Source organism: Mytilus trossulus, chromosome 3 (genome assembly GCF_036588685.1).
Source record: "Mytilus trossulus isolate FHL-02 chromosome 3, PNRI_Mtr1.1.1.hap1, whole genome shotgun sequence".
Lineage (NCBI taxonomy): Eukaryota > Metazoa > Mollusca > Bivalvia > Mytilida > Mytilidae > Mytilus > Mytilus trossulus.
Window position 1 is genome coordinate 10,975,926 of NC_086375.1, and position 60,948 is coordinate 11,036,873.

General features: G+C 33.2%; 1 protein-coding gene across 1 annotated transcript; it reads right to left on the reverse strand.

Moving 5' to 3' along the window:
* Window positions 1-38,795: 38,795 nt before the first annotated feature.
* LOC134710145 (serine palmitoyltransferase 2-like) lies at window positions 38,796-56,890 on the reverse strand. Its single transcript, XM_063570357.1, has 13 exons — window positions 56,339-56,890; window positions 53,820-53,993; window positions 52,844-52,998; window positions 51,099-51,244; window positions 47,267-47,391; window positions 46,259-46,352; window positions 45,736-45,841; window positions 43,825-44,044; window positions 42,662-42,788; window positions 41,896-42,031; window positions 40,876-41,005; window positions 40,287-40,373; window positions 38,796-39,008 (listed from the first exon to the last, which is right to left on the reverse strand). Exons 1-12 carry the CDS (start codon window positions 56,465-56,467, stop codon window positions 40,308-40,310), a joined length of 1,608 nt encoding a protein of 535 aa, XP_063426427.1. The 5' UTR covers window positions 56,468-56,890; the 3' UTR covers window positions 38,796-39,008; window positions 40,287-40,307.
* Window positions 56,891-60,948: the final 4,058 nt, after the last annotated feature.

Here is a 60,948-nt window from a genome sequence, read left to right on the forward strand (position 1 = left end):
ATGAAAGTACAAGTTTTACGTGTTGATTTGCAAACAACATTTTTTGTGAAATAATACTCATCAAAATACAACTTACAAGTCTCGAAACGGTTTTAACCTAGTCCAGAAAGTTATTGAAAAATGATGTTGATCTCAAAGGTGATAACACACAATAAAATCTACAACTATTATTTGCGGTTAGTCCCGAATTCCATTACTTGCTATCTGCAGTGGCGGATCCAGACATTTTCATAAGTGGGGGCCCACTGGCTGACCTAAGAGGGGGCTCGCTCCAGTCACGCGTCAGTGATTTCCTATATAAGCAACCAAATTGTTGCCCCCCCCCCCCCCCCCTAAATCCGCCTCTGATCTGTATGTCAGATACCATAGGATCTTTTTACCTAAGCTCTTTAACTGGTTATCAATATTGCAGATACTATAGCATTTGTGTACCAAACCCTGCTATCGGCTATCGGTATGGTTGATACAATGTGAGTATTTTTATACCTAAGCCATATAGCATGCTTTCGGTACGGCAGATTACATTAGTTATTTGAACAAAACCCTAGTACCTGATATCGGTACAATAGACCGTAAATAATATTTGTACCCACGCACTATTACCCGCTATAATTTTGTCAGAAATCATAGGACTAGTGTAACATAACCCTATTATCACGTGATTTAACATATATCCATAGGTTTTTGGTATACCCATTTTTGACCTTTGTTTGAAAATTTGATCAAGACTCTCAAAATGGATCATATAAGAATGTTCATTAAGAAGTTAATGCCTTATCTGTATGATTCTTTACATTTTTTTCTACAGTGTCTTGCGTTTTTAGTTTTTGGACAGTGATTGATGTCATCAATCTTTCACGATATAACTGATCAAAACTACATTCTTTTCCAAAATATTTTGTTTTATTTTTCTAAAGGTTTTTCAAGATTTTTCTATGTTCATTTACCTCTGATTAATATTTGTTGAGTTTGGAGGTAGTCGACTGTTTTAATTGTAGTAATTTCTATGGGAACAAAATGTTCCCCTCCCCCTTTTCCCGGCCTCTTCATATTTTATTTATAGTGATTAAGATTATAACGCAATATTGATTGCTGTATCCTTATTTTCCATCCTTATATCTATTTGATCTGTTAGTTTTGTTCACACATTGTAGTCACATTTATAAGTTCGCTTCTGACCCCCTACGAATCCAAAAAGGGTTAGTAAATTCCAAAGGGGATGATGCCGGATGCGTACATTAAAAGAGTGTTGGTAAATAAATAGATATGAATCAAGCATATAAATTTTGTCACATAAGACAGCTATAGTCAGTCAGTCCACATTAATACCTATATCTATCAATTTCAGTGGCGGATTCAGAGGGGGGCGTAGAGGGTGTACGCTCCCCCCCTTTGCTCGGACTTTTTTTTTTTAGTAAAATGATTAATCAGACTAGACTTCATGAACCTTGCCATTTCCCGAGTATTAAATTTTTAAACGACAATTCTTTACTTATAAAGCTATTTTTCGCTGGTATTTACTGATTGTCAAAGTCATGTGATTTGCTATGGTGGAGTTGGCCAGTGCGTTGAAAAAACGGCACTCGGTCATTTTGAAATTCAAATTACAGTAATACACATTGCTTAGGCTGAGGATGTCATGACAATCAGGAAACCTTCAAACCGACAGGATTGAGCAAGAACGTATTTACTTCTGTTTCACTATTCCACCAAACAGAAAGTAATAGTAAATACTAATTTGTGGAACTTTCTTTTTCATGCGAGTGTAAAAGTGACTATTACACTCTCATGAAAAAGAAAGTTCCACAATATTATTTACCCACAAAACATGTTTTACTCCAAATGCCCCAGCTTATTTTATAAATAACAAAGTTGAATAATGATCCCCAGTCACCCCGCCGCATTTTGCGCCTGTTCCAAGGCAGGAGCCTCTAGCCTTTGTTAGGCTTGTATTACTTTAAAATCAATATTTTAGTTTCTTTTGTACAATTTGGAAATTAGTATGGCGTTCATTATCACTGAACTAGTATATATTTGTTTAGGGGCCAGCTGGAGGACGCCTCCGGGTGCGGGAATTTCGGGTTGTTGTCTCTTTGACACATTCCCCATTTCCATTCTCAATTTTAGTATACGTTCTTAACTCGTGTCGGTCGAATTTCCATGTCTATTTTTTACTGACAAGTTCTACATCAAATATATCAGTACATAGCTTTGGATCAACACTATTATTTTATGATAGACAATTAATACGGAGAATACAGCATAAAAATGTCCAACCCAACTATAAAATGTACATGCTCCAAGCCAGGAACCGTTTAAATAGTGCATATTACACGTATTTTATGTTTTTTAGCCCAAAAAAGGTCCCCAAAATTTAAAATCTTCGCCCCCCCCCCCCTTTCCACAATCCTGGATCCGCCTCTGAATTTGACTAGCATTATATATGGCCATGCATATATGGTTTGTTAGATAAACTTATATAAACGTTTATATTACAATAAGAGTCACTTGCATATAATTACGCTGAAAACGACCTTTGAGGCGGTATAACAACGTCAGATAAAAATAATACAAAAGTAGTTTCAAAATATGAATAAATAAAAAGAGTGGCGGGTATTTTTCAACGAAAATACAATCCTACCAATAACGTCATCTGCAGGCAGAATACGGACAGCAATATCAAAGTATCTGTACAAATTTCAAGCTATTAAATAGTTTTGGATGAATTTAATTTAAATTTTAAATTATCAAGCGAATGCCAAATTGATTTAGTGCCATATATGAATATAGAAACGTTTTGATCTAAGACGAACAGTTTCATGATTTGACGTTTACAACCGTCTGTTTTTTTTTTATTTTCATCGGTGGATTGAGCATGCGAGTAACAATTAAATGTTGCTTTGAGAAATATAAAAAAAGGTTTACAGTTTTAACTCCGAAAGGTGATTTCTTATGGTCCTACATTTAAAGAACCCCAACACATCAATTGGAATCATAACTTCAAAAGATTCTGTTGAGGACTACACCAGAGCATTGGCTCATCGAGAAGAAATTGGACTGTACACTTTGTCAGAATTGTTGGAATTAATTTGGTCTGATAAACGTCGCATTCATAAGTTGAAAAACTGTATGAATAATAGACCAAATAGATATAGGAAGATGTGGTATGAGTACCAATGAGACAACTCTCCATGCAAATAACAATTTATAAAAGTAAACCATTATAGGTCAATGTACGGCCTTCAACACGGAGCCTAGGCTCAAATCAAACAACAAGCTATAATGGGCCCAAAATTACTAGTGTTAAACCATTCAAACGGGAAAAATCATTCAAAGTCCGTTTTCAGAGACAAAGATTCTGTGAAATGTCTATCATCTCTTAGTAATAAGCACTCAGAAAATCTTCTTAGTATGATGTTGTTCCTGCGAGCAAAGCTTCAAATATATATTGTCATCATACGTTAATTGTACTACTTCGAATGTCTTGTAAAAAAATTAGGAATAAGAGAGCACTCACGTCATTCCACAAACAAAACCATATCATTTAACACGGATGAGATTTTGGTTCATTGCTTCATTGGCATTTACTGTCATACAAGTGAGAGTGTAAGCTAGCTATATAGCTATAAAACAAGATTTTATCAACCATTTTCTAAATAAGAAAATGGCAGTAGAAATTTTCCGTATTGAATTTTTCTCGGAGTTCGGTATTTATGTAAATTGACCTTTTTTATATTTGTTTTAATTTCATCTTTGTCAAGGCGTTGTAATTTTTTTCAACTTATGAGGTAAATATCTCTCTGATATCTTCAAACTGAAATGTACTATATATGTATGTTTTTACACATAGTTTCGACATAATATAGTTCGATATAACGTTTGACTGAAGTACTATTGAGAAGTATACCTTTTGTTTATTCGTTAACAGTTAACTTACCTAACACATTGATTACTCCCGTGGCTGTAATAGAGATAATTTCAATGAACTCTATGGTTCTAGTTTGATGTATTTCCCCATTATTATACAGGGTCTCTATTCTATAAGCGTAAGACATACGTATAGTGATACTATATAAATAACACATAGCTGAGAGGGCGACAGAGCAGATTGATACCCCGAGTAAACATTGTCAACCGCGGCGAAGCCAAGGTTGACAATGCTTTTTCGAGGGGTATCAATCTGCTCTATAACCCTCTCAGCTATGTATTATTTAGTTTATTATACTGAATGTCCTATCAATATTGGGTTTTTTTTCAGATTAATTTTGTGTTTAAAGTAGTTTCTATGACGTCCCGTACATAACAAAATTCTATTTTATTTTTTTCGTCTGTCAAATGTTAACAGTGATTCAACTTTTTATGGATTGATTGAATGTGTGTTGCTGTACTCCCAGTGACAAATATTTAATGCATGTTTAGGACGAGCACAAATTAACAAAAATACCATGGAAAGGTCCTCAATCTTTGACGTCCGGGATGAAGGTCAGGGAAATTAGGAAATCTGAAAAAAGGCTATAATGCTAGAATATAAATTTAACCTTGCAATATGCCACATACGGACCCTCCAAAAAGTTGGTGCAAGATTTCTTACCGAGCAGAGAGTGTGGCACTATCTCTACACAAGTCATCCGTAGTCTGACCCGAACATGACTGCGTGATTGTACATTCCCCACAGCCAAACAGACGCCGAATTCCGTCAAGGGCTCGACTGCAGGTCGATAAAAGACCATACTTCTTCCCATGTCACCCTTTAGGGTCAACTAATGATTAGAAATTGATCAAACGTTCGTCCTCCCTTCGAAAAATTAACAAATGTCATTTTGATTGGGTTGACTGTATGGCCCCTATTGACATTTGTTTCAGACGACTACGTATATAACCCTCTTGTAGTATATCTGGGATTGTGATATTACCTAATGGTAACTAGTTATGAGCAACAAGATTATAATTTATATTGTGTTTTCTATATAGTGTTTTATGGGCTTTTGTTTGTCATTTCGTTAATCTACTTTTGACCATGGTTGATTTTTACTAGGGATGGAAACGAGTACTCGAAGTACTCGCTCGGAAAGCCGAGTACTCGAGTACAAGTTAGTACTCGGATACTCGTTTGCCTTTTATAAATCTTGAGATATTTCTCCTTTCATTTCCTCTCACTTTAGTTCCCTTTGAAATATCCTTTGTAATACTGATAAAAAAATCATCTATTCACAACGTAATTATGTTTATCCCGAGACTCTCATGTGTTATAACTTAGTCTCAGGTTTATCTATATTCGTAAAACGTGTTTAGCAGTATGAGCATAGTCCGTTCCTTCTGAGAGGATTATTTGATGTGCATGACTTGTTGTAACAAAACTTAGATACAGACTTTCATCTGCAGATGTTGGTCAGATCATATTTTTGAACAAGAATAAAACCCCAAAGTGCCCTGCAGTGAACCCTACGCAACTAATAAGAGAAAATTCAACAGTGTTGGTACACGGATTATTACTTTCATGAATTCACAACTCACAAGCCGTAAACATATTTTTGTTTGTTAATCAAAACTTCTTTGTAAACGTGTTTGGTATAAGATCTACATTTAATGTAATAAATGTTTATTTGAACTTCATTACTGTTCAATTTGTAATTAAATATCGTTTTGTATAAGTAAAATGAAGTCCAATAAATTGTTCACAAATTATGAGACAAATCGTAATATGAAAATACTAACTCCACAGGAACAGATAATACAGACTGTCTTTCAAGTCGGACTTTATGAATATAGATGGTTGTATTGGCATGTTTCGGATTTGGTTCACGAACACACAAACAATAATTGCTATAATAATAGGTTAAACGTTGGTCTCAATGAAACAGATTAGAATATAGCAGGTCGAATTTACTGTTTTTCTGCATATTCTCTTCTATCCCTATTGCATCATATCTGGGCTTGCACTCTTCAATCATAGTGTTTTAGTACTGCAACAATATGCTTGTCTTTCGTTAAGATGTCAAGCGATGTCCTCATATTATAATTAGGTTTATAAAAGATAATAACCAAAATACCACATCCCAACACAATTTTTTAACATGACCCAGTACTCAAGTATTAAATTTCAGATCTTTTGACATCCCTAATTTTTACATTTAAAAATAATTGTGTCAATAAATCAACTCCACTCTTACAGTCATACTTGTATATCAATTTGGTCTGCACAAAAAGTCAGACGGAAGGTTTTTTATAGTGCCACTCGCATGGATCGATACCGCCGCTTTAATAGTGTCAGCAACGTTTAACCTAACTAAAAACACGAAATCAATCATATTCCCTGGATATGGAGCGTGCAAACTACTCATATACTTAAGTTACGTTACAACATCTACTTCACTTTTTCTTCTGAATGTAATTGCAGTGCAGCGGTACTTGAAGGTATGCAAGCCTTTTGGTCCACAAATGAACCAGCATGCGAAACGCTTTTTAGTCTTTATATGCGCCATTTTGTCAATCGTGCTGTACATACCTATATTGTTTTACTACGGAAATGTAGAAATCAGTAATCAATCTCTTGGTAATGTCAGTGGAAATCAGTGCAACAAACTTCCTGGTTCCCCAGCGCAGCTGAAAGGATTACTAATTTTCCAAGGAGTTTGGTTTTTTGTCTCCAGTAGCAGTGTTGTAACAATAATTGTGCTATACACATGTATAACAATAGCAACATTAAAACAATTGAAAGCAATGAAAGTTATTACGAGAAACAACTTTAGTGTCACTACATTAGAGACACCAGCACAAACGCATGCTCCCAAAACCCAAGTGAATTTCCAATCGGTGACAAGTGATACGGAAATCTCACAAGGAACGTCTACTCAAATAAATGAACCAAAAGAAAATCTTCCCACAAAAACTGCTAAAAGGAAATCGACTTTTAAAATATCTTTCATGTTCATGATTATTTCCGTCGTTACTTTTGTATCTTGCTTAACATCATGGACTTTGATAGTGATCGAAACGAAAAATCCAGCATTTTGGAAAAATCTTCCTCCTACTACGTTCCATATTTTTCTAGTTTTGAAAAGGCTGTACATGATCAATCATTTTTGTAATCCATTTGTATATGGCGCATTTGATTGTGTTTTCCGTAAAAAGATGAAGAACGTATTTTGCAAGAACTGATCGAGAAACATGCCGACCAAGATCTCATTTGATTTGAACATTAAAATCATCAACAATAGGTCTTACTTCGGCCTTCGACAATCAGCAAATCCCATTTCGTAAATTAAGCTGAAATCTCTACCGTCTTGACAAATTTGAAATTGTTCAAACGAAAAGCCGACTGCCTAATTTTGGACTAGAATAAACGAAAAACAAATGTTGCAGATAGCAAACGACGACAACAACTTAATAAAAGTTTCCTTATTTGGAAAAGACACACATAATGCACTTAACACTGTTTTTAATCTTTTGATACATTTTTCCAGAAATTATTGCAAAAAATGTATATTTGCACTTGATATCAAATAAATCAGCTTTCAACTTACCTTTTTTATCAGTCTATTTATTATTCATTTATGCTAGAAAATGAGTAGTCATTCCAGTTGGCTACTGCAAAGGCAAAACAGTGATCACTTGAGCGAAACAATTTCATGGTATTAATAATCAAATGCTAAATATGCATGAAGAACTTTGCATCTGGACACTAACTAATCAATTAACATTCATTCAAAGCTTGCGGAGTAACATATTTTATAATAAAGTATAAAAATGTTATAATAGTTATTTTGACATATATTCTAAAGAAATGATGAAGAACGTCTTCATAGAACGAAATCTTTATCTAAACTACATGTAGGAATACAATATCGTCGCTAAGTAGCGACGTCGAATATACAGTTACGTAATTACCGCGGTAAACGACGTTAAGACGTTTACCAATTAAACGAAAATGTCTATAATAAAAGAATGTAAAAGTATTTTACAACATTCTGGGGGCCTCAAAATGAGTTTACTGTTCATATTTCAAGAGGGACTAGTTCAACTATTGTCCGTGTAGTAAAAAGTCCATTTGGTTCTGTTGATGCGTTCATATTGTCCTCTTTGTGCATAAAGTTCTCAGGTGATATCCTCCTTCCTTGAAATTGCTCTGGATCTCGGTTCCGGCGAAATGTACGATACTGGGCGATAGTTGAAAGCGCTTTCAATCTTCGTAAAATCTGTTCGTAAAATATCTGAATTAACAGTCGGTGGTATGTAGTGAATACGGCTTGTCGTAAAGTTCTCCGATGTCTTGATTTTCTCACGTTCTTTATGTCTGTGCGGGGTTATGATATTCATGATTGGTGAAAATGACGAAGTGAAATGTTCTGATGAATTTCGATGCATAGGGCCAGATAATAAGTAGCCTACTTTCGATTTCACTGCGGTTGGTCCCGGTCCTCGAATAACTTTGTCCTCTACAATATCCCAAAAGTAATCGGCGCCGATTAATATTGAGACTTCGAAGTCCTCGTCATGTGAAACAGGGTGTGCTAAATTTAATCCATTCAAGTACGGAAAAAATGACTGATTTCTTGAATATGTTTGTATAGGGTGAGCAATCTTTGGATCGATAAGTACATTAATTGTTATTAATTCTTTAGTCTCGGCTCGTAAATAAACAGTAGCCACTTGCAGATGTCTTACCTTCGTATTTGTTTCACCGAATCCCGAGACAGTTATTACTTCATTTCTTACGGGTTTTAAGTTTAGTTTATCTGCCATATCCTTGGTAATAAAACTGCGCTGTGCACCTTCGTCGATTAAGGTGTTTGCTTGACTAAAATGGGTTTTGTCGGACGAAACTAACTATCGCGGTTTTCAAAAGTACTTGAGGTCTTACTGATGTCGTTAATGAGTGCATGCTTGCTACTGAGAGATTGCTGTCTATTTTTTCTGAATTATAATTTTCCGTTTCTGTTTTTGTTTCGTTTTGCGTATATTGCTCCGCCTTATTGCAAATACTTGTGTGATGTCGTTTACCGCAAATTTTACATGTATTCATTGATTTGCAGTTTGCAATTCTGTGTCTTCCTAAACAATTAAAACATAACTGTTTCTCCTTAACTGTGCGCTTTCTGTCATCAATATTTATTACCGTCATGCATGTAGTTGGAGCGTGAATGTCGTTACAATATATACAGGGTTTGCTGGTTAAATTACTGTTATTTGATTCGTAGTTTCGTTTTGTACTTACTATCAATGCTGACGTAGATGTATATTCTGATTCTGATTCATAACAACTTACGGACTGACCTGCTTCTTGGATAGTAATTTCATGCTGAATTGCGTCACGTAGCAACTGTAAATTCCATCTATCATTTCCATTAACGCGTACCATATTTTGTCGGATGTTTCCGGGAATTTTATTTAAGATAATTGGTACTAGAAGGCTCCCGTACGATTCATGTGTTTGTCCCATTCCCTCAAGACCTCGAATGTAATTCTCCATACTGTCGTAAAAGTTCTTTATGTCTCTAATATTCGCGGATGGACTAGGTAGACTAATAAGGCTTTGCATATAGGCATTCACAATTTTGTGGGGTTGACCAAATCTCTGTTTCAATACATGTATGGCTTGAGCGTAATTTGTGTTCGTAATTTGTAATCCTGAGATGCACTGGCTTGCTTCTCCGTACAATTGAGACCTTAAATAGTTAAACTTCTGAACGTCGTTTAAGGACAAATTTCCATGAACTGCTGCACAAAAGGAATCCCAAAATGGCTGCCATTCCAGTATATTTCCTCCGAACGTGGGTAGGGTAAGCTTTGGTAATTTATGGTACATACTGGAGTTTGAAAATGTAGATGAAGAATTATTTGCTGGCGTGAAACTTACTGGAGTCGGGTTTATTTGGTTGTTTGAAAGTGTAAATTCTGTGGCGTGCGGGTTTAATTGTTGTTGTTTCATAGATGTTGTGTTATCTGCTTCCCGGATTACTTTTGATAATTTTGTTAAAGTAATTTGAATATCAAATTCATACCTGTCGGCTTCTTCTATCTCTTCTTGAATATCCTCTTCCGAAATTTCTTCCACAATTTTGTCGTTGAGTTCCGAGATAACTGTTTCCTTCTTCCGTATCATTTCCCTGATTGAAATAATTTCATTGACATCGTATTCCTTCAATAACTCCTCGAAATTTCCGCTCACTCGCTTCAGTAATTTCGTGACTGCACCACGATGTCCAGCTCGAATAGCTTTGAGTTTAGAACTCATCGTTCTTTTTGTCACGGCACCAATTTGACATATATTCTAAAGAAATGATGAAGAACGTCTTCATAGAACGAAATCTGTATCTAAACTACATGTAGGAATACAATATCGTCGCTAAGTAGCGACGTCGAATATACAGTTACGTAATTACCGCGGTAAACGACGTTAAGACGTTTACCAATTAAACGAAAATGTCTATAATAAAAGAATGTAAAAGTATTTTACAACAGTTATCAAAGGTATCAGGATTATAGTTTAATACGCCAGACTTTATTCAACCAAACTTCTCCGTGAAAATAATAGTAAATAGAATTTTTTTCAATCGATGGCTGACACTATTATATTTCATGAAGTTGTTTAATCAACAATTTTAAAGACATTATTTTGAGAACATTGATAGGATGAACAAGTTTGAGTTGTGTGTATTTAATTGCGTTCATATCGACAAGGTCGTGTTTTTCTCTGACTGTTTATGACGTCTTTACACTAAAACCATTGGATGTTGGATGTGTACGGGTTTATAATTTAATCTTAGATGCATGATTTTTTTTATTAGTTGTTAGTGGCTTTGAACTAGCTGTCAGTTAACTACTAGTACTTTCAGAACTGCTGCACCTAGAATCTGTTTGTTGTTGGGGTGTACAAGTACCCGGCTACGTCCACTTGTATTTATTGAGCCTTTTTCAACTGATTTATATAGTTCGTTATTATGTTGTACTGTTATTACACTGTCCCAAGTTAGGGAGAGGGTTGGGATCCTGCTAACATGTTTAACCACTCAACATTCTGTATGTATGTGCCTATCCCAAGTAAGGAGCCTGTAATTCAGTGATTGTCGTTTGTTGATATGTTACATATTTGTTATTCGTTCATTTTTTGTTCATACATAAGGCCGTTAGTTTTCTCGTTTGAATTGTTTTACATTGTCATTTCGGAGCCTTTCATAGCTGACTATGTGTTATGGGCTTTGCTCATTGTTGAAGCCCGTACGGTGACCTATAGTTGTTGATTTCTGTGTGATTTTTGTCTCTTGTGGAGAATTGTTTATTGGCAATCATACCACATCTTCTTTTTTTATATAATAGTTATGTTATTTATTCAGAAAAGAGAACAATATTTTTTTATATCTTTATGATGAAATAATAAAATGTAGTAAAGAAGTCCATGTTAATCCTTTTAGTTTTATAAAACTTTCCTGCTTCCTGCATGTTGTTAATCAACGTACGTCAAACAAGTTCACTGTTGGTGTTTTATAATAACAAAGTCTAAAACAAATCGTACAATAATACAAATGAGACAATTATTCACCAAATTTCAAATGAAGTGCATGTAAGCAATATGTCTTATTTAAGAAGGTAAAAGACATGAAGCTTCATACGATGTATTTTGTATTCAGATGCCTGATTTTACAAAATTTCCTCAATATGTCTGATGTCATTGGCCTCATTTTCATGATCTAGTGACTGCTAAAATCGGATACCTATATTATGTTTATGGATCCCTTTCAAGGTATGCATGTCCAAACACGATTTTGCAGAAGGTCAATGTTAAGTTTTTGTTTGTTTGTCCCTTTTCCTTATCCAGTCACTCGTGGGGTGTATCCGCGTTAGAAAGCGAACGCTGGAATGAGTTAATTGATTTACAGAAAGAAAAAAAAAAATTTTTTTGGGGGAGGTCAAAAAGTTATCGTTAGAGGCAGGCGACCGCTGCAACAAGGTGGGCGTTAGAGGCAGGCGACCGCTGCAACCAGGTGACCGTTAATGCAGGTTTTACTGTACTGATAGCAATACATAAACTATTTAGTGTATGAAATATTGTTAGTAATTAATATATTTTTTCCGTTCACCTTATTTTTATGGTTTGGTCTGTTTCTTGTATACTATGTATATAGTATGCTATAGGTCAACAATATTAAAAGTAATATGGATTTGGTCTGTTTCTTGTATACTATGTATAGTATGCTAAATGGTCAACAATATTTAATGTAATATGGAATGCTAAGTACTATACTACACGTAAAAACTTTCTCTTCAGGAATATCAACATATATAATCAATAAGTTTTAGTAAAGCAGGTGACTCATTTCAACTTGTGCATAAATTGTTCATTTTAGAAATAAATCTGTACTAAGAAGTAATTCTCAGTTCAAATGTGGCGAACTTTGTCTTGAATATGCAGCTTGTTATAAATATCTTGGTGTACTTTTGAATGAATTTTCAGATTATTCTATAATTGTCAAAGAATTGTATAAATCAGCTAATAGAGCTCTTGGTGTTATTAAAGCAAATTTTGTAAAACTGGTGGTATGAATTTTGATGTATTTACTAAATTATATGACACTTTAGTCAAACCCATTTTTACATATCCTTCCGGTGTATGGGGCATTAATATACATAATTGTATAAATAATTTGCAAAACAATGCTTGTAAATTTTTCCTAGGCTTAAGCAAAAGAAGCAGCAACTTAGCTGCTAGAGGTGATATGGGTTTTTTATCAGGCGATGCGCTACTAAAAGTTGAAGTTTTTAAACTTTGGAATCGTCTAAAATGTGACAATACTAGTAATATATGTAAAAAGGTTCATACCTGGGCGATTAGAAGACAATCGTCATGGGATTATAGAGTTTTACAGTTAGCTCGTAAATATAGTTTGATTATAAATGTAGAAGATGAAATTAATATGAGTAATGTATGGGACTCTATACAAACTTTTGAAAAAGAATATTGGCACCATTAAGTATGGAATGATAAAATAATGTCAATGGTAATACATTAAGATTTTATAGATTGTTTAAAACTTGTATTGGTACGGAGCCTTATGTAAAGGTAGTTAATAATAGATGCCACCGACGTATTTTGTCACTATTCAGAGCTGGTTCGTTACAACTTAAAGTTGAAACAGGTCGATATGCTAGACCACCAGAACCTCTACAAGACCGTTTATGTATTTTTTGTGATAGTAGCCAAATTGAAGATGAAAAACACTTTCTTTTTAATTGTTGTTTTTACTCTGATATCAGACATGACTTATATGCCAAAGCCTGTCTTTTAAATGTTGATTTTGAGAATTTATGTGATGTTGAAAAACTTCGTTATCTTATGTGTAATGAGAATATGGTTCCTCTTTTAGCTAGTTCCCTTTATCATATGTTTTATCGACGAAAACATGTCATCTAGAAATTATATATGTTTTGTTATTTTTTATTTTTTTTTAATTTACGAAATACATTTTAAATGTATCAAATCTGTCCTTTTATGTATGTATTAGATGTTTGTTTTAATGATAGTGTCTCATAAGTCGTTTTCGGCTGGCATCCTTTTACATAAATGTTGGGTTCTTATGACTTTATGTGTATATATATATATATATATTGATATTGTAATGGATGGTGACACTTTAATAAAATAAATCTTATCTTATCATAAAAATGTGATGAAAAATGTGACTACTATCCATGTAAATGTATCTTAGTATCTGATAACAACTTTAATATTTGATCGATCCTGTCTCTTCATGTTGGTATTATAAGTCTTAGAGTTCACACATTTTGCTTGGAAGCATTATAATATATATTTAAAAATATTTTGTGTCATCATTAAACTATAATGGTTGAAAGGCAAATCATTATTTTTGCAACAAATCTGTCTACTTACCGTTTTCAACTTGGTACCTTGTGTTAGTCTTAAAGGGATGATAAATGCGATATCGAATGTCTAAGGTGAACCTCTTATACACCTTTCACCACGAAATTAATAGATTATCTTTGGCAAATTTCATCAAAGTAAAATTGTATTAAAAAAAAACAACACCGAAATATGTGAAAGTTCTAACGTATAGGATATTTTAACCTAAACCCTTTAACTGTATATCAATATTGCAGATAGCATAGCATTTGTGTACCCAACACTGCTATCGGCTATCGTCATGGGTGAAACCATGAGAGTATTTGAGTACCCAAACCATATAACATGCTTTCGGTACGGCAGAATACATATGTGTTTTGTACAAAACCCTATTGCCTGCTATCGACACGACTGAAAGTAATGGGTATTTGAACCAATGCAATAATACCCGATACATATTGTCAAATATCATAGGACTAGTGGTACTAGCCCCATTATCGCGTCATTTACAATACATCCGTAGGGTCTGGGTACACCCGTGTTTGACCATGGTTTTCACCATATAGGTAGGTGATCAAAACTACATTATTTTCCAAAAGACTTTGTTTTATTTTATTTTTTCTACAGGTTATTTCAGATGTTTCTATGTTCATTAACCTCTGATTAACATTTGTTGAGCCATTAGGTAGATTTTTTCAACAAATTGTAGTCATTCATATGGGAACAAAATGACCCCCCCCCCCCCCCCCCCCCCCCACTTTCAGTGTTCATATTCGTTTATTTTATAGTGCTTAAAATTATAACGCATCGTTGACTGCTGTATCCCTATTTTTGGCCTTCTTATCTATTATATCTGTTTGGTTTGTTCACACATTGTAGTCAATATTATAAGTTATATTGTTCGCTTCTGACCCCCTACGGATCCATAGAGGATTAGGAAATTCCATAGGGGATGAGGCTGGTCGGTAGGGATTCAGTAGATAAACTCATCATAGATACCAGGATTGAAACTTTATATATGTTTTGCCAAATACAACTAAGGCAATCTATTACTGAGGCAGAAAAGCCCTAGTATTTCAAAAATTCAAACTTTTGTTAACAGATAATTCATAATTATGAACAGATCAATGATAACTCAAGTCAAACCAGAAGTGCTGACTACTAGGCTGGTGATACCCTCGTGGAATTGAAACTCCACCAGCAGTGGCATCGAGCCAGTAGTTGAAAATAAACTCATCATAGATACCAGAATGGAAATTTCATATTTACGCCGGACGCGCGTTTCGACTACAAAAAACTCTTGGTCCGTTTCTGTGTGTGTTACATTTTAGTGGTGTGACGTTGTTCTCCTCTTATATTTAATGCGTTTCCCTCGGTTTTAGTTTGTTATCCCGATTTTGTGTTTTTGTCCATGTATTTATGAGTATTGGACAGCGGTATACTACTGTTGCCTTTATTCATCAGTGACGCTCGAATAAAAATGTTAAAAAGGCCAAATAAAGTACGAAGCTGAAGAGCACTAAGTACGAACAATTCCTTAAAGTTTGGCCAAATGCAGCTAAGGTAATCTATTCCTAAGGTAAAGAAGTTACCCGTATAACGAATTTATCACATTTTTCTGCTGCGTTTTGTGGAAAAATTAACGATGAAACACAACAAAATTAATATATGACGTCATCATTAACAGTAGACGAGACGTCATGAACCCCTGTGAAATTTACTTACAACCCTATGGATCCAAAGGGGGTCAAAACGTGACGGTGTTAAACTAATCACAACCTGCTAGGTGACCTGCTGTGCGATAAAGTGGAATGTTATGCAACTGTAATACAAATGAGAGGTTCAGCTAGATTTAAACCCAGGTGAAATCTACATTTGTTTTACATAAGAATATGCCCGTACCAAATCAGAAGTATGATAGTTGTTTGCCAGTCGTTTGAGTTGTTAGAGCTTTTGACTTGGGTAACAATTTTTGGCTTTTTTTTTTTACTTTTAAGATGACGTAAAACATCGGCGTATATTAAAAGAGTTTTTGGTAATTGAAATGATGTGAATTAAACATATTGAGTTTACTACATAAGACATCTTTGATGTTCCATATTCAATAGTGACAGTCAATATAAATAACGATGTCTATCAATTTGACTAGCCTTGTGTATTTATACACATTTATAGAATATTAGATAGACTTATGCATACGTGTATATTACAATAAATGTCATGTGCATATCAATATGCTGAAAACGACCTTTGTGGCAGTATAACAATGTACAAAATACAAAGGTAGTTTCAAAATATGAACAAAAGAGAGGCGGGGTATTTGTCGATGAAAATTCAATTCTTCCAAAAAAACGTCATATTGAAACAAAAATACGGTCAGAAATAGCAAAGTATCTTTACAAATTTCAAGCTATTAAATAGTTTTGAATGAATTAAATTGAAATTTTAATTTATCAAGCGAATGACAAATTGAGTTAGTGCAATAAATGAATATAGAAACGATTTGATCTAAGACGAACAGCTCGTGATTTGACGTTTACAACCGTCTGTCTTTTATCTTAATTGGTGGATTTAACATGCTAGTAACAATCAAATGTAGCTTTGATTAAATATAAAAAAAAAAAAAGGTTTATAGTTTAACCTGCCAAATCCGACGACTGAGTATTCCAACATCCTACTTTAACCAAAACAGATGTCTGGCCCCGAAATATACCTATCCTTACAAAAACAACATTCTGTCACCCTGCTTAATCTGTCTTTTGTTTCTTGTCCTCCTTCTCCAGTGTGTTGGATAACACAAGTTACACTGTATAAACTTTTCGCGTGAAAATCACCTAAATTAAAAAATCCTTAAAAATGACCCAAAGTTATACAAAATGTTCTTGTATAAGTGTTCAAACGAAGTGACATGGAATGCAATGTAATAAAACCCATGAACATATTTATATCATATTGACTGACGTTTGTCACATATCATTTGATATACCCGGATCCGTCTTCATTGTTAATCATTAAATTTTCAACGTAATCAAGTACAGTATATTTGAACTATTATAAAAGAGTACTAGACATTAATATGAAATTTGGACTAATGCACCATATGCATATTTGAAAATATTTTGTCAGTGTTGCTAAATACCTAAAATAACAGATAAATGAAGTCCAGACAATTTCAAATAGCAAAAGAAGTAAAAATCGAGTAATGGAACACATATGTGACGATAAGATTGCACTGATTTGATGCAATTGAAGGTTGAACTAAAATTAAAAGACAAAATAAAGTACAAAAGTGGAGAGAATTTAAACTCTACATTTCTAAAAGCTCATGCAAAATACAGATAATGCAATCTATTACTGGATTGAAAAATACTTATTATTTTGCAAAATTGTGAGATTGTAAATAGTTTATTTATAAATATAGGCATATCAATGATAATAAATTTCAACTCAGAAGCGCTACCTATTGGACTGGTGAAGTCTCCCAGCTGAGTCATCTACCGAGTCGTTGTAAAATAAACAAATCAACGTTTCCGATCTTACTATTTTGTACACAAGATGCGCGTATATTATATACTCCTTTTTAACGTGAAACATACCGGTAACTTTTCTGGAATCAATTTTATCACGTTCTTTAAAAATCAAACACTTTGATGGCTATATGTATCAAGTAATTATGAATGGAACCAAGATCTGCAGGTACATTTACCTTCCGAGGTCAACAGAAGTATATTTGCAATCAGACCTCATATGCGATTTGAATAAGGGACAAAAAAGAACGCCTGTACAGAAGGCTAACAATCGGGTTCATTAGCAAGAAACAAGTTATGCATTAACCTATGTTGTTACATATTGAATTTGTTAAATATCGTTACAATTTGGTTTTCGAAGGAGCGCTTCCGCAGAAGGGTACTTATCGGATTCAATAGTAGATTCATTGTATGAAACAAGTTATGCACTAACTCATATTTTTTACATATTGAATTTGTCAAATATCTTTACATTTTCTTTTTAATATGGTTACTACTTATACTTTGATGCTCTAGCTGTCTTCGATGCGGTGAGAGGTTAGCAAATTGTATGAAGCCTGACAATCATTACAGACTATGTGTGTCCTGTAGAAGATTATTAGTTATATCTGTTGTCAGGTTTCTGTTTCATATGTTTATATCCCATATTTCTATTGAAAATGCAAGAAGCACACACTGTATAAATATAACTAACATGTGATCTTGCTTTTGTAATGGACATATTTGTATTCATTAAACTTCCTCTTCGTTTGAAAATATCAAATTTCTTGTTTACGGATGTAAATTTTTTAAAGGGCGTTTTATATTTATTTATGCTGTTCACGTTTGATTTTCTGATCTGACGTAGTGGGAATACCGAGAACTACAAGGTATTTATTCCTTTTGTATGTTCTATTAGTTGCTGTATCATTGAAGTAAAACTGACACCATAATCATTGTACCTAACGTATTGAAATAAGAGCCACTATGCACGACCTTAATTAAGTTTAAACAGTATTTATTAATGAAATATTGCAAGATATATGTTACAATGTTACATAAAGTTCAAATATGGGATTCGGAAACAAGTTTGGAAATTACTTTTATAAATCCGTTTCCCTTAATTTAGAATTGATTTAGAATACTACATTAAAAAAACTCTAACTAGTGACCGTTCCCACTCGCCTTATATTTCCAAGTCTTCTAGCTATGTCATTACTTGGGTTCTAATTATAATTTAATATGAAAATCTTCGAAAGGTGATATCTAATGGTCCTACATTCAAAGAACCCCAACACAGCAATTGGAATCATAACTTCGAAATAAATATGGATTCTATTGAGGACTACACCAGAGCATGAGCATAATGAGATGAAGTTGGAGTGTACACTTTCAATGGATTGGAACAATTTGGTTTCTGAGAAATTGTCGCATGTATAAGTTAAAAAACTGTAAAAATAATCGAAAACAAATACAATTGATATTGGCCATACTCTTTACTCGTAACACAAACTTTTTTCATGAAAACAAAAAACAGTCAATCTATAGACAAAAAAATAAGAAATACTTATCAAAAGTACCAGGATTTAATCTAATACGCCAGATGCGCGTTTCGTCTACACAAGACTCATCAGTGACGCCTTGATCAAAAGAGTTATAAAGCCTAACAAGTATAAAATTGAAGAGCATTGAGGACCCAAAATTCCAAAAAAAATTTGTCAAATACGGCTAAGGTAATCTATTTCTGGGATGGGAACATCCTTTGTTTTTCGAAAATGCAAAGTTTTGTACTAGGCAATTTATAAAAATGACCTAATATATTACTGGTATTCATGTCAGCACCGAAGTGCTGACTACTGTGCTGGTGATACCTTCGGGGATGAAAAGTCCACCAGCAGTGGCATCGACCCAGTGGTGTTAATAGTTATCAAAGGTACCAGGATTATAATTTAATACGCCAGACGCGCGTTTATTCTACGAAAGACTCATCAGTGACGCTCAGATCAGAAAAACGGAAGAGAGCATAACAAAGTTTAGATAATTCAACGATTAATTGAGTTACTGCTTTCTTCTCAACTTCAACGGCAACACAAAATTGTTATGTCGCGTTGAAGGTAATGTTACAAAATGAGTAAGGAAACTCAAACAAATGTGCAAATGCATTCAAGAGATTTTAGCACATTGTGAAGTGTAGCCAAAGTCAACAGTCAAGGAACCTTCAATGGCCATCAGTTTATCGATGTCTTGCTGTACTACCTTTGATTGTTGTCTTTTGTCGTATTCTTATATACACTCATATATCACAGGTGATTTAATATGGAATACCTTTAGAACCTTCAATTTTCTCATTATATGTTGTAGGCAATGTCAAAAGTTGAAGAACGTTCAATGGCCATCGCATAATCAATGCCTTGCTGTGATACTTTGGATTTTTTTGTTGTATTTTAGCTACACTCAAATATCACTGGTGATATAATACTGAATATCTTTCAAACCTGTAATTTTCTCAGAACACAATTAATGAAATTCTATTCACAAATCTAGAATCTGAGATATTAAAGATGTCTGTGATCAAGCTATTTGGGAAATTAAAAATCAGGTGTCATGCTTCGTTCAATGGAATTATGACTTACCTGTATTAAGACAGTACACTTTAACGATTTTGGAATACGTAACAGGATATGCATACCTGTTCAGGGCTTTTAAAAAAATCCAAAAACTTTTGAATTCAATTCTTTAATAAGCCTTAAGTATGGTTATAGGCTTTTCTTCTATTTATTGCATGGTTACTTTTTGTTGTATTCATGTATTCACACTGTTATTTAATTTCTATTTATGTATCTTGTCCGAAAATTGTTTATTTTTATTGGGATCTAATGTACGTTGTTGGTCATATTTACTTCGATTCATTGTTATATTTTAGTACTCCTGCAAGGTTGAGTCTGATCTTATCTTATATACCTCCCTCAAATTTGAACTTTTCATCTATATTTTTTTCTGAATGAAAAGGAGAAAACGAAAATGAAATAGTTCTGTTACAAATACCATGTTCCCAAGATAGTTAGTTCATATCGCAATAAAATGTTGAATGGTGAAAAGTTTTCGTTAATGCATTGTATCGACCTTTATAACAGACGATCATCTGATTTTTACTTGTCGACGACATTTTATTGTTGTAGACCGTCTTTTTCCCTTGCCCAAAAATTGTTTCATGCATTTGGTTGGAAAGAATTTTTTATTTTCATTCTGTTTTTATTTCACTTATTACCAGTCTTAACTACTAGTATTAATTTAGTGAAATGTGCAACGAATCACAAATTACGTAAAGGCTTGTGTGCAGACTTCAGCAAAACCTACTGGTACACACGAATTTAAATGAATCCACAGTAACATATATGCACCTGATGAGACGTCATAATAATGGTTCAATTGCTGAATTCCAACGGTCTCAGATGTCTTTTTAGTCTGAGGCGTTTAAAGTAGTGTTTGTTGGGTGTTTTTATTTTATTAAACATATTTCAGACCTGCCCATTATTATAAAGTATAGTGATACAATCCATTCTACCATGCTGATGTATATCAAATTTATAACCTCGTTGTATCCTGCTTGTATTTACGACTGCTTTTTATTACATTGTTTGCAATGAATTACATTGACTTCCCAGTAAAAAAAAACACGATAATTTCATCATACAACAATAGGCGCTGTCAAGACGTTGATAAAGGCGGACCAAAACAAATTGTGAATGCGTAGAAAAAAAGATATAGTACTTTACATGTTTTACAATAATTTCTTTAAAAAAAAGCCGATTGCCAATGTAATAAAAAAAAACTAATTAAAGAATTCAAATATCGAAAAAAAACTCAACTCGTAACCGAACAACACCGATAATTAACTCATGCGCTTTGCTCATTCGTGAATTAATGTGTTGTTCGGTCGCTCGTGGAATATTTTTCTCTATTTGAATTCTTCGATTAGTTATTCTAGAAATAATATGTCGTCAGAATAGTCTTCATGGTTCTAATTACAAAAAATAAAATAATTAGGTGTTATGAAAGGCTAATCAATTTCATATAAATCTATGATTGACCTCTATGTCCATACCATGTGTTTTTAATCCAACCTTCAAAATGCACACGCTTAAGAATAATAATTCAAAAGACCAATTGTGCAAATTTAGCTTAATAAGGATATATAGAACAGAAACCCTTAATATGTATTTTATTTAATCGCCATTCGGTTAATGATTGTTCCTTACGTAATATTTGACTTGAAAAGTATCATTTTATTATTCATGAATAAATATAGAAAAATGACATTTTTTTATTTTGATATTCACTTTATCAGCAAGAACACCAAACGACACCACAAGCTTATATTCGAGCTGATGAAGTCAGTACAAGAAAATAAAATGCAATTGTTCTCTTAATCGGCAATTGTCATAACTATATGGTTATTTTGATGAGAATAATAAGTAAAATGAAATTGTTAAAAAAAACTAATTTAAATCGTACCAAAATGTTGGGATAGTTGTTTGGTTGTATGAATGACGTCGCGAGCAGTTGATAGATTAACACGCGCATAAACTTGAGGATGAGACATCGTTGCACTTATACATGATGCCATTGCCTAATATTTTTCTTTATATCAAGTCCTGTCTATTATCTTTAAAATAATAGACAGTAAGATCAAAGGGGAAATATTCAATTTGCCTATAAATGGAGATGTCAGGTGTTTCCTTTTTAAAGAGATTTCGCCAAGATTATTATCGGAAAATAATATGATATATTTATCACATGCAGTTTATTTAGATTTGACACTCTAACATTACTTGTGCGCATACATAAACTCATTTCATGTGATCCAAAAAAAATCCGCCACATGTTCCTTCCCGTGTGGTGTCATTTGTATTCATTTATGAACATTTTCTATATTTTAACGGACAAAAAAAAATCTTAAAATTTGCTGCATATCTGTTCCCAAAACATACTGATTATGTTATGATACTATAGCTATGTCCTTTTGTGTCATATTACTATTCAACTGTTTCAGTGGTTATATATCCTTCTTCGCTTCAAAATATTCGGCTTTGAGCGTTTTTGAGCAGTGTTTGAACTTTCGGACGTATGAAACTTATAATGTGTAGTTTTACCTTTTTGACTAGAAAATTTAATTTCAGAAGATTTGAATGAATGCAAGATTATTTGCCACAAGAAGAGGTTGGTTCTTATTCACTTCAATGGATAACAATGGCTCGAAGTGTGTATAATCAAACGTAACATAGAACATAATCATATTCCTCGTTATATTAGCTAATTTGTTTAAATAAAAGCAAAAGTAGTATGCCGCTGTTCAAAGTCATAAATCAATAAAGAAAAAAACAAATCCGGATTACAAACTAAAACCAAAAGAAACGCATAAAATGTAAGAGACAAAACAGACAAAACAACTGAGCTGTAACCAAAATAAACACCAACATGCATAGAAACTATTAAAACTTGTGTAAAATTTCTATATATATATATTCTCTAATTTTATTTTCACAAAATCTGGTTAATTTATATCAACTCTAATACAATTTACAACACTACAGAATGGAAAAATCGTTTATTATTTATGTAAAAAAGCGTCATGTTTATACTGTGGGTGAATATTTACACCAGTATTGACGTATATTATAAGTAATTTGATCAAATGCTATTCAATGTGTGTTTTACCTGGAGCTTATAATATACAATATCAGATTGTATAAAATATTAGTATTTATCATCAACCAGGTGTAATGTAATTTATATCATATATGCCTATGGTATATTCTTTTAGAAACCGGAGAAACTAAAGTGAAATAAAGGCAATATATTACTAAGAGTCTTTCTTTGTAGTCTATCTGGCATTTCAAGCCAAAAATAAAATAACAAAAAAGTACTAAACTCCGAGGAAAATTCAAAACGGAAAGTCCGTAATCAAATGGTAAAATCAAAAGCTCAAGTATATCAAACGAATGGTTAACTACAGTCATATATCTGACTGGTCACAGGCATTTTCATATGTAGAAAATGGTGGACTACTAAACCTGGTTTAAATGTAGCTAAACCTCACACCTGTATGACAGTCGCATTATTTCCATTATGTTGACAACAATATGTAAACAAAATAAACAAATAGTAATTAAATGTCAAAAATGGGGATACAGTAGACGTCTGTTGGTCTGTTGTCGGTATTTATTTTTTTCGATCGTATTTAAAATACTAAAACGATTTATACCAATCTTCCCAAGACTAACCCTTGTGTGCGTTATTGGTGTTTTTCGTGAAATTTGGTTCCTGAAATTTTAATGTTTTGGGTACAAATACTTAGGTAGTGGAGTGCCACTTCTTGTAAGTAGTAAATCTATAAATCTAATTTTGATATTTCGACAAATTTTGAGCGATTTCAGTTGTCAACTTTTAGCTTTCAGAATTCTTGATATAAAAAAAAAACTATTAAAATTGATTTGTTTTATTTTAGGACACACAGATGTCAAAAGCTACATCGAAATTTAATTGTCTTCTATAATTGAAATATTCACTTTGCGAAACGTCTACTGACAATTCAAATAAGTAGTTATGTATAGAGTAACAATCTCCAAAAAACAGGGCATTGGATTCTTTAACGTCGAAAGCTAATAGACCACTTTCGAGTTCATCCGTCACCGGCAAAAACTCGTCAATTATACACACCTTTATGGCGTCATTTACCAGATAGAGGGGCTCGCCTGTATCCCTGCACTATTTACGTTCATCAAGCTTCTTAGTGATCGTCTTTGTGCAGGATAAACTAGAAATAATGGTTGCTCTGTAGGTACTTACTGACATTTCCCTAATGACAGCAGTGTTGATTGTCAATTTTGAGAATTCAATTTGCCGAATAATTCGTACAATATAGAATTATAGTTTTCCAACTACTCGCTCAACATTGGAAGGAAGTGACGACGCCCCTAAACGCACAAATGACGATGATAAAGGCGCGTATAATTGTCGAGTTTTTTCCGGTGACGGATGAACTCGAAAGTGGTCTATTCAAATTTGACGGAAACTTGTTACTAAAGAATAATATTTCATATCATCAGTAGGGTTCAATCAGAATCAATATATAATTGTATGTCATACTGATATAATTTGAGGTGTAAAATGGCCTAATTTTATTATAATATTCGTACCTTTGAGTAAGGCACGACATCAAAAGTTCAATGAAGGTTAAAAAACTTAATTTACATAGTTTTTTCACTGACCCCCACACCCTCCCTCTTAACTTAATTTGGGAAAAATCGACTGACCAATAGGGATATATGTAAAATCAATTTTGGATTAACAAAACTTGCTGCTATGTTGACCCCCCACCCCAAACTATTTGATTTAAGTTTTTTATCCTACATCGATCTTTTGATGTCGTCCCTAAAGCAGCAAAGATATCGTGACAAAATCGAAAAAGACTTATAACTCAAAACGGAACGAGACAATATCTTAGTTTGAATTTAGACTAACGTTTTCCTCGAAACCCAGTTTGAATAAAACCATCCTCAATATCCAATTTCGACTGACAAATCCAAGTGGACAGTGGGGGCTGGTTTTTATCGGACTGCAATAATTTTTATAGTTCATTAAAAAAAGGTTATTGTAGAATTTCTGTTTAACATCATCTAAATGAATAAACTAATAACAACTCGTTTTGCCAGAAAGCAAACTGACAATAGAGGTATATAAACTTTGTCATATTCTGTGTTCTACGGGCAGTAACTCTAACATATTTAAAAACATACAAAGAAATTAAACACACATAAAACGGATAAACGTTAATATAAAACAGTCATTTTTACTTATGGTTAGGAATGGCGATTGAATAATGAACTATTGATGATAAGCTTTCCTTAAGTATCTTAACAGCATATGGCAAATATTTCGGAATATTCAGTTCTTTATGCTCTTCATATCGTACCTTCTTTGAGTTTCTAACCTTTCGATTTGAACGTCGCTGATTATTCTTTAAGAGACGCAAAGTGCGTTTAGTAAACAAATTTTAAGCCTGGGCTGTGTTTGGACATACGCCTGAGGCGGCCTATGGTTACCTGATAGGGACCTTTGGGTACCCATGTTTTGATATTTTATGTTTCAAAATATCAAACTATGTGTACCCAAAGGTACCTATGGGTAACCATAGGCCGCTTTATGCGTATATCCAAACACAGCCAATGTATCTTTGATAAAAGACATCCAATACGAGTTTAAATTACCCAATCAAATATAACCAAGGGCCTCAGTGGCCGATTTATCGATGTATTCAATCTACTGTTTCACTAGTCTGTCAAGACTGATGTTTTGGGATTGAATCCCGTATATGGCAGGTGCGTTCGATTTCAATCGTAATTTACTCGGATTTTAAGTTTTCCACACAAAAGGTCGGTGGTTTACTCCGGGCACATAAACTGATAGACTAGTAGTATAATAAGTGCTTAAAATGACATGTGTGGTGTATTTCTGTCACGTCTTGTTGCCATTTGAGCATTGTGATGAAGCAGGGATTCAGCTAAACATTTATTTCAGGAGGTAGACATTGGTTCAGGGAGATAACTCTTTAAATCAGTAATGCGTTTGTAAAAGTCAAGTTTTATTAATGTACTTTAAGCATTTACCTGAAACAGATTGAAAATAATCTATGTATCTTAGAAGCTTAGAATGTATTTATGAAAATGGCTGACACAAAAATACTGATGATCTTAAAAGTTATTTCCCTCAACCTATGTTACCACCTTAAACCAGGTTTGTTAAAATGTCCTGTACAAAGTCAGTTTTATCAAATAGTTCGATTCCTTGTATATTGGCGTCTGTTTTTGACTCACTTCCGTGTTCAATTGTTCTTTTGTTTTCCTCTTATAGTTGATGGGTAAACTTCAATTTTAGTTTGTAAACCGGATTTGTTTTCTTTCATTCGATTCATAACTTTTAAAGCCCGGTATACTATTGTTGCCTTTATTTGAATCAATATTTAGTCTTAGAATAAAGGGTTTAAACCGACCACCAAACGATCCTTGATTTTGTAATGAGGAGTAATTGCATCTATGCTTAAATTAACAAATCCTTAAAAATCGAAAAACAGACTTTTTGATTTATTTCTTGAGATATTTAAAATAATTTCACTTTCTCATACTTACTTCATTTTTTTAATGGATGATTGTAACATGCTTAATTTGCCCATTTTAGCAGATATCTGATTTTAACTCGTCGCATTGCGAACTTTTTTTAGATATACTTATTGCAGTGCATGCTTCATCTGTTGGTATGTTTGTGTAGAGTGCGAACGGTATGTGTATATTTAAATATATTTACCCATGTAAAATGACGTGAAAAATGTCAAATCATAAAAATACAAATTATGAAGTCTCAAAGAAAACTTGCAAGATTTCTGCAGCTTTTTTTGTTGAATGGCTTCGATTTGGGTACTGTGACGTTATAGTTTTTTTAGTTTACGTGTTTAGCTAACGTGCACCCATATTGTTTGTATGTTCTCTAATACGTCATGGTTCTTAACAGATATTGTACGTACTTGATGGTTCATTCATATTTCCCAATCTTTTGATAAAATTAAATTCAAGTTCAATTGTATGTCATACAGAAGTCCAGTAAAAAAGGGAAAGATGTGATACGCTTGCAAAACTCTTCACAAGAGACCAATTGACACATAAGTTAATTATAATAGGTCACTGGACGGCCTCCAACAATAAGCCACTCTCATATCGTATTGTCTGCTATAAAATGCCAAGAAATGACAAATGTAAAACGATCCAAATAAAAAACTAACAGACTAATTTAGGCATGTTTTTTGAGAGGGTATACTTATAAAAATGTTTAGTACGTGTGTGAAACCGTACATGGTCATACATTCCAGCTACAAAAGGCCATTAAATTACAAATGTAAAACAACTCAAACGCAAAACGAGATAAACCAAAAATAACTAATAGAATGCATAGCAACAGACGACAACTCCTAAATTATAGGCTCCTGACTTGGGACATGCATTTTCTGCTTTCATTTGTATTGAGCATGCTTTCATAAGATAGTATTGTTTATATTATTTTTTAGAGTTAAATGCTGCTCCTGTATATTTACTATTAATTGCATGTTCTTTTGTGTATTTATTTGTTCAATTTTTCGAGATAAGTATAGAAGATTTAAAAAAAAAATATATTTCATAGAGTCACGACTACCTTCATGCTGACAATGTATAGCTGTTTAGTTGAATATTTAAGATGTTATATGATTGCTAAATATACAACTCTCAACACGACCTCAAATGACATAGAAGTTAATCATAGGTCATGGTAAAGCTTTTTGGAAATTAGCAAAACCAATAATGTATAGTTAGCAATTAAAGGCTCTTCAAAAACGTCTGTCAATATTTAGGTGTCTTGTTCTTTTGTCGTTGGGTTGCTTTATTGACACATTCCTTTTTTTCACTTTTGTCATAAGTAATTCTGTTTTGTTGGCTCGGGTCGAATAAGAGCTTGAAATTCACAGAGTAGTTTGTGCTTTTCTATCAATTATATTCCATAAAATTAAGAAAATGGAAATGGAGAATGTGGAACCCGAACAAAGAGCAGATAACAACACAATGCCATCAATGGGTCTTCAATGCAGCAAAAAAAAAGTCCGTACCCGAAGGCGTGATTCTGGCCCCTAAACAAAGGTGAATAATAGTTCAGTGATAATGGACGTCATACTAAATATTTAAAATAAACTAAAATTGAAAATCATACAAGACTAACAATTGTAAGAGGCTCCTGACTTTGGACAGGCGCAAAGATTTCAGCAGGGTTAAAAATGTTTTTGAGATCTCAACCCTCCTCTATACCTCTAGCCAAAGTAGAAAAACAAACACATACACAACAATACGCACAGTAAAAGTTAGTTTAAAATAAGTCCAAGTCCGCTATCAAAAAAGGGAACAAAAGAAACTAAGGGACAATGATGCAAAAATTAACAAAGGACTACTAGCAGTTACTTACATGCCATTAAACTGATTTAAAGAATATCAAGCACAATCCCTCCCGTTATGGGTTTAGTATTATACCGTAATAAGATATATTAGAAGAACATAACCCGTATCATGCAACTGGTTTTTGAATAAATGTGTTTAATTCCGCTGACAGCTTTGTGCTTTATAAAGAATATTTCCATAAAAATTGAATGTGAAATACCTGAACGTATAAGAAGTCTGCATGTTGAGCTATATTTACGAATGATGTCCTTATACCGATGATTAAATTTAGTAAATGTTTTGACTAGTTTGTGATATCGAAAAGCATATAAGCATATTAGCAAAAATGACAGACAAGTAAACAAAATTTATAATAGCACAATAACACTATGATGGGATGTATAAGTACAGAGACACGTCATATGCATCAAAGAAACACAAAAAGATACATAGACAAAGCACGTTATCAAGAATAAAGAACAAAAATAAAAACAATATTATAGCACAATCACATAATGACGGGATGCATAAGTACAGAGCCACGCCATACGTGTCAAAGAAACCCATATAGACAACGCACTTTACCAAAAAAGAAAGTATACAGTGTTCTCCTTTTTTCACTAAGGTAAGGTGGGTGTTTTGCAAAAAACACTTGCAACCGGGTGGTTTTTTTTTAATATAGCCTATCGAACCAAGTTTTTGTCCTGTTCCTCGCTTTAGTGCTGTTTTTTTGGCACACAGAACCGTAATATTCTTCTGTGAGGATAAGCCATTTAAAGTCCTCTTCATATTTATTACCACCTCTCAAATGAGGGGTAACCTCTCAATGTAATAACCATCCCTTTTATGAGGGGTACATGTTTGTTTCTGGCCTTTTCATCATTATGGACACTCTTTTAGAAAAGTTGTACCAAATAAAACGATTTTCCCCCTTTTAAGGTAAAAATTCTAAGTTTTACTTTTTCTTTTCTTCAAAAGTAATATGACCCCTTGCCCGAGGAGTAGTCCCTCTGTTAAGGGATATCCCTCATTTTGGGATTGTTCCCAACCTGTTTATCTTCGTGAAGCCTGTGTGCATTTTCTGTTGTTTTGATACTTTTTTTTAATTTCAACAATTTCAATTCAACTATCCGTTTTAGTTGACTCATATGACTTAGAATTATCCTAAACACCGTCGTCATTTGCCTTTCCATTTCCCCGATTAATAAAAGAAAACATTGAAATTTGAGGATCCGCCATTTTTGTCAATGAAAACAAATATATTATACTAGTATTCATGTCATATGGATATCATCCAAAGAGACTTACAAGTTGAAGCAATATTCATATAGAGAAATAAAAAAATACTTTAACACGTTATTAAGATGATAAACAACGATAGTACCCAGAATCCATATTTTAAGACCATCATGTATTATTTGTGTAGTTGATTTGAAATATTAATCAATAAGGTCTTTTTTTTAGAAAGGGGACTCTAAAAATGAGGCGGAGTCAGCCGTGTCTGTTGTTTCTTTAATTTTTAGTTCATGGGGGGATACATTAATGGAAACCAAATAAGTTTGGTCAATGGAACGAACATCATCAATATATCTGAAAGTGAAATTAAAGAACCTGGATTCTTCGATCTTCTTGTTTTGGAAAAGTGTCTGAAGGAACTCCAATTCATATAAAAATAAGAAGAGGTCGGCAATTAGTTAAAAAAAGTCTACTTCCAAATTCAATAAAATATGTTGTCAATAAGAAACTCCAGCATATTATCACATGTTCCTCTGTGTAAAATCTTTAGATGTCTTATTTTTGTCATTAAATGTAGGTTGTCTCAATGACAAAAACCTTTTATTCGTATTTGTTCATTTCTGTTATAATAAATAAATGGTTTCTTTCAAGCTTTCTGTTGAAAAAGAGCTCAAAATACACATGGGATTTGCACTTTGCTATCAGTAAATTTATGTCCCTTTTTATATGAACAAAATGATTGAGATATCTTTTAATTTCCTTAAAACAGGACGGGGGTTTTCTCTACTGAAAGATGAGAGATAACGAATTATAACACTCCCCAGGAAAGTGTGTTATTTTTATCTGACAAAAATATATCCGTTCATGTACATTTTACATGAGATACCAGTAGTGACCTTGGTTAACTGGAAACAGCCAAGTGTCTTCTATATTTCAGGCTAAATACATTGTGAGATAGAAACTAACTATTTAGTTTCACTTAAATGTATTCAATAATCTCAATAAAATATACATACTTATATCATATATAATATTTGAACATTTATCAGCACTTAAAAGAGCGATACATTTTTTGCTTCGACGTTTATTGTCCTTGTTATGTTCTGATATCTATTTAAATCAACTAAGAGGCCAATATCTTTCAACAAGGTCAAATCTGAAAGTTGTGGAAGCTTGATGGAAAATAATCTGTGAACCAATGCATATTAAAGGTTTTATAATAGTTATCAAAGGTACCAGGATTATAATTTAGTACTCCAAAAGAGTAACACATATCTTTAAAATTAAAATGTCATTACGCGATATGGCATACTTTGCTGTTTTGTAGAATGCAATTTCTAAACTAATGCGAATTGTTTTCATTTAAAAAAACAAGATAACCTCCAAAATAATTTTGGGTTTCGGTTATTAAGACGTCCTTTTTTTATTATACAGTGTCAATTACTTATTACAATTTCCTCAAATTTACGATGAACCATCTTATAGATTGTACATTGTAAATATAGCGGTTTAACAATCCACGCCTGTCTAGGGGAGATACATAATATTCAGAGATATTTTGTTTTTCTTACCTACTGGTTCCTATATATAATCTTTATGTCTAATCTCGTAGATACATAACTTGGGGATGGTACCAGTTAAAATACACATAAAAAAATGGAACAAAATGAATTATGAGGAAGATTTAAGGTGAAGGGAGGGGTAGTACAGAAGTTTTTGTCTTTGCGCCTGTGTTTAATTTTAACATTCAAAAATTTTCGTAGTAAAAGTGGTACAGCTATTTCAAGTAGCGACATCCTTTAACCCACGAGGAAGTATTGTACTTTTTGTAACGTCAGTATATCTTGTTAGGTAGTAGATTGATATAGCCTGACACTACTGTTTCTTTTAAAGTCAAAAAGTGAACATGGCACATTCGATGCAATTTCGCGGAGCGCAAATTCCACTAGGGTGCCAGTTATGCGAAGGAAGCACTAATGTTAAATGGAATTGCACTGAATGTGAGTTACTAATGTGTCAAAATTGCACTGATAAAATACATCCGAAGTTCAAAATGGCTGACACGCATCACGTTATTGAAATAAAAAGTATTGGTACAAACAATCCAGAGTTATTCCAAAAACCAAACCGCGCTAAATGTAAAACTCACATTTCACAGGATTACTGCATCTTTTGTCAAACCTGTGATGAGCTAGTTTGTCCATCTTGTTTAACAAAGTCACACCAGAAACATGATTTACGGGAAATAGTAGATGTGTTTACCGAAGATGTCAACAGCTTAAAAAGATGTAATACTGAACTGAAAAGCAGATTTTTAGATTTTTATGAAGAGCAATTAGAAAAGATCGAAAAAATGAAGGTTGATAATATGGACCACCTTCAAATGGTTAAAAGCAAACTAGAAAAACAAGAATTAACAATTATGTCTGATTTAAAGTCTCAGAAAAAGACAATGTTAAACGATCTTGACAAAAAGAGCTGTGAAAAGGAAATCATAATGTCAACAGCTAAATCAACTATACAACAAAACATTGAAGATATAACAAAAAAGCTGGAAAAAAATACAATAGTCGCTAAGACAAATAACATTGAAAATGTGCATGAAACTGCAAAGAATACTAGAAAATGGCTGTCATGTGCATCAAAACCTGTGTCAATTGATCCAAGAGTGTTTAAAAGGCTGCCGGACTTTTTTCCTGAACCTATTCATGAGAACACAACAGGAAAACTTATTGGATATCTTTCTGATAAGAATTTTATACCGATCAGATTAGTGCAGGTATTCACATCAGATTTGACTGGTATTAACCGACTTAAAGTGAGCAACAAGAATGAGATATGGACTGCAGGTGATACAGTTCTTAAGCAAATAGCCATTAATCCTTCAAGTGCAGTTAGAACATTGCAAAACATAACGGATCAAAACATTATTGATATGTCTTTACTATCATCACAAGAAGTGATTTTTACTACGAACGTTAGCAGAAATGATCTTTACGTTGTAAGTGGGAATGAAGTAAAAAGCTTCTGTTTATTTGCACCATTAAGTCCTCGAGCCGTTCACGTCACTAAGAGCGGTCTTATTTACATAAGCACAAGGGATTCAGCAAGCGTCTACGAAAAAACAGAAAGTAGCATCAGACAAATTGTAACTCTTGACAAAGATAGAAAACAAGATATTATCTTTGAATGTACAGGAACATCTAACGTTATTTCAAATATTACGAGAATAAGAGATGGACCTGACTGCTTGTATGTTATAGATGCGTATTCGATTCACCTTGATGGACGAATCATTTCCCTAGGAAAAGACAAGACAATAAAATGGATATACGACGGGAACATCGCGGCAAACAAATCTTCTTTTGTGCCATCAGATTTAGAAATCACTGATGCTGGAAACATTGTTGTGTGTGAAATGTTCAATCATGCTTTGTGCATTCTCGGAAAAGACGGGTATATCATACATCATATTTTACTGGATACGTTGGGAATATATTCACCTTGCTGTCTTGAAATCATACAAAATGATAAAATGTACATTGGTTGCAGACAAGAGAAAACTGGCGTTACCGAAAATAGCAAAATTTACTTAGTATCATTGTCTAAGATCTAGCAATTTCGTGGGATTGTTATTTCAGCAGTTCAAGTGTCATGGATATGTTATCGTATTACATATTTTTACGCTCCATGAAATTGTGTTTTTTTTTCTTCAAATTCATATGTTTTAACCGTCATATTGTTTTTATTTGACAAAGCGAAAATAAACAGAGACTATCATACCTCGAAGAGAGACTAACAAAATCAGTTTAAATAAAAGAAAAAAGAACAGTCACAAAATTCTAAACAGAAAATTGTAGACTAAAAAATATATTGGGAATGTATCCATGAGACACAGATGAATCCACCGCCTGTATATGATATAAAATTATAAAATTAAGCTACCCAACTGTGTACTTGATCAGAATTTTGTGGTAATAACAATTGTGTACAAGTTTCATAACATTTGTTCGAGGCAAACGCAAGATAGAGAAACGAAATGAAAAATTAAGCAACTTTTCCAGAGTTATTTTGTAAAGGAGCATAAATCTAGAACGATTAAAGTCATTCCACCAAAATTCAAACTTTATCTCTATGTTGTTGTAAGAAGCATTGTGTATAGTTTCAAAACATTAAGTTGAGGCTTTTTTAAGTTAGAGAACGGACACAACAAATTCTGCATTTTTTCCATTTATAAAGGACCATAACTCTAGAACAAAAATAGGGACACACCTAAAATTCAACTTGATCTGTATTTTGTAATGTGAAGCATTGTGTATAAGTTTTATAATATAGGCATTTTTATAAATTTCCTGTTTCCAAAACTTTGAATTCTTCGAAAAACTAAGGATTTTCTTATCCCAGGCATAGATTACCTTAGCCGTATTTGGCACAACTTTTTTGAATTTTGGAACCTCAATGCTCTTCAACTTTGTACTTGTTTTGGCTTTATAAATATTTTGATATGAGCGTCACTGGTGAGTCTTATGTAGACGAAACGCGCGTCTGGCGTACTAAATTATAATCCTGGTACCTTTGGTAACTATTATAACATTTGGTTGAGGCTAACTAAAGTTAAACTAGAGGCTCTAAAGAGCGTGTGTCGCTCACCTTTGTCTATGTGAATATTAAACAAAGGACACAGATGGATTCATGAATAAGTTGTGTTTTGGTGTTGTGTTTGTAGATCTTACTTTACTAAAGGTTCTTGCTGCTTATAGCTATCTCTATCTATAATGACCTTGGCCCAGTAGTTTCAGTGGAATAATGTAAGTGAAAATTTACAAAATTTATGAAAATTGTTAAAAATTGACTATAAAGGGCAATAACTCCTTAGGGGTCAATTGACCATTTTGGTCATGTTGACTTAACTTTAGGTCTTACTTTGGTGGCAGCAACCCAACAACAGGTTGTTTGATTTGTCTGAAAATTTCAGGGCAGATAGAACTTGATCTAATAGAAAATTTAACCCATTGACATATTTGCTTTAAATGCTTTGGTTTCAAAGTTATAAGACAAAAACTGCATTTAACCCATTATGTTCTGTTTTTAGCCATGGCGCCCATCTTGGTTGGTTGGCCGGGTCATCAGACAAATGTTTTAAACTAAATATCCCAATGATGATTGTGGCCAAGTTTGCTTTGATTTGGCCCAGTAGTTTCAGAGGAGAAGATCTTTCTAAAAGATAACTAAGATTTACGAAAAATGGTTAAAAATTTACTATAAAGGGCAGTAACTCCATAATAATATTCAAGATAATAACCAAAAACGGCAAAATTTCCTAAAAATTACAAATTCAGGGGTAGCAACCTATCAATGGGTTGTCCGATTCATCTGAAAATTTCAGGGTAGATAGAAGTTGACCTGATAAACAATTTTTCCCCTGTCTGATTTGCTCTAAATGCTTTGGTTTTTGAGTTATCAGCCAAAAACTGCATTTTACCCCTATGTTCTATTTTTAGCCATGGCGGTCATCTTGGTTGGTTGGACGGGTCACCGGACACATTTTTCAAACTAGGTACCCCAATGAAGATTGTGGCCAAGTTTGGTCAAATTTGGCCCAGTGGTTTCAGAGAAGAAGACTTTTGTAAAATTTAACGCATGACGCTTGACGATGACGGACGCAGGACGAAGCCGGACGCCAGACGCCAAGTGATGAGAAAAGCTAACTTGGCCTTTTAGGCTAGGTGAGCTCAAAACTGAAACAAAACATTAACAATGTTTTTGCAATTTGATAAACAATAACAAAGTAGCTGGACCATGATATCAAATTGATTTTCAAACTGAGATACACAAATTGATATTTAAACTATTTAATATTTAATAACATAGTATAGGAAATGTAAGAGATTGCCATTAAAAATTGATAATTAAATCAAAGTCTCTGAACCATGACATTATAGGAAAGGGACTCAATATATATTCTTCAAACTGATATAATAATAAGATATCAATGCAACTTTATGAAAAATATCATATATCTTTCACTAGTAGTTCCTATCAAAATTATGTCATTAGAAAACTTAACATTGAAACCTGTTAATGAATTCAGTCACTTAGAGGGCAGGTCCTTCAAAAATAGTCGTATAACTGATATGTTATGATAGTAATGCAACTTAATAGTAAATGGATCTATAACAAGTATTACTTATCAAACTAACTTAATCAATAAACGTTTTGTTTGGGCTACCAACCACAACGACGCCGCCAAAAAGCATACTCTATGTATCGCCTTCCGCGACTTAAGTCGCAAGCGAGACAACAAAACATTGATGAAGGTGCCGTGTAAGGGTAAGCAGATCCAACTCGTCAAGTCGAACCTGTGGTGTTGATCGTGTAACAGTAAAAAGTTATCAAAGGTACCACGATTATAATGTAATACGCCAGACGCGCGTTTCGTCTACATAACACTCACTAGTGACCCTCAGATCAATCTAGTAATAATGCCAAATAAGTACAAATTTGAAGAGCATTGAGGACCCAAAATTCCACAAAGTTGTGCCAACATATTCTACAACATATGGTCTTTTTCCCATACTTCAAAAATCAAACATGTGTCCGTTCTTTTTTCGTTATGTTTGTAGATATTGGTTTTATTTTAGGTAAATTATTGTTCAATAATTTGCGTTTTGTTTATTATTTGGCACATAATGATAGCCCATGAACATTTAATTTCGTTTCTGGGGCTGATTTTTTTGTACATTAGTTTATATATTGAATTTAGTATTGATGTATATAACAAACTTCATTTTGCCGCGAATAAGGTCCTAGAATTCCAAGATCGATATAATGTTCGATGGCCGTAATAATTACTAACTTGGTCAGGTGACGACCTTTGTGGTCATATTCCTCCTCCCATTTTTCAAGTACATGTGAATCATTGGCTCACATAGTATTGGCGTTAAGCATTCATGGTACAGATAAATACAGGATAGGGCGCGATAAACATAAAGTGTTATTTCCTCATTCAGTACTGAATTGATAAAAGAAGTGGCATACGTGCCAATGAGACAACTCTCCATCAAGTCAGAATTTGTTTAAGTAAATCAGTATAGGTCAAAGAAAGGTCTTCAATGACTAGTGTTAAACCATTCAAACGGGAAAAAGAACGGTCTAATCTATATAAAAACGAGAAACGAGAAACCTGTATGAACCATATCAACAAACGGCAACCACTGAACATCTAGCAGCACAGAATTCACACCTTGCTGTCATAATACTTTCGAGTACGATCATTGTACTCAAGATACAGAAATCAACCAATGAAAATGTAAAAAAAAAAGGATTTCGAGCACACATTTTGATATCCGAATACCGAGTCAAGTTTTATTTCCGAGCGACCACATATCGGAATAAATGTCCTTTTAGGTTTCAATGAATACAATAAACTAAGGAATACATTATAGGTATTGTCTGGTATTATACGTTCCTGAAACTTCCAAATTGAAGATCTTTTCAAGTACTGGACAAGACTTGATAGCTGCCGATACTTTTCACTGTCATTTCCGTCAGATATCCGTACAATATTATTTCATGTCATGTCTTTTAAACAATATTGGTTATAACAGAGACATGTACAACCAATTCAATTCATTGCTCAAAGTAAATTGGGATATGGGATGTGAAGTACGTAAAAAGTATTTAAAATAAATAAGTTACTAGTACTCATTATATACAAACTGTGATCGTGTCATACCATCAGAATTAACACGAATCAATCGAAATAACCTATTTTGAATTCTGCTGGATCCAACCCAAAGACATAACATAAAATTAAAATTAAACCCACACACACCCTGTATAAAGCGAAAGATTTTTTTTGCCAGGGTCTTTTTGTGGCATATTTCATGCATATTCAGGACGAGAACAAAATTGAGAATCAACAAAGTTTGATCTGAAAAGCCAAGTTGGACGGCCGATAATTAAACCATAATTGGAAAACTCGAATATTCATATCGAGGTTATCTTATTCCGATCGGACATTTGGATGTATTTAGTAGTGAATTTTTTATTGAGAACATATATGTTGATTTTGTAGGTTGACTTTTTCCAACAAATGTTTATACACCCACCACAGTAACCAATAACTCTTTAATTGGCATAGATTGCTGTCGGATGTTTAAAGTCCATGAAAGACAATATTTCTTTTTGTCCTAAAAGTGGGTTTTCTACTATACGGATACACCCCTACAGATATCGCTATATCTGTATACTTTACAGATATTGCTTTAACGCTTCGACCAATGCCGGGCTGAGTATTGTATGAATCTGTGTTACCTCAGAATGTGTATTGCAGTCGCATATTAATGACGTATTAATTGCGAATTAACGATTACTTTTATACGTTCTGTTTGTATTCGAACATTTCTTTAGAGCAATAAGAATCACGTCAAGTTTTCAGATGACATACACACATGAACAGCAGTCTTTTCTACGATGACAACTATCGATTTCAAAACTTGAATGTGTATGGTTGTGTAACAAAAACAACCATGTCAATTTCAGCATGCATGTTTAGTGTTTAGTGTCGAGTCTGGAGCGTAAGGCAATCTGATTCAAATTGGACAATGTTTTCTTATTTGTTTTACTGTTAAAATTAGTTATGTTAAAATAGATAATTATTCACCTTGAGTAATGTACTATTGTTGACCATTATAAATTCTTTTTTTGCGAACCCGTCTTCAGCTGAATGTGCGATTATTGTATCGTATTACAAGACGGGCCTCAAGGGATTTCAAATCGATAATAAACGCAAAACATGTGTTTTTGTGTCTTTGAAACACAAATAATATACAGAATTAATTGCAGGATAAAGACAATAACTGTTAAGTGTCTTTAAAAAGTAAAATCACAAAAATACTGAACTTAGAGGAAAATCAATTCGGAAAGTCCATCATCACATTGCAAAATCAAATAACAAAACGCATCAAAACGAATGGACAAGAACTGTCATATTCCTGACTTGATAGAGGCATTTTCAAATGTAAAAAATTGTGTATTAAACCTGGTAATTTCAGCTGTATTTATACTCGGCTCGAAACAGGAATAGAAGCTCGCTAAAAGCTCGCATTACCCTTGTTTCCTAGCCTCGTACAGCTGATATTTAAAGACACACAATAGTTATTGTCTTCGTTGAAAAAAAAAGAATTTAAATGTTACATAGTATTTTTAACAATAAGAAAATCGATATTTATATCATAAACAATAAGCTATTTTCCTCCCTTCTTAATTTAGTTTTTGAAGCAGCATATTTTGTTCCATAAACCAGAACATATAATACTTTTAGACCAAAAGGGTCTCAGTTATTTGATCATATATGTTTATCACATCTTTTGCATATTGTGACGCCTCGTCATGAACCTGAAAATAAATTATGCAAACATTAAAAATTAGAAGTGCCGAATTGTCTCCCTTTGAATTTTTAGGAATAATTTTTGCGTGTTATATATTTGTTCTTGCGTTTGTTGTCATTTTTTACAAATATGAAAAGATAACTTCTATATAAACAATACTTCACCTTTGATCTATCAGTCGAAATGTTTACCTTAATTATGAGTAATTAGTTAAGGGACTAAATTGTTAGTCGGCTCAGCAGTCCATGTTTCATTAATGCAAGAGCAACACTATAAGTGCCTGGTAAGTCATTTGTAGACAAAATGCGCGTCTGTCAAAATACAAAGTTTCAATCTTGGTATATATGATGAGGATAGTTAAAACCATTGGGTGAATTTCATGGCTTGTAGATTTTTTATTCCCCGAGAGTATCACCAGCATAGTTGTCAGCAATTTTGTGTTTTCTGTGACATGAATTATCATTGATATGGTCATAATTATAAATAAACTGTTTTCATTGAAACTTTGATTTTTTGAAATACTAAGACTTTTCTATCCCATGATAAGATAACCTTAGCTGTATTTTGCAAATTTTTTTTTGGTTCTCAATGCTCTTCTTTTAATACTTTGTTTGGCCTTTTTATTTTTTTAGGAATTTGAATCCAACCTTTACTGATGAGTCTTTCGTAGAAGAAACGCGTGTCTGGCGAAATACAAAATTTCAATCCTGGTATCTTTGATGAGTTTATTTACAAGAGCGGTATCTGTGACCATATCTTAGAACCTGCATTTATCCCAGGTCAAAGTAAGTTTTGTGTTACTTTACTTTGGTATTAAGAAAAATTGACTCAAAACAAATGAACAGAAAAACATGTCCAAAACAATTTGACACAGAAAAAAAGATTGTACGTGTAACTTGTGGTTAAATCATCAAGTGAGTTTTCTCGGAAAGTCAGAGGTCTATACTCCATCAGTACAACCCGCTGTAAATCCCAGTTGAAATACGTTGATGATGACTAATGGGGAAATGGCAGATTAGTGACTCTCCTCTCATTCTTATTAAATTCATTTAGTTTTTATAGGACTGTGATCCGTAATATCGGATGTGGTTTGTTTTTAGTTGCTTTTTTTTTTGGGGGGGGGGGGGCGGTTGAAAAAAGGAATGTCTGTGTTTGTTCAGGGTAAGCATTTTAATTGTTCCCTTGTAATCTTCTTATATTTTGGCAACAGAAACAAATTTTAATATCGTATACAATATTTATATAAAATAGCACAATGTCATACTAACATTATTATTATCATTACCTTAGGAATTGGCTGCCTTTTTCAGCATTTCTTTTTTGAGTATTTTATACGGAACATGTCACCACATTCATTTATTATATCTAATGCCTGAAACAAGAAAGAACAAGGGAAATGATATAAATGATGCCACTTGACAACCTTATTCATTTATTATATCTAAAATAGTGCCTGAAACAAGAAAGTACAAGAGAAATTCTATACATGTTGCCACACGACACATTATTTTGGTTTGTGTATTATATTTAATGGGGACTGAAAATGTATATGAAATTCAAAATTAACCAAAATGATTATTCTAAAACTACCATTTTACCGTAGTCAATGGAAAGATGTTTAAAAAGAATACTAGTTACATAAAATACTGACAGTTTTATTCACTAAATATTTTATTTTAAATATGTTGGTTATATTGAAGATATAGGAATTAAAAAAAATCTTTAGGTGTAGGGTGAAGATATCCCTGAACTTGAAAATCCATATAATTCAAAGTTTACAAATTTCGTCGTTAATTTTGACAAAAGACTGATATTGAAACTAACATTGCATGTTCTTAAATCAAAACTGTTGAAAAATAAAGCAATATGTATACCTTGTCAAGCATTTCTTTAGTATGAGCAGCTGATAAGCAAAGTCTAGCACGTGATTCTATTATTGGTGTGGCGGGAAAACCAACAACTACAATACCTAATCCTTTCTCTAGACACGTTCTGTTCATAGCCCTGAAAGATAATATAATCACAAATAACAAAACCTAGACCCTTCTCTAGACACGTTTTGGTCATAGCCCTGGGAAAAAATATAATTACAAACTACAAATCCTTTCTTATGATTTGAAGGTTGCATGTAACAAGCGAAGCACGCATATCAACGGTTTCAACTTTCAACATGCATAGACTCATCCTTTTTTCCTGACCCTCAAACAGATATATTCCCATTGTTGTTGCCACAACATAGTCTTCTTTTCATCGATTGTTGAATATGCGAATGAAACATCCCATTGAATTTGCATTTGCCAGAGCGCCCCCAACTGATGTCACATGACGAGTGGGACCTGCTTTACATTCATTAGCACTTCAATTCCCCCTCAGATCACCCCTAGTTTTTGGTGGGGTTCGTGTTGCTTAGTCTTTAGTTTTCTATGTTGTTTCATGTGTACTATTGTTTGTCTGTTTGTCTTTTTTCATTTTTAACCATGGCATTGTCAGTTTATTTTGGAATTATGGGTTTGACTCAGTGTCCCTCAGGTATCTTTTGTCCCCTTTTTAAAATCAATCCTGTTTTCATCAGTCTGTAGTTTTCTTCATATATTGAATGTATACAGTTGATTGTTTTTTTTTACACATGGCGTTTGTAATGAATGTTTATTTTTAGCAAGCCGTAGTATCTCTTTACTAGTATTTACTTCTGCACACAAACTCATCGTTTGCAATATTCCATTATCCGAACTTGTAAATATTAACCATATGTTGATAAACCATGTACATCAGCCTTTGATAAATATCAAAATGAATATGTTGCATTTATTATACAATAATCAAACGCATGAAAATCGGTGTTCAAATTTCTGTACCAGCTTCTTAAAAATACATGTGTTAAAAGTTTTACTTACGCCACTTTAGATGGTAGAAATATCAGTAAAGGCACAACAGGTGAATCATCATTCCCATAAATAATAAAACCACTTTCTTTTAATTTCCTCCGAAAATACTGTGTATTCCATTTTAATTGGTTTATTCTTTTAAGTCCTGAAATCAAAATGATTTTTAATTTTTAGTTTATATAATATTGTACTTTCACTTAACTGAAATGCAGGGTTTACCTTTGATGATTTTTGATTTTTCTGCTGATGGCCGTTTGTTTATGCTTATGAACTGTTTATTTATAAGTTGCTTTTTCCCCAAATTTTGGTCTCTAACATACGCTTACAACTAATATTTTATCGATTTTTTGTTTGTTAATTTTTTCTTTCAACAAGCCTGCATAAAAACAAAGGATAAAACCGAAGTTACCATAAGCAAACACAGACAGACAGACAGACAAACAGACAGACAGACAGACAGACAGACAGACAGACAAGGATATACAAACAGAACGATAAAGATATTAACTATACAGTTACTTAATTGGGAAATTCGTTTTGGACATATTAAGGCGAGTAAACACAAAAGCGTCTTCAATGTTTCGTATGCTTTACTAGAGTCTAAATATACAAGAGAGACGTCGGCAAGTGACGACGTTGTTACGTAAAAATGACAATAACACGTTAACCAAATAAAAGAGTAAAATACTTAACTGAAACTATAATTCACAACAGCATTTCTATTAATTAATAACGTTAACTCATGTTAGTATATGTTGTGGTGTTCTACACATACCTTCTGTGGTTCCGTCCTTGCCCATTATTATTAACATTGATGAGATTATTTGTTGTGTTACTGCAGGCGGCATAGAACTAGAATACACTGATGCATGCGAGTTAAGTCTTAGGTAATGTATGAGTTTCTAAAAAGAAAGAAACAAATATAATCATAAGTCAATTAGGTCCTACAGATTGACAAAAGAAAAGATATAACTTCAGATGGAATTCAAAATCATATCACTAAATTTGAGTTTGATGCATCAAACGTGAGTTTCTGTGTTGTTGTTTTTTTGTCAGGGGTAACAAACTTTCTCCTTTTTGGATTTATCTTGGGGTTCGCTGTTATTATTAAAAAGTAAAATTACACCGCTAACTTTTGTTTGTTTATTGATATGTCTTAGTTTTGTGTTTTTTCAGATCCTATAAGGGAAACAGTAGTATACCACTGTTCAAAATTCATCAATCGATTGAGAGAAAACAAATCCGGGTTCCAACTGAAATCGAGAAGAACATATCAACTATAAAAGAAACAAAACGGAATGACCGAAACTCTGAACAAAAACAAACGTCAACATACACAGAAACGGACTATTTGATTACAACTGCCATATTCGTGACTTGGTTCAGAATATTTTAACAAAATATTAGTGGGTCCAACTTTGTTTTATGGCTGAACAAACTCCCGCTTATATGACAATGTATTAACATGTAAATAAATAATATAAAAGTACATTATTACATGTTAACCACCGATTGACAACGTCCATCTTTCTTTAACGACATCACAAGCAGTGACCTATTTTTCGAGACGTATATCTAATCTTGGTTCCTTTTTTGTTTTTTTGTTTGTTTTTTTTAATTCCTTTTTTTTTAATTCCTTTAACAACAGCAAAGGACACTACAAACATTGAACTCTTTTTGACACGTATATCTGATCACCATGTTTTGGGAACAAAACTTGGCTTCAATTACCGACATCGGATATATTTTCCGGTGTTGAAAAATAACGCGAACATTAATCGTCGCGAATATATAAAACATAGCTCTATCCTATTAAATAACATCAAGTAAATTGGAAAATCGCGTATTCAAATCGTCGCAAAACATGGTAGATAGAGCGTATTTAAAATTAAAAAAAAATAATCGGGGGTGTTGGTTAGCAGTATATATATCCTTTACCTTATTGCCTGCTATATATCCCCCAGCAGCACCAAAACTTTTAGTAAATGTTCCCATCATTACATCCACGTCCTTAGGATCCAGTCCAAAATAATCTACCACCCCTCTACCACTGTTACCTATAGCACCAATACTGTGAGCCTCGTCTAAGTATACATAGGCTTTGTATTTCTTCTTTAATTTGATGACTTCTGGTAAACGTATAATTGATCCTTCCATACTGTATAATTATACACAACAATGAGTATATATTCAATGTTTTGTATTGTCATTTAACATTTATAGTTTTTATGGCAATACAAGTTCATACAAACAATAAACAACAAATAAAAACAGTATCTATGAAAAAAAAAACACCATGAAAATCATTAAATGGTAAATTTTCAATATTACAATATCAATAGTAATGCAGAAATCAGTTCCGATGTCCTACTCCATAACAAACAAAAGGATTAAAAGGAAAAAAGTTGAGCTGTTCTGCAACAAGTAACACAACTATATGAGTCATGAAACATACATGCACTGGCTAGTATTTAGGAGATAACTGTATTGTATTTTAAGCACCGACGGCATCAATTGGGGATTTGATGGTCGCAAATTAAGTTTACTGGCGACGCGTTAGCGGAGACAGTAAACGGGTATTTGCGACCATCAAATCCCCAATTGATGCCGTCGGAGCTTAAAAAACAATATTGTTATCTCCATTCTAATGAAACTGTTAGGAAACAACGTAAAACATGAATTTAAAATCTGTTATATGCCGTCTGCGCTTGCGCGTAAGTCCTATAGCATCAATTGTCAATTGATGCCATGTAAATAAGTGACGTTATCCAATCAAAATGAACGTTACAAACGTTGTTGCATTAGAATCAACATTATATTTAGGAGATAACTGTATTGTATTTTAAGCTCCGACGGCATCAATTGGGGATTTGATGGTCGCAAATTAAGTTTACTGGCGACGCGTTAGCGGAGACAGTAAACGGGTATTTGCGACCATCAAATCCCAAATTGATGCCGTCGGAGCTTAAAATACAATATTGTTATCTCCATTCTAATGAAACTGACAGAAAACAATGTTAAAACGTGTATTTAAAATCTGTCATATGCAGTCTGCGCTTGCGCGTACGTCCCGTCGCATCAATTGTCAATTGATGCCATGTAAGAAAGTGACGTTATCCAATCAAAATGAACGTTACAAACGTTGTTGCATTAGAATAAGTGACAAGTGCCACACGACTAAAGTAATGTCGAGAAACTGGATTCGCCTCCGATAATCATAAAAGATAGTCGAAAGACCTCCACGTTGCTTTAGACTGTTGGCAACCGTCTTTACTAAACTATAAAATTGAGAATGGAAATGGGGAATGTGTCATGGAGACAACAACCCAACCATAGAAAAAAAAACAGCAGAAGGTCACCAACAGGTCTTCAATGTAGCGAGAAATTCCCGCATCTGGAGGCGTCCTTCAGCTGGTCCCTTAACAAATATATACTAGTTCAGTGATAATGAACGCCATACTAATTTCCAAATTGTACACAAGAAACTAAAATTAAAATGATACAAGACTATCATATATAGTTCGTTTCTGTGTGTGTTGTATTGTCGTTTGTTTTTTGTTGCACTTTTAGTGTTTCTGTTGTTTCGTTGTTTTTCTATTATACTTTATTTGTTTCCCTCAGTGTTAGTTGTTTACCCGGATTAGTTTTTTCTCAATCGATTTAGGACTTTCAAACAGCGGTATACTACTCTTATGTTGCCTTTATTTAAGAAGTTTGTCTGATGTGCAAAGTGTTTAACATCATTTTAGCTCGATACATTTAGTCTTTCACATAAAAACATTAATTTGTGCCAAAAAAAAATAACCAATATGTTTGAAGAGTTCAAGGGAAAAAAAAATCAGCCCTTACCTGTAAACACCTTCAATAAGAATGATAATTTTCTTCCAAGGTCGACTTAGCCTCGGTCGTCCTTCAATAACAGCTGACTTTAACTTATTCTCTAGGTCTATCATATCTGAAGTAGAATGACATTAAACAGACAAAAGTTTAAGCAATGTATATACTACACAACCAGGTTACCAAGGCCAAACTATTAAACAGCAAGATATAAAGGGCCCCAAAAATCACTAGTGTTAAAATAATTCAAACGGGAAAACCAACGGTCTCATCTGTATAAAAACAAGACATGAGAAACACTTATGAACCACATAAACAGATGACAGCCACTGAACATCTGACTTGGCAGCGAGATTGAACGTTTTAATGGTACCAAGCCATCTCCCTTTTCTAAAACAACATCACAACATAAAAAGACACATTTTTGTGTGTTTTAAAACAATTAATGATGAGCATACGAAATGAAAGGTATTCAGGAGACTTGAATTTCATAGATATAATTGTTAAGATGTTTATTACGGTATTCATTACTTACTATTATGCTTAAAAGTTCGTATCGAGGACCCTGACAACCTTGCTCCTAAAATTAATGAGCTGTGATTTAGTTCGTCACTTAAAATAAGACAACCCTGAAATATATAAACATAAAGTTGTTTAAATAAACTTCGCGTCACTTTAATTTCTATACTCTAACCTGAACGAACAAAAGGCATTGTAGGATATACGTCTATAAGACGCAATCAAAATTATAAAATACATTTAGAGGTCGACACACAGTCTTCAAAAATGGAAATGTGTCTTAAATAATAAGATGTGATGTCAAATTATTATTCGTCCCAAATCCAAGATAAAAGTTTTCAATAAATCAATTCTAAACTATGAATATCAACTACGTTGCCATGAAATAGTTGAGGCAGTTTAGAACTTCAGATGACTTTGACATCATTATTTAGACCGAATTCCCTGCGATAGTTGAAGATGGCCATAGCAGGTACCACAAGTTAAATCCAAAACTAGCACTTCTGTAAAACAGTTATACCCTTTTTAAACAGTTGTACCCTTTTTTAAATGTTGCACCCTTTTTAAACAGTTATGCACCCTTTGATAGCTAAACAAGAAATTTATCGTTCAAAACACTAAATCAATCAATAAAAATTGCTTTCCAAGTAAGATATTTTACCTTATTTAAAACTTCTGGTATATGTCAAAAATTAAATTAAAATTAATATATTATAAGTTCTATTTGCATTTAATTTGAAAAACAGTATATTCCATAGTTCATATGTTATCTTATAGCTCGTTTCTCTATGTGTTGCATTCTTGTTTGTTCTGTTTTTTGTTGCACTCAGAGACAATATATGTCTCTGTTGCACCTAAGTATTTCTGTTGTTTCGTTAATTTCTTCTGATATTTGATGTGTTTCCCTCAATTATAGTTTGTAACCTTGATTTGTTTTTTCTCAATCGATTTATGATTTTTGAACAGCGGTATACTTCTGCTACATTATTTTACATACCTTTCAATAATTACGTCATATGCTTACCTTTCCTACTAAACAGGGAATGTTCATTGAATTAGTAGCAAATCCCATTGGTATGGTTATAGCTGCATCAACACCTAAAAACTCTGCTACTAATGTATCTAACTTCTTATGAATATCTAAGTAACCTAAAAATATACAAGAGATGCGCATATTGATCGATGACCATTTCATAAAAACTAAAAACACAAAAATACTGAACTCCGAGGAAGATTCAACAAGGAAATTCCAAACTCAAAAGGCAAAATCAAAAGTCCAAACACATCAAACGAATGGATAACAACTGTCATATTCCTGACTTGGTACAGGCATTTTTTAATGTAGAAAATGGTGGATTGAACCTGGTTTTATAGATATAGCTAAACCTCTCACTTATATGACAGTCGCATCAAATTCCATTACATTCCATAAACAAACTTTGGAAAAGTACACGTGATCGATTGAGTATTTCTGATTTTCACATTTCGAATGCAAAAAGCTTGAAAAGATGATTAATTTCGGCCTTAAGTCTTTAAGATGACTGTAAAAAGTGAGGAACAAACTCATGTGCTCGAACACCTTGCTGAAACCGACATTTTTTTCTGTACACTGTATAGATACTATGAAATTGGAATCTTCACATAGAATCTAGGCTCATATGTTCTGTTAGTTATTTTAACTCCTGAACCAACAGGCAAAGGTAATATAGGGTACTGACAGGGAATATGAGGTCATATCCTCTTGAAATGCCGAATAACAATTTAATCATACTGGGGAGTCCTGGTTTCAACATAATTCATGTATATAATAGTTCCTCAGTTTTGTTTATAATGGATTATATATAGGGGTTTATTTACCCTGACAAGACAACCAATCAAATTGCATGATAAGCTCAAATATTTCACTCTATTGTAATATAATGAAATACATAAGCATCTTACAGATGTATGTTTTAAGGTTTTGCTGATGTTTTTTGTCATGTTAGCCACCTTATTTCAAATGCATCTATATAAAGAGAGTTTTTATGCCCCACCTACGATAGTAGAGGGGCATTATGTTTTTTGGTCTGTGTGTCCGTTCGTCCGTTCGTCCGTTCGTCCGTTCGTCCGTTCGTCCGTTCATCCGTTCGTCCGTCCGTTCGTCCGTCTGTCCCGCTTCAGGTTAAAGTTTTTGGTCAAGGTAGTTTTTGATGAAGTTGAAGTCCAATCGACTTCAAACTTGGTACACATGTTCCCTATGATATGATCTTTCTAATTTTAAAGCCAAATTAGAGATTTTACCCAAATTTCACGGTCCACTGAACATATAAAATGATAGTGCGAGTGGGGCATTCGTGTACGGAGGACACATTCTTGTTTTAAATGAAATTTAATTGATTGACGGGAGTGAAAATATAACGGCATCCCTGGACTTCTGCCTAAGGCGGTAAAATCCGTAATAAAGTGTGGTGTCGTTTAGTGTGCGGAATATACAAATACGCAGTCACGTTCGGTAGACATGGGGACGTTGAACCCGATGATTCCTGTAGTGAGAGTCTGCGTGTCGTGCTCTCTGGTTGGCCAAGTTCGGATGAATATCTAGAGACTGAGTAGATAGGATTGACATGGTCATATATAACACCTGTTATGATTGGATATAGCTTTCCCGCCATTAGAACTCAATGAGCCCTGGGTTGTGGCAGAGTTACTAGAGATCGACTCGAATTTTATGTTATGACGTCGATCCAATCTTTGAATGTTAACATATTCAGAGTAAGGGGCCTTGTATTTCCTTACTCTTCAAAATTATTTAGCGTTCATATGGAACTAGAGTCAGTACTCGAGTTCCATCCGAACTTGGCCTACATTAACACCTTCAAAAACTCTTTTAGGGGTCTGTGACATGTTGGTAAGCAAAATATACACCTTAATTCAATGCACCAATGTCATTTATTTCCAACAGCATTATAAATGTTCAATCTTTCATCCCGATTATGCTTACTTACAAACCTTCCTATTATATCAATTATTACTTTTGTTCTCTTCCTAAAAATCCATGATACAATTGTCACTAAACGTTAAGCTAGTAATAATCAATTATAAAATGAAACGTTTGAATGCTAAATATTTCAATAACAATCGTCTGCACATTTATTATTTCGATAACAGATGACTTTCAAAAAATAACGACTAATTTGAAACATTGATATTTTTTTAACAGAATCAACCTTATTTAGATTGATTGATTGTTGTTATTTAACACCACTTTCAGCACTATTGTCTATTTCAAAGGGGTCAGTTTTATTAGTGGAAGAAGCCGGATTGCCTGGAGAGAACAACTGACCTTCGGCAGATAAAAATCCTTGTCAATTAAGATTGGAGTCGACAGGCTAATAATAAAGTAGTTGGACTACTAAGATCACTCGTATCAGTATTTCCAGGCTTAATTGGGTATCAAGTCTAATCATTGAAACAAACACACAAGTTTATATAAGTTAACTTATTTATCGAAATAACGATATAAGTTATTTCGTGGCGGTCAGTCTTATTAGTGGAGGAAGCCATATTGCCTGGAGAGAACTACTATCTTTCGGTAGAAGAAAGTGACAATCCTTTTTAATTAAGATTGGCTAATAATAAAGTAGTTGGACTACTCATATCACTCGTATAAGTATTTCCAGGATTAATAGGGTATCAAGTCTAATTTCTTTACGTTTAATATTTAATCATGAAACAAAAACTCAAGATTATATAAGTTAACTAATTAGTCGAAATAACAATGAAATGGTTTTTTTCGAATATTGGCTGATGACGACTCCGTATTTGATGGCATGTGGACTAGTTGATTAACAGCCGACCGAGCGAGAGCTATATAGCCTGTCAAGGTCGTTAAAAACTCCAATCATCATATTTGATTAACGAACGCAATTTTATAATTCATAAAGTAAAAAGTAAACGTATTTGCTTGGTGCTTAGAGATATCCAACAACATATTTGAATACAAATTTTTAATAATTCTTTGGTCCTTTCAATAAATGCAATTTAAAAGTGGTATAATGAAGTTGGTATACAATTTTCCTTAATAAAAGCATTTAGATTTTTTTAAATTTGTCTTTTAACTTAAGATTCATAATGCATGTTTCTGTCATAAAAAAACATTCGAAGCGTAACATTAATATTTATTTTACAAAATGCCATTTCTAAATGGTTTTGATATTGTAAAACAGTTCGTATATGATAAAGTTATAATAAGTCAATAATGTATGAAAACATCAATAGAGCGGAAGACGAATTGATCTTTTCTTGTCCCTTGGCGTCCGTCGTCCTTGTCGGTTGTTCGTAAACTGTTACAAAAAAAATCTCCTCTTAAACTACTGATCCAAACACAGGGGCTTGTTTAGTAGGTCATGTGAGGGTTTGGTATACGATATATGTAGCGATCGTCATCGACAGTAAAAACCTCGTATAACCAACTAAACGAGCCCCTATGAGCCGAATTCAACAAAACTTGGCCATAATTAATACACGGATATCTAGTTTACAAAATGTGCGTTGATTCCGACTGCTAACCAGCATGGCTGCCATAGCAAAAAATATGACATAGGGGTCAAGTGTAATTTTGTTTATTCCCTTAAAAACTCCTTTATAAAAAGAGAAAAATTGACACATGCAGAAATATTCAAAATGTTGATTTTTACCTTCTATCCATTTACATAAAAAAATTATCAGACGACTTCTATAGAAGTTCTTTGATTATCTCAATTAATATAGAAAATAAGATAGCCTTGAAATGTCAAAAGGTTAAAAAAAAAATTAAAACACAGAGTCAACTATAGTATCCCATAAATTCGCAGCAGTTATTTTCTAATCAAACAAACCTAGTTCCTGTCGGCTGCCACAGGTAGCAATACCGTATGTTTGTGTTGTTTTTGTAGCAGCTTCGGCACATGGTCCTTTACAATCAGAAAATCCCAAATAGTTGTAAGATCCTAGATTTATCACGGTGTGCTTTTTGCCTGTTATTCTAAGAAAAAGATACAAAAATACATTAGTTTACTCGTTTGAATTGTTTTACATTGTCATTTCGGGGTCTTTTATAGCTGACTGTGAGGTATGGGATTTATCCATTGTAAACGGCCGTACGGTGACCTATAGTTGTTAATTTCTGTTTCATATTGTCTCATTAGCAAGCATACCACATCTTCTTTTTTTTATATTGATGAATCAAAGACACTGAACAGAGGCACTTATCGTACGTGCCTAGATTTATCACGTTGTGAGTTTTGCCTGTTATTCTAAGCAAAAAATAAAAGAATACATTGTTGAATCAAAGACACTGAACAGAGACACCGTTATCGTTATAGATTTATCACGGTGTGCTTTTTGCCTGATATTCAAAGAAAAGGATACAAGAAATCATTGTTGAACCTAAGAAATATAAACTTTTACTGTGCGTATTGTTGTGTGTTTGGTTTTTTTTTTACATAGGTTAGATGTATAGTGTAGTTGAGATCTCAAACAACATGTTTAACCCCGCTGCATTTTTGCACCTTTCCCAAGTAAGGAGCCTCTGGCCTTTGCTAGCCTTGTATGATTTTTATTTTAGTTTCTTGTGTATATTTCGGAGTTTAGTATGACGTCCATTATCACAGAACTAGTATCCATTTCGTTTAGGAACCAGTTGTAGCACGCCTTTCGGGTGCTGGAGTTTCTTGCTGCATTGAAGACCCATTAGTGGCCTTTGTCTGTTGACTGCTCTTCGGTCGGGTTGTTGTCTCTTCGACACATTCCCCATTTCCATTTTTCAGTTTTAAAAATACATTGTTGAATCAAAGACAACAGAGGACTTATCGTAAAGCTTGTTCCTTTAGGGTTCGTATCATATGGTTCTTGTTTACATTGTTAAGTGTTTGTTTCTCTTTCAGTTGTTTTCTACTCGTGTCCATATAACCTACTACAGAATGAATGGAGTGAAATTTAAGAAGAATAAAGGTTTATTTTAGGATAAAAATCCAATATCTTTTGTTTTTACTATTACAGAAATAGCATATGCTTCTTACAATTATATTGGTTTTGTGCTCACGTGCAATACGTTATACTCTAAGCACTAGACGTTCTGTCAATAGTAGTACAATATGGGCAATGGGAAGAAAATAGTGTCAAGATTCGTTACAAATACACCATTATTATAGTATTGCAATGTATATTCGATCCACGAGGGTATCATTAAATTTAATGCTTCGTTCAGAAGGTTTTTTTCAAAGTATATAGCGTAGGTCTAAGCGCTTAAAATGTTCTAAAAATGTAAACATGGTAAACGCTTTAACATTCATATAAAACTAGGAGGAGAAATGCGAATCTTAAAATTACATCGTTATGTTCAAACAGTGCATATTGTACAAGTTGAATTATGCCGTTCGCTTGGTTTTGGTTTTTTTTTAATATTCGTGGCTTTGTTAAACCATGGATAAACATTACGTGATTGTTGTCTTCTGATCAATATAATGAAATCCATATTGTGTTTTTTAATTATTTTTTTTTAATTATTTTTTAACTTAGAAACATTTCTCTAATCAAAAAAAATGTTATTCAATGCAATGAGATTAAGAATAAGAAAACATACTCGCAGTCCCACCAATGATCTTTTGATGTCCTTTCTAGAACGTCCATTGTGGCTCCTGGATTACTACAGATTGGTCTGTTCCAACAGTCACGCACCCGCCGGTATAAATTTCGTGTGTAGAAATTTTCCCAGCTCTGATATAAGGGTACAAATCCCTGTAATAGATATGCATATGCTAAATTTATATCGGACTTGTGATTATGTCGTAATGGATGCAAATCATTATAAAAAATAGCGTCCAAAAAGCAGAAAATATTTGCTTGGAAATGGTTAATGCAGAGTCAGGTAATATTCTTTTGTATTTTTTGTGTGTGTGAAAATTTCGATAATTCATAAACTGTACCTGTATATATTATTCTAATACATGTAGTATTGTTCGTTGTCCTTCTATTTTTAAATTATCCGGCAGTTTATTGACTTTATATTGGAGTGGTACTACATGAGCCGGTAAAAAAAAACCACCAAGGAACCTCTTCGGTGGTTGTTTAAAGTTATATTTAAATATTTATCTAGTATATGTTTAGTTATTTCTAAATATGATCTATTATGTGTTTAGTTATATTTAAACGTGTATCTATTTTGTGTTTGGTTAAATATCTAAATGTCTTTCTATTACATGTATGTGTTTGCCCTTTACGTTTTGATTATTTTATATTGGTGTATTTTAGATGTTCTTATAAATCAAAAAATACAAAAATTAAGAATCCTCCATCCAGACACTCAAACATAAAAATCTTAAAGTAAGGCCAAACAAAATAGTATGTGTGGTTCCAGTAACAACTCTATATACACGGGAGATCAAATGACACAGAAATTAACAACTGTAGGTACAAAAAGTAGGGTATGTAGGTTAACTGAACCACACATTTATTTTAATTGGCCTAAGTGTAACGTATATTGTGCAAGAATGTTTATTTCTGACATAAAAGCACAGCTACATCAAAACATTTGTCTGATTTGTATTTATAGTACTAACTGGAAGTTTCGGTTCTGTACAAGTCTTTTCTTTTTCTATTCCAATGCTTCGTAAAAAGTCTCGTATGTGACCTATAACTACCATCAATCCATAAGACAGATAAGTCAAAATGGCTGCCATGAGTGGAGTCTCTTCAAACGTCTCATCAAAGGCAATCTCATGGTGTGAAGATACCTGGAATTTAAAAAAAATATATCATGTTGTGAAGATACCTGGAATTTTATAAAAAATCTCATGGTGTGAAGATACCAGGAATTTTATAAAAATCTCATGGTGTGAAGATACCAGGAATTTTATAAAAATCTCACGGTGTGAAAATACCTGGAAATTTATAAAAAATCTAATGTTGTGAAGAAACCTGTAATTTTATAAAAAGAAAATCTAATGGTGAGAAGATACCTCTATTAATTTTTTTTAAATCTCACGGTGTGAAGATATCTGTAATTTTATAAAAATCTCATGGTGTGGAGATACCTGTAAATTTATATAAACCTTACGGTGTGAAGACACCTGTAATTTTATCAATGAACTTCAATATAACAATCGTGGTTAACTATATGCACTAGTCAAAAGTACAATCTACTTAAAATGTGGATCTTTGATTTCGTTATGCCCATATGACTTCGACGAGTAACCGATTTCGGATAGATATGAATTTTAAACAAATTGGTCAAAAAGTAAATATAAATATATAGTATTTGTGTCTAATGCGTAACGATTTTTCATCAAGAAGAAAAGACAACTCCTCTTATTTATTTAACGTCCATCATTAAATTTTTTTTGTGGTTTTTGTTCTGATTGAGATTGGTACGACACGTTGATGACTACCGTGCCCCTATTTTGGTAATTTGACCTTTTATGTCTGTTTTGTTCACGCATCGCTGTAAATATAATTGAAGTTGATGCGACTGTCATATAAGTGAGATATTTAGCGCTGTAAAACCAGGTTCAATCCACCATTTTCTTCATTTGAAAATGCCTGTACAAAGTCAGGAATATCATTTTAACAGTTGTTGTCCATTCGTTTGATGTGTTTTGTCATTTGATTTGATTTTTTTTTATTGATTTTTTTTTTTTGGGGGGGGGGTCTTCTAATTGGTGATTGCAATGATAATGTAACAGCTTTTGAAGTATAAAATGGTATAAACTATTTTTTGTATCACCCTTTTTTACGTCTAATCAGTTCAGATTGAATTAAGGACACATTTTTTCGACTGACAACGAAAGACTGCGGAAACACATAATTTTACAGGACAACATAACATTGAATTACATAATCAAGGACGACCACTAACGAGGGGTCAATAAAATAAAGGGCTATATAATTAAAAGGGGTCTATGATGCAACTGTAGATGTGACGTCTTTTACTTATTCGTGTTGTTGGGTAACTACTGTCTCAGTGACCTATACATCTATTTATATTTAAAAATTTGCTCCACATCAGTAGATTCAAGAAAATGCAAAATAATAAAATGAGATTTTTTAAATACGACATCCGACTCGCAAAACAACGATCACGTGGTTAAAAGTAAATGTTGCTGAGGTTTAAGTTTCAAATACTATAAAAGTTTGGCGTACTTTGCTTTGTATATGTAATATCAAATTACGACACTGGTATGTAGATGGGCTTTATTTTTATTTGTACCCCATATAATTCATAATATGTTATTGTTGTTTTAAAGAGAAAATAAACGGGAATAGAAAATGCGATTTAGACTTATGAAAATATGAAAGGAAGAATTCCAACATTGGTTTCCATCAACAAATACATTTTGAGAATTTTTGTTTGGTATTTAATTTTCTATTTTGCCTTTTCGTCCTCTCTTTTAACTTAAAGAGATTTATACAAACACATATTGAATAAACTATAGACTATGTAACAAAGGTACTTAACTATGGGGTTGAGTGGTTGTATTATTATACTTTCCAAAGAATTAAATTTAAAATGAATGCTACTTTTGATTACTTTTGTAAAATCCCGAAACACACAAACATGTTCTCTGTAAGAATAAATGTAAAACTCGCATTTAATGTAAATGTATTTATTGTATAGCAAACGCCTTTTTGAGGAAAGGGTGGTGGTACTAAAATGACATTTAAAAATTAAAGGGGTATTCAACAACATATGTATTTTTGTATATGTATTGTTGTTGACGATATCACGAACCACCCAAACCCCACCCCTACCACCCCAACACCTAACCCTCTGTGGCGGATGCAGAAATTTTCATACAGGGAGGTGGGAGCACTGACTCCCTAAGAGTAGGTCCGTTCAAGTCATGCTTCAGTTATTTCCTTTATAGTAAAAAAAAAATCCCACAAAATTCGGGGTGGGGTGGAAACCTCTTAACCGCCTCTTATTCCCCACAACCTTTCAAAAATCCTTGATCCACCCCTATTCTATTTTTTTGGTACATCTGCACTTTCTTTTCGAGAGTTTCATTTGAAGAGAAATATATGGATTTTTTGTATGCATTGTACTTGTAGTAAAAACAAATATGAATGTATAGCAACTAACCTTGGTGTTTCCATTACAGGTGTGTCCGTTTTCCTGTGGGTACTTTCCATTATATCTAGGGATTGTTTCTCCTTCTTCATCGTGAACACAATGTTTAAACAAAGATCCGGTTTCATTTTCTTGTTTCATTTCTTGTTGTTAGCGTGTTATGTCAACTAATAACCGTCCTATATATGCACACGGAAAGCACTTCATATAAAGTAAAATTAGGCATAAAGAATTTGAAAAAAAAACCTTTTAGATAAGGTGTTTGTCTTCCTATGGGCGTTCACTCAAACATAACAATTTGTAGTATCTTTTGACTAAGATATCTTTTTCCGTAAACTGATATTCGACTCTATTGTACGCACTATTAAATTTTGTGATTTTAAGGTCACAAGTATAGGATTGTTACGTGTCCATACAATAAAATGATGATTGTATAATCATAGAAATAAAGGTATTATTTTTAAGTCGTTGTAAATCTTTTAATTTCGACTTAACTATAGAGGTCAACATTGAGTTCGTTCCTACGTCAAAGTTGAAACAATCGATCTCGGCGGTTGAGAAGGTAAACATAGAATAACAATTCCATATTCTAAGAGGAATGGATCCAACCGTATAGAAATTTGCACTGATATTTAAATACTTTAACAATATGAAATTATGGCATGATATACAAACAATAAAAACGAAAATTGGATTATCATATCAGAATGACTATAATTGTACAAAATTAGCTCATGTACGTCTTATCGTGAATTTATATGTACATATACATACCAGATTTTCAGTCATAATAGAAAACAATTATTTCTAAACTTTTTTTTGAAGTGGTTCCCTGAATATCAGGCGTTTGGGTCATGTAACCCGATTTTTTATTCTATTTTTTTTTCGCTTTTATGTATAAATTTTGATTATATGATATTCTTTTGTGTTGCAACCTATTTCTTGTGCTCTTGATCTTATACATACGTTTCAAGTACAATGACCCAGTATAGATCTTTATACATTCTGTCCCTGTATCGCTATTATCAGGGTAAGGGAAAAGGGAATAAAGGGTCAGCATATACAAACTATAGTTATTGTATATCACATTCAATAAGAACAATAACCAATTAAACATGTGAAAACAACAAATGGAAGTTTTTAACGACCTTGACTGGCTATACAGCCCTTGCGCGGTCGGCTAATATGTGAAAACCATATGTGATACCAGTATATATGTACAACAAAATTGCAAACACACGAAAAATAAATAAAAGGAGGTAACATGCATCAAAGCTCACGATGAATGCACTTTAAATGAATAGCATAACGCTACTCGGCAAACTAGAACCGAAAGCCTTCAAGGTTAATAATTATGCATGATGTCTCGTTTGTATTGTTGTTTTAAAATTCTGATAAAACAATACCGCGAAACTAAGTGTTTATTCATGTATTTATTCAATTCATGACAATATGTTGCACCTGGGACTAACATAACTAATAAAATTTCTCTATTGGTCCCAGGTTGCCCGTTCCTTCATTTCTTATTAAGATCAAAGAATATTAGATAGTCTTTTTTTTAATTCTAATTGCTTCAACTTATTGTATTTCAATAAAAAGGGCATAAATTTTTTTAATGTGTTCAACATAAGAGCAAACCAGTATTCAGCTTGGGTCATTCATGCTTTGAAATAATAATTGAAACCATAAAAAGTATAATGTACAAATGTACATGAAATAAATGGGTCCAAATGTGAAAATGCATTAAAAAGTGTATCATATCATATTTACTATTCATATTGAAGAGGATAGTCTGCAAAGATATGATTTGAAATGTACAAGACAATACAGTTTCGAAGAAATAGGGAACCTGTACCATGCTTAGTTTCAAGAAAATTTTAATAAAGTTGAAATCGTAACACATTTTAAAGATGATACTGTGTTTTAGTAAACGATAGTGGAAGTGGCATTGTTATTCCTGGTTATAAAGCACATGTTTAAATTCCTTTACTTTAATAGAGAAGATGTATATTTGCAGATGGAAAACTCAAGTAATGCCCTGTATATTTTTGAAAGCTATTGGCGCAAAAAAGGGTCGCTTTTAGTACAAAATTTAAGGATTTCTCCCGTCTTGTACAAAACCAAAACTGATTAGGACCGGCAAAATCGATTAATACCACTATGTTATATATAAAGAAAAATGAGTAATACCACTATGTAATATATAAAGAAAAATTGAGTAACACGAATATTAAAGTTCATGTGAAAATGTAAAAATTAATGCTTTAAAAACAACAAATTTATATATTGACCGATTTCTTATAAGTTAAAAATTGGGTACAAAATAAATAAACGTTGTTTCCCTGATTGTATCAGCTTAAGGTGAAAAACTAGCTTGTTATAGATTACACGGTTAGCCTATACCGATTTAAATGTTATCATAATTTAATCTTTTGAGATCTGTTTCCCGTATGCGGTAGTGTATGTGTTGCACTTTATAGTTATCAGTTATCCCCCCTCCCCCCGAAAAAAAAACTGATTCTCTTGTCCATGCATGTTTCCGACTGAAAAAACGTGAACTCGAAGTTTACACGTGTTACTTATGACCGCATTACCAGGGGATATGGATTGGGTTAACAGAAAAGCCAAAAATGAGTAAAAGGTTCAGAATGTAGGTAAAAAATATAAATAGAGAAAACTTTGGTGCTAAGGTATAGAGAATAATGGGGTACTAAAATGTTAAAAAAGAGAGATTATATTAGAGTACTCAATAAAAGGATATGCAGAATAATGGGATATTAAGATATAAAGAATAGAGAATAAGGGCACACAAAAATGTAACGAATAGAAGAACTAAGAAAAAAATCAAGAATACAGAGGTGAAGGACCCTCATTCAGATTAGATTAAACCGTTGGTTTTCCCGTTTGAATGGTTTTACACTTGTAATTTTGGGGCCCTTTAATATAGCTCGTTGTTCGGTGTGAGCCAAGGCTCCGTGTTGAAGGCCGTACATTGACCTATAATGGTTTACATTTTTATAAATTGTTATTTGGATGGAGAGTTGTCTCATTGGCACTCACACCACATCTTCCTATATCTATCTCCACTACGATGGATATAATATACCCGTGACTTTTTCTAACCGTAAACATAAAGGAGAATCTAACATGACAGTGTGCATTTGTTTTAACGCATCATAAATTATGATGCGCAAAAACATATATATACGCACTGTCGGGTGCAGTTTTATATCTTGGTCTATCAATATAAAGTACATATGTATGCGGTATCCGGGATTCCCGTTCGGGTCACTGTCATTTGTTTTGTCTGTATGCGTGACAAGGCATGATTTGCCCTACATAGATATTTGATAGTGTGAAGCCTCGGAGAACTTTATCATTTGCTATATAAAGATAAACTTATATTTATCCAGACATCTGAACCGTGATAACAATTAAATGTATATTTATAAAATAACAACGTTTATAATTCACCTGTAAATGTTTTAAAATGCGTATCACATATGTTTCATATATCCATCAATTCAGACATATACTTACGGACCATAAAAATACAGCACTTCATAGTCTTTTTTAATTGAAATATTGTCATGTTCAACTACGTTATGTGAAATGATCAAATCTGAAACCCTGAATTCCCCTGACCAATGGACATGTCACGGTCAGAGAGAAGGACTGCCTATATTGGCTAAATGATTGACAGAATGGAAACACATGTTTTGAGTTCTGTTTTGTACCTTTCTGATTTGGCCTCTGTCCCATCCATTACTATGTGTAAGTGCAACTGTGCTGTTTAAACTTTAGGACTTAAACTGTGTTATTTTTTTCTATAGCCGATTCTTTTCGATTTTAAGGGGAAATGTTGCGGAGCGCCTCAATCTGCTGTAGCATTTGACGAATATACTAGCGGTTGACGTCGCGACCGAAAGTACCTGAGATGTTTCAGAAGTGATATTGTCTTACGTTCACGTATTCCTCAATTCCAGATTCTATTTTCCTTTGCGACCGTTTCTTCGCAATATGGAAATGCAATTGTTGCAACCTTTTTATGATGAAAGTGTGTGTATAATATTGGTTAATAAAAAAAAAGTTTCAAGAAAGAAGAAAAACACCTAAAAAACAATTCCTGTATTTCAAATTTAGCGTTAAGAAATTCGTGTGACGTCGATAATCCGGTATGTTTCGTTATCTTGGGTAAGTCAGGCATTGAATTTTTGTTTACAGAAAGAAGTATGGTTAGATAGGAACATATGATGAAGATTTATCATTGTTTGATAAACAAAAACACCAGAAAGTGTGTTGCGTTTTTCCAAGTCCACCAGTATACTTTTAAACAAGAATGTGTCCATATTACACGGATGCCCCACTCGCACCATCATTTTCCATGTTCAGCGGACCTTGAAATTGGGGTCAAACCTTTAATTTGGAATTTAAATTAGAAAGATCATATATCATAGGAAACATGTGTACTAAGTTTCAAATTGATGTCACTTCAACTTCACCAAAAACTACCTTGACCAAATACTTTAACCAAAACTTTAACCTGAACTGTGCACTCTCATTTTTAGCTCACCTGGCCCACTTTGCGTTTGTCGTCCGTTGTCCGTCGTCGTCCATCGTCA

Excerpts from the sequence above, each read along its gene's own strand:
- LOC134710145 (XM_063570357.1), bottom strand. The coding sequence starts at position 56,467 with ATGAAACAAGAAAATGAAACCGGATCTTTGTTTAAACATTGTGTTCAC. Across the intron at positions 52,999-53,819 it reads GTACAGAACCGAAACTTCCA|GGATTTGTACCCTTATATCA; the intron begins GTTAGTACTATA and ends TATCTATTACAG. Across the intron at positions 46,353-47,266 it reads TTCCCTGTTTAGTAGGAAAG|GGTTGTCTTATTTTAAGTGA; the intron begins GTAAGCATATGA and ends TATATATTTCAG.